This window comes from Leptinotarsa decemlineata, unplaced genomic scaffold, assembly GCF_025532065.1.
Source record: "Leptinotarsa decemlineata unplaced genomic scaffold, Ldec_3_MD MMD2_P_RNA_scaffold_7, whole genome shotgun sequence".
In the NCBI taxonomy this organism is placed as follows: domain Eukaryota; kingdom Metazoa; phylum Arthropoda; class Insecta; order Coleoptera; family Chrysomelidae; genus Leptinotarsa; species Leptinotarsa decemlineata.
Window position 1 is genome coordinate 4268834 of NW_027412534.1, and position 72089 is coordinate 4340922.

At 34.2% G+C, this 72089-nt stretch overlaps 2 protein-coding genes and 2 long non-coding RNA genes across 5 annotated transcripts; 2 read left to right on the forward strand and 2 right to left on the reverse strand.

Moving 5' to 3' along the window:
• Positions 1 to 10524: 10524 nt before the first annotated feature.
• Positions 10525 to 22124, reverse strand: LOC141480319 (uncharacterized). Its single transcript, XM_074170229.1, has 2 exons — positions 18843 to 22124; positions 10525 to 18614 (listed from the first exon to the last, which is right to left on the reverse strand). Exon 2 carries the CDS (start codon positions 11518 to 11520, stop codon positions 10525 to 10527), a length of 996 nt encoding a protein of 331 aa, XP_074026330.1. The 5' UTR covers positions 11521 to 18614; positions 18843 to 22124.
• Positions 22125 to 27115: 4991 nt separating this feature from the next.
• Positions 27116 to 28873, forward strand: LOC111512739 (uncharacterized). Its single transcript, XM_023168891.2, has one exon. It carries the CDS (start codon positions 27116 to 27118, stop codon positions 28871 to 28873), a length of 1758 nt encoding a protein of 585 aa, XP_023024659.2.
• A 7525-nt stretch (positions 28874 to 36398) lies between these two features.
• Positions 36399 to 40990, reverse strand: LOC141480324 (uncharacterized). Of its 2 annotated transcripts, none has more exons than XR_012464266.1 (3): positions 40935 to 40990; positions 37672 to 40594; positions 36399 to 36876 (listed from the first exon to the last, which is right to left on the reverse strand). It is a non-coding gene; the product is annotated as an uncharacterized lncRNA (long non-coding RNA). The 2 variants fall into 2 exon arrangements; XR_012464267.1 differs by lacking the exon at positions 40935 to 40990 and having other exon boundaries at positions 37672 to 40337; positions 40401 to 40536.
• An 11412-nt stretch (positions 40991 to 52402) lies between these two features.
• LOC141480325 (uncharacterized) lies at positions 52403 to 52863 on the forward strand. Its single transcript, XR_012464268.1, has 2 exons — positions 52403 to 52539; positions 52629 to 52863. It is a non-coding gene; the product is annotated as an uncharacterized lncRNA (long non-coding RNA).
• The last annotated feature ends 19226 nt before the right edge of the window (positions 52864 to 72089 follow it).

Genomic DNA, 72089 nt, shown 5'->3' on the forward strand with positions numbered 1-72089 from the left:
TTGAGAAAATAATGTTCACAACCAATACTAGAAATATTTGATCAAAATTTACCAGTCAACATTTATACTGATGGATCACTGCAGGATGTTGGAGCAGTTTTGAAACAAATACAAACAGATGGTAAAGAAAAACCAGTAGCTTTATTTTTCAAAAAAACTAAATGAAGCACAAAAGAAGAAAAAAGCTATATATTTAGAATGTTTGGCCATCAAAGAAGCACTGAGATATTGGCAGTACTGGTTAATAGGTAAAATGGCTGATCATCAACCAGAAACAAACACAACTATCGTATTTCTTCAAAATTTGCACAGCGAAAAATTAATGATTTGTCAACTTGACAGCTAACGTCACATATAAGACATGTATGTAAATGTAGTCCTGGAAATGGGACAACGCACGATTAGTGAAGAATAGGAAATGGAATCTATACCCTACAGAGAAGCAGTAGGATCTTTAATGTTTTTGGCAACTGTAACAAGACCAGAAATTATGTATGCAGTGAGTCAAGTGAGCAGATTCTTGTCAAAGCCAAAAAAGTTACATTGGGTTGCTGTCAAACGAATATTTAGATATTTGAAAGGAAGTCGTGATGTTGGTATCAAATATGAAATAATGAACTTGCAAGCCTTTTCTGATGCAGATTTTGCCGGGAACATTGATACTCGCAAATCAACAACTGGCTACGAAACTATGATAAATGGAGGTATCGTAACATGGTCTTCACATCAACAAAAATGCGTATCGAGATCAACAACCGTTCAGAAAACATAGCAGCGTTTGATGCCGCTCAAGAAATGTTTGGATACGTTCATTTCTACATGAATTGAAAATTGTAGTAGAAGAATCGACAATATTGTTCGTCGATAATCAAGGTGCTATTAGTTTGGTTAAAAATCAAGAACATCACAGGAAAACCAAACATATAGACATAAAATTTCATGGTAAATTTTCGTCATCTGGACACCCGGCGATTTTGAAAAAATTTTTGGCTGTACTTACGTATTTTGATGCGTAGATTACGAATCCGAAAGAAAAAAGCGGCGCTCTCCCTTATTTAAAAAGTTACGGCCCTTCAAAGTTCAGAAAAGGGCAACTTTTCAGCCTTCTTTTTCGCTAAATAAACTATTTAAAAACACAAGCATTTATTCACTGGGTCACCTTTACACCTTATTCCTCCTTCTTTAACACTTTTCACTTCAATAATCAACATTTTTCTTATAAAAAACTTAATTGAAAAACGAATGTTTCTCCTGGTGACACTCTTATATTTGTAGGTTAGATACTAGACATTTTAGAAAAAAGCGGTTGGTATTTGTCGTAACCTACTATTTTAAATTCGTAGATTTGAATTTTCTGTTTGACGTGAGAGAAAAATACAAAATGAATTTGAAAGAAATTCATGATTTAGTGAAAGTAAGAAATAATTTAATTCTATATTTGGTTCAAGTAGGAGTGTTTGCAGCAACAGTACGTTGTACTAATTGCAATGAAGAGTGCAAATTAAATTATGAAACTTTATGGTATAGATGCAATAGAAAGCGGATTATGAAAATACCGAAGAAAAAAGCTCAATACATTTGTTGTGATTTTAAGAAAAGTGCCAGAATGGGAACCTTCTTCGAATGCAGATTAGAGTTAGAAAAAATAGTATTGTTCATAGCATATTTTTTGTTTATTCCACACCCTAGATTTAAATGTATTAAGAACGAACTGAAAATGAGCTCTGAAGCTATAATCGATTGGAGTAATTATTGCAGAGAAGTAAAACATTTGGTTTTTGTTGAAGTATTCTGTATTATTACATTCACTATCATTTTAGATTTGTTTGGAATGGTGCAATAAAAACACATTTGAATTAGGCGTAGCTGGAAAAATTGTGGAAATAGATGAGGCTAAGTTTGGTAAACGCAAATATAATAGAGGACGATTCGTAGAAGGACAGAGGTTGTTTGGGGGTATTGAAAGAAATACAAAAAAAAATTTTATTGTCCCAGTTCCTGATAGAACTGCGACAACATTAATTGAAATTATAAAAGATCATATAGAGCCAGGAACAACTATAATATCGGATTGTTGGAAATCTTATAACCGCTTGGATGCTGAGGGTTATAAACATCTAACTGTGAATCACAGTATGAATTTTGTTGACCCTCATACAGGTAAGCTATGCAAATTTTTGTTCTATATATATATATATATATATATATATATATATATATATATATATATATATATATATATATATATATATATATATATATATATATATATATATATATGTATTTTTATATATATTTTTTAGGTGCCCATACACAATCTATTGAGAGAATGTGGAGAGATATACGAAATAACATCCCTAGATTTGGTTGTAAGAAAAAACATTTCAGCAGTTATTTAGGAGAATATATATTTAAACGGAATTTTACGGACCTTGATATTCGTTTTCGTACCTTCCTAGAAGCTACAGTGGAAATGTTCAAAAACAAATAATGAATATCGTTCTTCAAATGACTTTATCAATTTTCTTCGATATTTTGATATTCCGTTTTTTATTGCAGCTATATCGTAAAGTGTCATAATTCAATTTGCACTCTTCATTGCAATTAGTACAATGTATTGTTGCTGTAAACACTCCAACTTGAACTAAATGAAGAATTTAAATGACTGAAATAAATAATATATATTATGGTTATGTTTTATTCATCGGTATATGTATATGTGTATACAAATTTTATTTATGTTTTTCTTGGTTCCCCATTAAGATCTTCATAAATATGATGTAAATTACATTTACTGAAATAGTTTTTCCTCCTGGCGAAACCATTTTCCTCGTCTAACCAATAACTATACAGATTTGTTTATTGTTTTACAATAATTATACATAAGTCGCATTCCTTTGATCCTCACTAAAAAATTATATAAGAGCATCGGTTCTCTGTTCCCGTTTAGAAAAAAAAACGAGCAAATTTTCACTCTTTCATCATATTTGAATGTCTTTGTTGATAAAACCTCAATAATATAGTTTGTCCATTCTCTTTGATGTCCAACCACATCTTGCATCAACCACCTATAAAATTGATTGGAAAATTATAATTTCAAAATGTACCTACAACTCATACTCACTAGGATTATTTTGCGGAATATAAGCTTCTGTCAGTTTATTTCTTAAATCCATCTTACCTTAATAAACTACCAAAAATCAATTTACGATCTGAAGAATGAAGGCAAAAAAACATTTGAATTACTTTAGGAATATTGACTACATCAGTCGTACCAACCATATCTTTAACCTTAAAAACGTAAAATATAGTGATATGTAACCAAAAAGCAGCTCCGTACATTTTTTAACATTTTTATAAGAAAAATGTTGATTATTGAAGTGAAAAGTGTTAAAGAAGGAGGAATAAGGTGTAAAGGTGACCCAGTGAATAAATGCTTGTGTTTTTAAATAGTTTATTTAGTGAAAAAGAAGGCTGAAAAGTTGCCCTTTTCTGAACTTTGAAGGGCCGTAACTTTTTAAATAAGGGAGAGCGCCGCTTTTTTCTTTCGGATTCGTAATCTACGCATCAAAATACGTAAGTACAGCCAAAAATTTTTTCAAAATCGCCGGGTGTCCAGATAACGAAAATTTACCAATTTCATTACATAAGGGAACAAGTGGAGAATGGATTGCTATCTTTATCGTATGTCTGTTCAGAGGAACAACTTGCAGACATGTTCACCAAGCCACTTCCAAGAATGAAATTTATGAAAAATAGAAATGCATTTTCCATCTCTTCAAGAACGTAAACAAAGAGTGGGAGTATTGGAAAACAGCTTTGCTCACTCTGTGTATTATTTCAGTTTTGTTTTTTCTTGACTCATTGAAATATGTCTTATGTTTTCATAGAAATGATAAGTTATTGATTAAAAATAAATAATAAAAACAAGAAGTTTGAGAAGTTGTTTCAACTGATTTTTCAATTGCAAAACTTGTGTATTTCTGCTAAATCCAAAATAGTACAGTATTAAAACTTATCAGACTCTTCAATTACATATAACATGAACAAACACATAACATAAATGAATGGTTGATAGATTTACATAGAATACATAGAATAATTAATATGAAAATTTCAAAACTCATCTACAGAATAAAACGCATGATTTAATAAAAGTCATGGAATTTTGTTTTGAAAACTTCAAAAATTTTTTTCACCAATTAATTTTACGCATTGGTTATAACACTTGATACCCAGATATGTGAAAGAGTTTTGTGCTAGGACTAGACGGGAACACGATGGACGTATTTCACTTGCATTGCGAGTGGTATACTCATGTAGAGTATTTCCTCTCACATGACTATGTTTTTCTTTTTTGATGTTGCTGGTTATTAAATATATATACATACAAGGCAAGGTCAGAATGACCTGCCAGAACTAGATTGTAATTTTAATGTGTTTTTTTGTTAGTACTGAAAGAAACTTTCATTTTTATAATTCATTCATTATAATCTATTATATATTAAAATGATATAACCCATGCACAGGTTTATCCTTCTGTGGGAACTCTATATTTATTTGTCTTCAACTAATATTATTGTGTATTTCAAATTGAATGGCGAATAAATATTATTATTATTATTATTAAGAATATGGAACGGCAATGGGTTCATCCTTGTCACTGATTCTGAGTAATATTTTCATGGAGCATTTTGAGAAAACATACATCGAAACTTGCCAGAATGGTCCAAAGATATGGTGGGCATATGTTGATGATGTATTTGCTATCTAGGACCATAACCCAGGTGATGGCAACGTTTTCTTAAATTACTTGAACTCAAGAGAACCCAAGATGAAATTTATATTAAAAAGAAAGTTCATAATCGACTTCTCTTTCTTGATGTTATGATAAAAATAGATATCTCTACTACTTGCGAGATCCTGAAATTATGTACCAATATTTTTTTTTTCATTTCAAAGAGAAGTTTTATCAACAATAATTTGAAACGGCAATGGGCTGACTCATCCTTGTACCAACTCTGAGTAACTTTTTCATGAAGCATTTTGATTTTAGAGTTTGTAACTGTTAAACTTTACTCTTCCATATGAGTTTTCACTACAGTTATTCACCATAATTATTGTTGAAAAATAGAGAAATAACTCTTTTTATGGGCTATAAAAACACTATGCCAGTCAGTTGCTTGATCCCATGATACTATTTCTCAATTACTCACCCATTCCCATTGATAAAAACAATTTTGTATTTATTAAATATTAGCCTATATTTCCTATTACTTCATGAACATGAGAACATGAAGAATACTTGGCAAGAGGCGTCAATAAGGAATTACCAAGTCTATGTTTGCTAGTTTTTTACGCATATCTAAAGTGAAGTGCCATGCAGTTGTCAAATGACAAAACAAACACCGATTAATTTGGATACTAGATTGTTTATATGATTTTTTAGGTAAGTTTATGATCCTCATAAATTCCTCATTAATGGTCTGTATTATTGGTGTCTGGATTATGCAACTCCCATCAGAATCTTCATGTGACCATTGAAATGGAAACAATGAATTGTCTGATACCTGGAGAACTGAAATGGAAGACGGATAGGAAAGTGGAAGTTATTGTTACTTCTGCTTACTGAACGACATGGAAGAACCCCACTAGAAAAATTAGAACTTTTTGATATCAACACATTTAAGATACTTGGGAAGCTTTTAAGAATCATCTGAGGTACAGAAAGCAAGTGAAAATTGCTTCCATTCGAGCGACTATCACAACAGTAAAAAAATAATAGTTAATATGATAACAATCAAATAACTGAAACTCAGAATTATTGAAAAAAGGTTAATTTCATGTCAGAATATGAACATTAACAATCAACAATCTGCTACCAAAAATACAGGTTCCGATTTGATTTTTGATTGTGAAAGTATAATAAAATTTGCCATAGATCTCCAGTACATATTGATGCAAATGAAGATACATCAGAAACTATAATTTAAACCTACTGTGTTACCGTATAGATATACACCGACTCAAAATGAATATAACTGTATAATTTTCTTTTTTTTTTATAACAATACAAGAGTTGTATTATTATCCTTAACTATTCATTATTTCAAAATTATCGAAAAAATTATTGATTAGAACTAAAAGAGACAATTCAATAGTATATTCATCCACACACCCGAAAATTGTTCCAAATTCTTCAAAAAAAATTTTTTTTATCTTGCTTAATACAAGTGAGCCTGAATATAAAACTCAGCACTTGAAGCTGTACAGTTACACAGTTGCAGAGTAATTTACAAAACATATATTTTCAATCATTTCGAATCCTTTTGTTGAATTTTCTTCTTCAAATTCATTACTCAACCCATACCTAAGAAAAACGTACAGATTCAAATGGCTTACATGACTGACAAATTATTAACTAATTACTTTCTACAATTGAAGAATATGCAACGATTGATGGTCTAATGGACAGCTCTCCAATTACAACTAACGGCGCTATGGATAAATCCATTCATTCACATCAGAATGTAAGCAGTACACAGCTCATCTTCAAATTTGGGAGGACTGTTACCTGTAAAACAATATTTGACATAAATATGCTGATCAAAATCAATATAACTGATACATTCGATTGATGTGATCATCAATAATGTCATAAAAGGACAAAAATCCAGCATTTCTTGGCATGAGTTGATATAAATATATAACATTCATCCTCAAATATTGTTGAATATAGCTAATAGCAACATAGCTACATAGCAAAAATCTTTTTAATGGGATTATTTCTAATGAAACTGTGTATTATCAAGAAAAACTTATTTTTTTTTATTTTTATACTTTTCATTCTGAAAATGAATCACACTATCTATATGTGAAATCAATACAGAGACTTCATGAAAGGTTGACTGGAAGAACAGTTTGTTGTAGAGACCTATTTCTACAAAAAGCAAATTCCGGCAATCATTTATACTGAATTATATTTGAATCAAAATAAAATAGTATCTAATAAGTGGAAATAATGAAGACGTTAATTATTATTATCATTACCTTGTCTTATCTTAGGAGACATTGATCTGCTAAAGCACCACTGATCATGTAGAACATCCATCAATGTTTACAGAGGAATGGTGAAAATTTCAAGCAACCGGACTCTTGATTTTTTGATCATACAGAGTCCTTCAGTATCAAATATGACGAAGATTGCCTTTCAAATTTTTAGATGGCACAACATGAATGTGACATCACGATATTGGTAACATTCACGTTTTAGCTGAACCTCTCCTTGTACATCTCAACAAAACTTACATTCAAAAGTCATGAGCGCAACATAAAAACGATCCAGCTCCTCAATTTGAAGAGAATTTGGGATAATTTTGGTTCATTAAATGAGAATTGTTATAATTCTGTAACTTTCAACTTTAACGGCCTGTATCTCGAAAACTATAGTGAGAAAATAGTTGCATTTGGCGGAGAAAATTTTTAGAATACAGATTGTTCGTAGTTTTTTACTTTTCATAAATTAAAATACATTCCTAAGTATAAACAAACCACCTAAAATATTTTGGAGATTATAGCCACGCCTTCTAAATATAAATATATTTATTCATATATAGCCACTAATTTATTAAGAATGCCTGTATGCAACAGAAATCCGATCTCATTTTCAAATTCAATATTCCATATCTATAAAATTAGCCATGGGATTGGTTGGGGCCACTGATACTTTTGGTTACCAGATCGAGTACAACACATACCAAACATTCAGAAATTTTGACCAGTCACAACTTCACATAACCAAAGTAAGGGAACTTTCACTAAAAAATTGTGGTAAACTTCAGTTCACATTTAGTGTTTGATTCATTTCAATCGGCAAGTAAATAAAAAAGTTATGCCAATTTACAGAATCACATCAAAAATTTATTAAAAAAAAATCTCTAATGGGTTTGGCTGAAACGCTGTTTATAATTTGTGAAAATGGTTTTCTTATTAATCGAATATAGGCAAATGAATGCAACATTTTGCCATTGAAAATTTATGAAAATCCAACACAATGAACGAATAAGCGAGGTGACTTTTCTCTTATGAAGACGCCATCTGTCGGATAGACAAAAGACAATCCACGAATATAGAAGATAAAAGAGACAACCCAAGGCAGTCTAGTTGCAAAACCGAGCTTCAACATTCAACTGCAGAACAGGATTCTTCCTTGTTCACTTCGAGGCAACTGATTAAAACAATAGTCCATAAACTAAGCATTCATGATCCAACCTCAGGCGTTGCTGTTTCGACCCGCATGTATATCATCAGTGGTATTGGGAGTGAAACATGAATGCATTTCTAGACTGAACTCTTCTTGAAAGACAAACCTGAATAAGTAAAGGCGATTCTATCCCCCTTTTCATTCATAAATACTTTTGTTTTTTGATTCAAATTTCAAACTAGTTACCTTTGCAAATTAAGTCAGAAGACTCTTGTACGATGATCAATGAAGAATGACAAGATTTTTCTACTGTAGTTTTCTGGGTCTTTTTATTTGTTCCTCAAATCTTTGTAACTACTTTTAGAATTTTTTAACAATTTGTATTAGATGAGCTATAAGTCGAAAGCTACTGAGGTAAAAAGACAAATTAAATCTTTTAAAAATCCAGTTCAATATTATATATAAGATTTTTCTCTTGAAAACAAAAAGTGGTTAATGGAATGGATGAAATATAACCAAAAGATCATTTTTTATTTTCAATAGCACATCTTTTCAAATACTCTGCATCTTTAAAAGCAAATGAGAAATGAATACAATACACTTCAACTTTTTTTCTCTTGGTATAGGAACATGTTTTTTAAATGCATAGTTGAAACCAAAAAAAATGCTGCCTTCTGTATTTAAATCAAATTGAATATCTAGCTGCTGAAAAAGATACCCCATCATACATCTGGGTAAAATTCCATTGTTGAAGTTGCTGTGAAATTTTACAAAAGAACTTCTGATCTACCAGAAAAAACAGTCATCCCATTCCATATATTCTATTTACACTTATCAAAAAAATGGAAGAACAGGAATCTTGAATATGAAATTTAGTTCGAACGTCATAATCACAGCATAGGCAACAATCAGCATGGACACTTGGCCATGCCCGTGCCGCCTTTGATGTGGAAAAGTATCTAGACGCCATTTTGGGAAGTGCGATAAGAGGGCAGGACTCGCGAAATGCTTTTGGACAGGTTCGCACTCAAACTTTTTAATATCCAAAAGGGCCATATAATTTTGATATACCTTACGGAATGGACCCAAATTCAATTGATATAATAATTCTTTTGTAGACATTCTAATTTCGGGCATGGTGATGTGCACCTAAAGAATTTTAAAAGAAGACTTCAGAAAATACATTTGGGAAAATTTCTTAGAAAATGTGGTTACATGATGCTCAAGCAGTCACCAGGCGACCTGGTTCTACTGTAACATTGAAAGCCTAAAATCATAATTATTTTTTTAGGACTGCAGGTATACTAAAAGCAACTAAATATAAAATAGAATTATGAAGAGATCAAATCTATCACTTTTCTTACAATGTACTATTTCTCTTTCTTAGAATTGCTCTATTTTTCTTTGGTACTGTATGGTAAACAATCGTAAAATTCCCAACAGTCACGCGGAAGACAATTTTTTATTGCCTGGAGATGGTCGAATTTAGTTTTTGTTATTGGATTCCTGGAGCTGTATAGACGAGGAAACATGATAGATTCGAAGTCAACTTTACTCGGCCGGATTGGAATTTCCTGAAAATCTTCGCCAAAGTCGACTTTGTAGAAAATTTTTCCTTCTTTATACTGGAGTGCGCGAATATCGGTAACTAGGTAATTAGAGTCACTCGTCCTTGTAGGTCTAATAGATTTATACTTCATCAAACTTTTTTCTCCAAAGTTTTTGAAAAAGTCAAAGTTTCTATTTCTTGCTTCATATGGCTGTGCTCGTCTAGCCTCCTTGGTTATTTTCAAGTAATCACTAGGTAAGTAAATTTCTTTGTTTTTCAATCGTTTTTCTATCACACTGTGAACTGAGTCACACTCCATTTGAGTGTGTCCTTTCTCAAGAAATTTTTGAACAATTGATACTGTGAATTTGTCCGCTAGGTAGAGTAAAGCATTAGAAAGTATTGCATTTCTATTTTGGGCAGTGCATCCGTCCGAATATATGATGATAGGCAACTTGTCATTTTTCAAGAATTCCCCCTCTAGATACTCTAGCAAAAAAGAAGCATAGGTTGAAGCTTGGCCGTCTGCTTCAGTCTCGTTGAACCAGTAGCAAACAACTCTTTTTGTAGCTAAGTTATACAAAGTAAAATTGTGGCAGCACAGTTTCGTCTTATAATAAAGTGCGCTTGCAGGTATCTGTGGCGACAACTTCTCTGCTTGAACATCCATGGTTATCACATGACATTCTCCTTTCAGTGCCTTCTCCTTGTCTTCTTCTTTTTCTAATCTTGCCAAATTTTTCTTCGAAATATGTTTGTCATAATTTTCTTTTTAGACATTGCCATTTTTATACATAAAACAAATGTCGCATTGATCTTTGCGAGGTTGGAACAGAGAAATCTTCATCTGGTTTGCCACATTCTTGAATAATTTTAGAGAAAGAACTTTATAGTTTTCATCCTCGCAACGTTTCTCGTAAATCTTGTACACGTCAACCCATGATTGAAATATTTGCTCCAAATACAATCTGTCTGTAGTATTTCGACAATAGTGAGATGGCAATTTATTCAATTCGGTCAAAAACAATTTTAGAAAGTCTCTGTCTTTCTCAAAAATGTCCCTACGTTTTGGTCTTGAGGCCGCCTCTAACTCTGTACTGGAACTAATACCTTCTTCTGCCTTCATAGCCCAAGATCTTACAGACCATTCCCCTAAAGATAGTGTATTCAAATACATTGTCTTGCATACAGGCAAGACCACATTATTCACGACCAAGTTATAGTGTAATGTGATTGATCGCCTAGATTCTGACTCAATATGCCTTCTTCTCTCGCCTATTCTGACGGTATTTGCTACAAAAGTCCTGCGTTGATCCCAATTCATTTGCGACCAAAATTTTGAGAAGATTTTCTCTCTGTTTTGCTCAGAAACTTCCTGGCACTTTCTCCTAATCACTTTTTTGCAGTTACAACGAGGTTTAAGGCGCCTTTCTTCCCTAGGTGTATCGTGAAATGTGTTATTTTGGTTCTTAGGTTTCCTGAATCCCAAATAATTTTGTCCGCTCATTCGTAACTTCTTATTCATGTGTCTTTTGTTTTCTCCTTTGACTACTTTTCTTTTCTTATCTTTATTTCCTTCATCACTATGGTCACTGGTATCTTCATAACTACTATTATCAGAATATTCTTGCGGCTGGTACTGTTCAGTGCTTTTTATCGTTTCGTTATTGTTTATTTCTTCTGCAGTTTCAAGTGTTTTATAATCAACATGTGGTTTTTCAACTAATGCGCTAATATCTTCAACAGTTTCTTGAGATTGAAAAATCATAGCAATATTCAAATCAAGATTGTTTTGTGTAACTTGGAATGGAATATCATTAGGCGGATCTTCGTTACTTGTACTAATTAGGTCTACTTCGCTGCTGTCGTTCACGTTAGGTTGATTCAAACATTCATATTATATAGAAGTATTGTCTTCAAAGATAATTTCGGCGTTGTTTATCAGATGCTCCACATCCTCAGGGCTTAGTGCATCTTCTAAAATATTGATTTGAGTTGGTCTCAAGAGCTCGGGAGTCGATGTTGTTTTCTCACTGCGTTCGTTTTCCTCATCCTCCGCCTTTCTTCTGGCCAACTCAACAAGTTTTCTCGTCCGGTTCAGCATGACCCTTGTATACTAGAAAATCCCCCGCAAAATCCTCTAGTTTCAGCCTGAAATAAAATATCTATTCAATATTACAAAACATAGCATTGTATAATATTAAATACGACGAATAATCAACTACTCAACCTACCAATAAAATAAAAAAATGTCATTTAATTCTGTTGTTGAACAGTTACGAGGTATTGAAAATTCAAGCAACCTAAGACAGGACCTCGTATCTTCAACCTGAAATTGTAATAATATATTTTAGCCGACACTGAAGGAAAATAATAACAAAATTTTTAAATAAACTTTTCTTACTTACTTTTGCTATAACTGAAAGTGTAAAGTTATAATATGTCAACAAAATCAACTCGTAAAAGCAATATTTCATGCACACCACTATCACGTTGCACCCTTACGCACGTTGGAATACAAGTTACGAGGTATTGCATAGACAAAATAGCGCGAAAATATTACGAGGTAATGTTTTCTTTATTTTCAGCCGTTCTAGAATCTTATCAGCTTCCATCTTTGATTGATAGATGCCGCTACTTATTCTAAAGACAAAACATAAAATAACTCATTTTTGAGAATTTTGTCAGTTACGAGGTCCTGCGTTTCCGCCGTCGATATGCAGTGTGTGAAAGCCAAATAGAATAAATTATTTATTTCGGTTACTGTCCATATTTTTAAAAAAATCCCGAAACACACCAAATGTAAATTAAAATTTGACATTCTTCAACGTAAAAATGCCACCCTTACGAACCCCCTTCTGACAGGTACTTCTGACATATACTTCCCAATATAAATCATCGCTGAAATAAGTCAGTGAAACAGACTATAGAGTTCTGTTTATGTTGACGTTTCGGCCTTTTATTTCGTCATCCTCAGTGCAGTTAAATTATTATGGAGGAAACAGTAACATTGTGGTTTCAGAGTTAAAAACATTGATGATATGAATAAAAAAAGCTATACGTGACATTTCAAATACTGAAACTGTCACAGATACCACACCAGGTGAATAGTTCATGCACTGAACTTACCAACAAATTAGATTTTTTATGAAAGGTACATTAAAATAATTTTCTGGATATAATTGAGAGGCGGATAACTCATTTGAAAAAGTGAGATTTGATTTACTTCGTCTAAGTTCTTAGAAGCACCTTTTAGACAAACAGTTAACGCTTGTTTGTCTCGAGAATAATTCAGCGTAGGCTATAGCGAGCAGATAACTTAACAGATAACTTAAAAATATATAATTCATCAACTGATATTAATGAATAATAATGATTATGAATAATGAATATTATTGAGTTCTTTCCCAACACCAAATCGTTATTTTTAACACCTCGACACGTGTTTCAATCACCAAGTGATCATCTTCAAGAAGAAGATGATCAGGTTTACCTGTATAGTATAGTATAGTTCAATCTTTCTTTATTTCGATTAAACTGGAAACTTTCCTAAGCTAATGCTATTTATGCTATACAGGTATACTATACAGATAAACCTGGTTTAAATAGCGTCAGCTTAGGAAAGTTTCCAGTTTAGTCTTCCTTTCGAAGATGATCACTTGGTGATCGAACACGTGTCGAGGTGTTAAAAATAACGATTTGGCGTTGGGAAAGTACTCCAGTAATATTCATTACTACACCAAAGGTTCCAAACAGTGAATCATAAATTATGAATAATATTTACTGACATTGTTTTCATTGCTGAAAGCAATTTTCATTGTATCAGTAAAGGGTACTTTTGCCACTCTTTCAGGGAGATTCTTAATTTAATGAATTTTTCCTTTAATTATTTTTGTTACGGTGTTGTGATCGGGTATCCGTTATATTCATTGATGAGTGTGTGTGGGTAGTTATTTTTGAGTAAGAACGTTTTAATAACTTCCTGAGTTTTTTTGTGGATGGAAGTTGTGGATTATATTCATTTTTTCTGAGAACGCACTGTGTCAATTTGGTCTTTTGGAACTGCAGTTACAATATCATGCATATTTTTCAAACGGTACGTTCCAAAAAATACGATTACCAAAAAAAAACTCAGCAAAGCTCGGTCATACAGGTACTAACATAACATAATCCACTAGGTATAGATAATTTATGAAATGATGTTTCACTTACCAGACACAATAGATTTTGTGTGGAAAATAGCATACTCGTGATCTGAGAAAGTAGAGCTGGTAGATCCTTCTAATGTGGGAAATATCGAAGGCACAGCATTAGGCTGAAGTCATTAAAAAAGTATTTAGTTTCAAAATGTCCTCCACAAATATATCCCCTATGTAGTCTTTCAAGTTTATCAGTTAAATCGTCTCGTCCACATGCCATTGTCCAAATTCGAGCCCTAAAATTAATTACATTTTTTAATGAAATCCCATATTGTTGATTGGCAAATATATTATTGGTGCATGATGGAAATGAAATTTCTTTATTCAATGAAATAGAAGAAATAGAAAGCCATACATGGGGTCTATAAATTTGTGAATGGCTATGATAAATATATTTCTCTCACAGCACCTCTCGTGAAAAGCATTATTTGAGAGAGTGGATCCTGAAATATGCTTTACGTTTTACTTGTATATTTTGTCACCATCGTACGTAAAATTGATTCATTATTTTTTGTTCCAGGTATGGAATGAAATTATTTTCATCTATTTTCATATTCAGTGGAACATTTAAAGAAGTACCAATTTTTGCCAACATATCCGCTTGTTCGTTGCCTACAATATTATTGTGTCCTGGTATCCAAGCAACTTTGAAAGTAATGTTCTGTTCTGCCGCCCTATTTATTGAACCTTTTATATTTAGCGTAATATAATCACTGTTTACCTCATTATTCTGTAGTCTGAATTCTATCCAGAGCACTTTTAGAATCAGAAAATATGAAGATTTTCTTAATATTCTTGGATATACATGTTGTTATTCCTTTATAGATTGCTATTATTTCTGCATCACAAATGTTTATTTGATCATGTAACCACTCAAGAATTGTTTATTACTTGATGGATCGTATTTTTTTACCTTGATGTCCACTACATCTTTTTCCTGATTATAAGTGTCGTATTTATAGCTAAAAGCTGGTGTAACTTTGTTATTATATATGTTGGCTGTATTTGTTTGACATAGATTTTATGCTTCAATAAGGTATGGTGTCTGTTTATTTTTCCAGAAACCTGTTTGATTTTGGAGTAAATGTTTGATGATAATTAATATCTGAAATAGTGGTGGTTGGTAATCTATTCTTTTCAGTATAAATTTTGTTGACAACCATTTTCGCTTTGTCTCTAGACATGTACCAGCTTCCGCTAACATAGCATTTACTGGAGTTGATTTCATACACCCTAGGAGAACACGAAGGCCTTGGTTATAAGTTTATCCAGTCTAGCCAAATTTTTCAACAAGGTTTGTATAACATTAACCCATATTCTAGGTGAAATCTTACTAGACTAGAATCAGCGTTTTGAGATCCGTACCCCACCATACTTTACTGAATGTTTTCATGACATTTATACCTTTATTTGCTCGATTTACAGCTATTTCAATATTTTTGTCCCGCTTCAAGTTGCTTAACACTATTGTACCTAGGTATTTCACATCATTTTTTGTTTGTATAGGTTGTTCCCCTATATTAATCCCTAGATTATCTTTAATTCACCTACCCCTTTTAAAACACATAGCTTGGCATTTTGATGTTGCTAATTGAAAGTCGTGGTCCTTCATCCACAAATCTATTCTAATTAAGATTTGATTGATGGTTTGTTTGTTTTTATATTATCTTCTTTGTCTACTATATAATGTTCCCTGTTCTGCAGTATTCTAAATAATAAATTGGCTATATCACCCTCTATATATGGCTATATCTCCACTCCATACTTTAATAGATATTTATAGAGTATGTATAATTTACGTTGTCGTACGCACTTTTAATATCTAAAAAAACTGCTATTTATAAGAAACCAAATAGGCAATACTATCCATCGTTCCCATTCCCTTCCGAAAGCCTACTTGGTTTTTGTTAAACATTCGTTGATGTTCAAATTTCAATTCTAGTCTATTTTTTATTAATTTTTCTAAAATGTCAAGTCCGCATGGTGCCATTGCCAATAGCCGGTAATATAGTCTAAGATCCGAACCTAAATCGACCTTCACCGAGCTGATAATGGAATGAAATATATTTTATAGTGAATTTAGTATATTAGAAAATATGTTAAAAGTGGGTTCGCTAAAAAAATCCTGGACAGACTATTTTTAATTATTTTTTGAAAACTGATTTTTTAATTATGTTAAAAATGTTATAATCTGGGGTCGAACTAGAACTTTTTCAAATTGTTTTCAACTCCATTTTGCATTCCTGTTTTTATTATTTTTATATGTATGCGTATATATACTATTTTTTGTTCTGTCATCCTTTCTGAAATATTTTTATGTTTATATTGAACCATATAATTGAATGTAAATAAAAATTATTATTATTATTTTTTCCAGTCGGACTGATAGAAAACCTACGGACACAAGCCGTGTCTGTAGTTGCCATTTCAAGGATGGGTTAAAGATAAATGGTCACACCATCTTCATTCACAACAGAGAGATTTGAAAGTTCTGAACATACTAAAAGAGTTCGAAGGGCAGAAAGTGAGAAAAGATAAATTCATTTTACTTACACACATACAGGAAGTCCCTGAAATAACACATGAAAGGAAAGGACATGAAGATCACATTGAAACTTCTGCAAACCTTTTCATACAAACATATTGAAAACATACCTGATCTTATACAACTGTATACTGGTTTACCAAGTAATGATATTTTCACCTCATTTTTCTAATATTTACCAGGATTTCAATTCAAATATTGATTGGGGTGGAAGGTCTCAGGAATATTAAGCTCATGAAGTTGAGAATGAATTTTCCCCACTTAGATATTGCCACTCGATTCAATTGCACCCCAACAGCCATTACTGTCAATATATATGTTGATTCTGCAAATCTGCCTTTGGTTATCATTCCTTTTGTATTGTATACCTGAGATTAGTTTCAGTTGTCAGTGGGTGACACTTGATATCTGACAGATTATAAATGGGTGACGTTTCCGTTTTCCTTTTTAAAAAAAGATTATAAAAGTTATATTTTAGTTCCTGACCTTTTTTGCGCATGTGTGTCTTAATAAAATGATTGAGTAGTAAAATTATTTTATTTCCTAATTACAAATATTTTTTTATTTGGGTTCTCCTCATACATAAAACACTTTACAGTGAGTTCATAACGAAACTCCCATCAAGATGTAAAATTAAAACATGTCTCCCTAATTCTTTCTCATCATTTACCAACTGCAGGCTTATAATTGACTGTACAGAGGTAAAAATTGCAAATCCAAATAATATAAACATAAAGAAACAAATTTGCAGCAAGTATAAGCAAGCAAATACTTATAAAGTATTGGTGGGAGTTACCCTAAATGGCGTTATAGCATTTGTAAGTAACATATTTCCTGGTTCAACAAGCAAATATTTTTGATGAGTGAATCCAGCGACCTGTCAAAACGAATGCAATATGGCGGGTAGGGCAAACATCGTATTTTATGATATGCGACCATAGTAGTTATTGTTCCTTTTAGCGATTTCCTGTGCGTATTTCGGTTGTGTTTTTAAATTTTGATTAATTAGTGCTTCAACTAAAGGGAAATGCCCATTACGTGCATTGTGGTTGGCTGTGGATCTTGTAACAATAGGGATAAAGTCGGGTTTACTCAGTTCCTACAGTTTCAAAACACAAGTTTTTTACTAATTAAAATGAGTTATCCAGAAAGCGAAGAGCCCTATGGTTCGCAATCAAGCGAGATGGTCTCACAGATTCGAAGATCAAGTATCAGAAAGTCTGCAGCAGTGAGTCTCTGGATACTTCAAGTCTCCACCGAAAGCTATTTTGCGTTTAGTGAAAACTACTTGATAATATACATATTATTTTCAGGCAAACCTACTTCTTTAGAGAATGAAACCAATCCTGACTTGAGTTCTTTCCTAGAACATGGGACATTCAGCACTAAATGTTCGAAAGAATAAAAGAAAATTATCTCAAGTAAGTGGTGTTGCTTCAGGTGAAATACTTATGTATTAACATGATTTTGAAATGTCTCTTGTTGACAGAATGAACTCCAGTCTTATATGGATATTGACTTTGATAATAATGAACCTAGAGATGGACAAGAAACAGGCATTTCAACACGGACTGATTTAACAATGGAAGAACTGGCAACTGACAACTGACTGAAAATACTATCATAAATTGTATGTTGAGTGTTGTAATATTAAAACTTATTATATATTCTCTATAAATTTATTAATTAAAAGTCGATATTCATGGTACACAGCACATTTATTGAATAAAAACATAGACGATAAACATATCTCAAGAAAACTCAAAATAGAGCTTTCCATACAAAACAAGTTCACCAATTCAAAATATTTTCAATTGACTCTCTGCCGTTACTTGATGAAAATCCATAGTAATTGTAAACTCACAATCCATTTCCTGTACTGGTACAATTGGGACCATCTGTGTTATGGATGGCATTGGCCACACAGCTCCTATATCTGTGCATGACATTGCCGCTTTCTTGGTATTTGCATAATCAGCAGCAAATAATATGGCTCCAACGTAACTACAAACTTCACTGTTGCCGGCCATAAAAGTGAGCTGTACATACGCTTCCATATTTTGCTATGATGCACCAAACATGTAAAGGTTTCGCATTTGCTTTCTGTGAATGCTTGACCTGAAATTAAGTTATTTAGAACAGTATCTTCTGTAAGAATCACTCTGGGACTTTCAAATGTAAAATTGAATCATTCTCTTGATCAACAAATAAGACGATAAACATAACATGTCACAGGTACAGCGGATCGTGGATACACACAGTTTCATGTGTTACGTTTTTTAGATGAATTAACTATACCATTAGAAAATCAGAAAGTTAGCATACTCCAAGCTTAGAAAAACTCACCTGTCCTACTAAAATGTATAAATTGTTCTCAATCTTTGTTCCCACCTTCACAACAAAGCCAGATTCGAAATATATACGATTCCAAACCTTTATATGCCTTCATCTGCACATGCGAATAAAAGGTTTCGGTAAAAACCAAATACGAAGCAATATCCACATATGTAACTGGAGGAACAATCCAAATTGGAAACATTCAATGAGAAAGGGTCTAAACCACTGACCAATTTCAACTTCATTATATATCTGTAACACAATGATAAAAATGTAAACAGATGATGGTGTATTTTTTCGAACATACCGTTTAGTAACGTCTCTGCTGTTCACCAATAGTGATTTCAAGTATTCACTTTCCATTTTGATTGAATTTAAACACCGCAAAAGCTCCAAAAATGTGAAAAAACACTCCACAATAGCGAACGACACCAAAACCAATGATGCTCATATGACAATAATTAGAATCAGAATGCCCTACGCCGCCATATTGGGTCACGTGGTTTGGATTGCTCTTATACCATATTAGTTAGGTTAGGATTTTTCGAGCGCGAAATTTGAACTCGGATCCATCACGGAAACCTGTCATTTTATTTCCCATGTAAATCTTATGGGACTAAAAATTCTTCGACTTTGTCGCCTTTTTTCAGGTATTCAATCTCATTTCTTAGAACTGCCTTTAAATAAAAAAGATGAAATGGAGTTTCCTTTGCCTGTTTGATACAAAATAATTAAAAGATATGGATAATTTCTATGAGTTTGTCAATATATAAATGCATTGCAAAATTCATGGAACGCATGTCTTAGATTGAAAAGTGGTATATTACTGGTGAGGCAACAAAGTTAACGGAATATTTAAAATTCACGTGTTGATACCGAGAAAGTTGGTTTGAAAAGATTTTATTTCGAAAATCTGAAAATGATGCATTGTTTTGCTCCTGGATGAAATCATAGGTATCCAAGCAATTGCAATATGTTTATTCCAAGGAATGAAAAAGAAGCAAAAATATGTATAAATAATTTAGCATGGTTTGTGTTGAAAATTTGAATGCAATTACTGATAGGTGTATCCTCTGCAATGACTCAGATACAAGCCGTGTCTGTAGTTGCCATTTCAAGGATGGGTTAAAGATAAATGGTCCTACCATCTTCACTCACAACAGAGAGAGGAGATTTGAAAGTACTGAACATATTAAAAGAGTTCGAAGGGCAGAAAGTGAGGATATGAGAAAAGATGAACCCATTTTACTTACACACACACACACAGATAGTCCCTGAAATAACACATGAAAGTAAAGGAAATGAAGATCATATTGAAACTTCTGCAATGCCTTCTGTGGCAGGGCAAACCTTTTCACATAAACATATTAAAAACAGACCTGATCTTATACAACTTTATACTGGTTTACCAAGTAATGATATTTTCACCTCACTTTTGAAATATTTATCAGGAATTCAGTTCAATTATTACTTAAGGTGGAAGGTCTCACGAATATTATTAGCGGATCAGCTACTAATAACCCTCATGAAGTTGAGAATGAATTTCCCTCACTTAGATCTTGCCACTCGATTTAATTGCAGCCCAACAATCATTACAAATTATTTTTTTTACTTGGGTTCTCCTTATACATAAACACTTTACAGTGAGTTCATGACGAAACTCCCATCGAGATGTAAAATTAAAACATGTTTCCCTAATTCTTTCTCACCTTTTACCAACTGCAGGCTTATAATTCACCTCACTTTTGAAATATTTATCAGGAATTCAGTTCAATTATTACTTAAGGTGGAAGGTCTCACGAATATTATTAGCGGATCAGCTACTAATAACCCTCATGAAGTTGAGAATGAATTTCCCTCACTTAGATCTTGCCACTCGATTTAATTGCAGCCCAACAATCATTACAAATATTTTTTTTACTTGGGTTCTCCTTATACATAAACACTTTACAGTGAGTTCATGACGAAACTCCCATCGAGATGTAAAATTAAAACATGTTTCCCTAATTCTTTCTCACCTTTTACCAACTGCAGGCTTATAATTGACTGTACAGAAATAAAAATTACAAATTCAAAGGATATGAACACGAAGAAACAAACTTACAGCAATTATTAGCATGCAAACACTTATAAAGTATTGGCCAAATGGCGTTATAGTGTAACAGTTCGCCTTATGAGAAGACGCCCTGTATTTTATTTTTAATTTTGTGGTCTCACATATTTATCTGAATAGGAAAAATTGAAGTTCATGGGGATACGATATCTTACTGAACGGATGTATATAGGATTTGTACGTGCTAAAGGCATATTTCTTAACCACAAAATACAGTGGGTTTATTCACAGTTACTTTGTAAGGGCCAGACGAAAAAACTCATTATTATTGATAGCTGGAGACACTTTGTTTATGAAACGCAGCTGGGTCTTTTGAAAAGTCAGCGATAAGCTGGGAACGTTATGCTAAAAACCACTTAAATACTTAACGAATCACGAAGCGACTGAAAGAACTAAATGATAGAATTGAATTCTCTGATTGGATGTATGGGCCGTAACTTTGCCATTCAATTTTGAGAAGGGAAATATCCGCGGACTTAGAAAAAATTTTGTCGCGAGAGATGGAACGCGGTAGAGTGGGTTTTGCCGGGAAGTCGTGAGGTGTCCGTCGGTGATTTTGGGTCGTCGAAGGGTCGATTTGAGAGAAAATAATTAGAGGGTTTAAGTTTGGGGAGTCGTGAGGTGTCCGTCGGTGATTTTGGGTGGTCGAAGGGTCGATTTGAGAAAAATCAATTAGAGGAGAATTTTTTTGGGATAAAGTTGGAAAACTAATTAAGTAGTAGAAAGAAAGGGGTAACCGAGAGTTCAGTCGCGAGTTATTCGAAAAGGGTGATATTCAAGGTACTTTTGGGAGTTTGGGAAAAACCCGATTTTCCTTTCCTTCTTTTGGGTTGCAAATTCGACGAGTGAAATTCGGAATTGGTGTTAGATTCAGCGAACCATAAAAGGATTAGCCGCGTTCTATAGCTGAACGGAGGAATAGAGCTATTGGTAAGTAAGTTTTAGGGTTTTTTTCGTCTGGTGGCTAACCATATAATTTTATTGAAACACTGTGGGTGAATATTTATTTAAATAGTTTGTCTCATATAGAGTTGCCGAATAAAGGGTATGCTTATGAATATTAAATCGAATGCCGGTTGAGCATGCTCTTATGGTCTGGTTGTTAATTTGATGGTCTGGTTTCTTTTTGCTTATTTTTGTCGTTAATATTATATTAATTTGTAAATTTCGAATTTCTTATATATATATTTTTTTATTATACTTATCAACTTTGAAAGCGGTGTATTATTGCCGGTAATTATACTGGTAGGAGAGCAGGGAAAAAGGGGAACATAGAGTATATTTATATCTCACAATACATGAGAGAACTCGCTAGGAAAAGTTCATAAGAGGTATCAATGGCATATCCCGACAAAGCGCCTGGAAGGATTTAAGTGAAGAAGTTTTCTATACTAAAACAGTGCCTATTTGATAGGAGAAGCTAAGCCAAACCTTTGGAGGGTGATTACTTCTGCAGACAACATCTAAGATAGTTCTCTGGTAAGTATCATTCTTCGTTTCTAAATTTCAAATGGTGACAGCGGCTGCTCTAATTTTAAGTTTGACTATAGTTTTCCCTAGCAAAAAGTATCTTCCGCTTTAAATACAGAGGTCAAACCCATCATAGGGGTTACAAATGGTGACAGCGGTGGGATTTATGTTGAATTTTTCCTAGGGAGAGACACTTTGAATTTTTCTATTGTGAAATATTTTGAATTTGTCGACGGGGAGATTTTCTGTTGATTTTTTGTATTTGGGGATTTTTCTTTTTAGAAGGTGGAGACGAAACGGTTATTATTTTTCTCAAGACGTTGGATTGTTGAAGTTTTTGTTGAAAACAAAATTATTTTTCTTATAAATCAATAGGTGAAGTTATGCAATCGACTGAGCCGTGTTGAGATTATTTTTTCAAAGGAAATTTGAAGGGAAAAGAATATTGGGTGAGGGAAATAAATATTGAATAATATTTTGAGAAAGAACAGGAATTTTCGTTAGAACGTGAATGGTTCAGAAAGATAGGACGAAATAAAGATCCATAGATTGAGGAAGTGTAGTTGAATGATGTTGATCGAACTGGTGGAAGTGAATTTTGTGGAATTGACAAAGTAAAAATTTACATGGTACCTTGTCAGATCACATGAAAAAGTTTCTTTTTGTAGAATTGTTGGGGGTTTGAAGAGAATGTCCTGTTGAATGTGTCGAAACGAATCGAATAGGGTTTAATAAAAATAAAAAAAAAACGTTATTTAATGAAGAAAAAATTCAATTGAAAACATTTGGGAAACAAACCTTTTTAAGTATGAAATGATATCGAAACAAAGCATCGAGAATTTTATTGAACGAAAAATGAATTGAATTAGGTTTGGAAAGTGTTCTTTTCGAATAACGTCAAAATAAAAAGTTGAATCAATTATTTTTTTTTTTTTGGAGTGAAAGCAAAAGTTGAAGGAACTCGAGGAAATAACACATTGAAATGAATAATTTGGGATTTTTTTTTTGAACGAAATTAATTGAATAAAAAGTTGAATTGAATATAATTTTTTTTGTTTTACTGTTGTGTGAAAAAGTAAGTTGGATGATTGTTATTGAATGAAAAAACCTGATTTGAACCCATTGTTTTGCGTTCTCTTTTGAAGTAATTGGGGTTAAGTCGGATGACAGAAACAGTTGAAGGGACACCCTAAAGAAAAAATAAAGCCGATTCCTTTAAAATAAAGAGTGAAAAAATGGAAGTAAGAAGTTGAAATCAGAAATAGTAAATAAAAAGTTGATTTCAATCGGGTAATCAAGTAGGGATTTTCAGAGTAGGTTCGTCGGAGAGAAGCCAAAAAAAAAAAATAAAAAATAAAAATAAAGGTAGTATCGCTTTCTAGCTATAATTTTTGATGCATGTAAAGTTCACCCACTTATACTAACCCATAAAAATGATTACAACCACAGGAATAACTAGTACCACAGGTACTTCACCGATATATACGAGGGCCGAAATGATGATGCCAATGGCGTACTTATTGGGAATGATTGCGTCAACCCTGGATGTTTTTTCCGGAAAGGAGGTTATTAAATATTTTGAAAAACTAGAGCAAATGTCTAGCTTAGACGGATGGTCTGAGGACCAAACTGTCAAGTTATTGAAATTTAAATTAGTAGGTGAAGCTTACAATTTTTTTAAAGCCGATCCAAATTTGGATACATTGTCTTACAGCGATCTTAAAGCACGATTTATTGGAAAATTTAGACCGATTAAATTACCAGGGGAGAACCAATTGATGTTGAGTAGGTGTTATCAAAGGTACGAAGAAGATGTCTCAACTTATTGTACGAGGTTACGCGCCTTAGGGGCCAAGCTGTTAAACGAAGATTTGGAAAGAGCTGAAGCCACAGAAATTGCGGGATTGAAGAAAAAGAATAAGGAAATTATAATGAATCAATTTAAGATAGGACTACGGAAGGATTTATTGAGAGAAGTTGGAATTTTGTTGCTAAGGGAACCAGATTTGGACCTGGATAAGGCAGAAACACTTGTGAGGCTACAAGAGACTACACTTATGATGATTCAAGGGAAAAGAAACTCTTCGAATGTTTCGCAAATCGATCAGGAAAAGATCTGTTTCAATTGTGGGAAAATGGGACATCTATCTACAGTTTGTCGAAGTGGACGAGAAAGAATGCCGAGCAAGAGTTTTAGTTGCTACAAGTGTGGAAAAATAGGGCATTTGTCAAGAGAATGTGGCAGCGAAGAAACAGTAAGGAAGGTGACTTGTTACCACTGTAACAAAGTAGGACATTACGCGAATGTATGTCCAGAAAAACGGAATCCACCCGGAAATTGGAGCCCACGGAGACGATATGACTCTTATGAAAAAGGGCGAAGAGAGAATACAAGGAAGGTATTAAATCCACAAACCGAAGAAACCGGAAAGAGGCCGGTCGATTTCAGGAACTTTGGAAATGGTCGACATACCGGGGCGATTCCAAGACAATCGCTTTAAACTAAGTAGGCCGACTTTTCAACCCCGAGAAAGCGGCCAAAGTAGGTATTTTTATAGGGGAAAACTAGAAACGGCAAGAAGATGTTGGGATGCAGGAGAAAGGAATTGGAAAGGCAAGAATGGAAGAAAACGAAACCCTCGTGGAAGAGAAAGAAGCCAAAGGATGGGCAGCAAACAAAAGTCTTTGCAAATACCCCAGGTGGAACGACAGGAGATACCCTATATAGTGATTCTTCAGGTAAATGGGGAATCCTGTAATTGTTTAGTGGACACTGGAGCGGCGGTCACATTGGTAAGAAAAAGTCTGGTGCCAGAAATCGATATTAATTACAAGCGAAGAAGAGATATTCATCTCATTAGCGTTACCGGACATCAGCTGAAAATTTTTGGAACAACGACCTTAGCTCTTGGGATCAAACCAGGGATGGAAGAGACGAACTTTGAAGCATATGTATGCGAAGACGAAACTGCGGGAATTACGCCTGTTATTTTAGGAAGAGATTTTTTTGTTGCAAATAATGTACATCTGATCTATGGACCAAAGCCTGTAATGCGTCTATGGGAACGTACTGTACGTTTCCGCTCGAGAAATGAAGTAGAGGACGGAATCTGTGGAATTGAGAAACAAGTCAGACACTGTTTCTGGAATGGGATACGCGAGGATTCGCAGGGAAAAACTTATGGAAAAAGAAACATTGAAGGAAAAAATCAAAATATACAAGAAGATGGGCGGAGAACATCAAATGGTTGGACCGAGTGGCTTGGGCAAGTTCGACAATTTTATAAAATGTCAAAATGGAACGAGGTGAAGACTTCGGAAGAAAAACAACGACTACTGGAACCTACAGTTTTGGTAGAGAAAACTAAAAAAATGGAGAAGAGATTAGTCCAGGAAATGGGGACACAGACCGAAACAGAAGAGGAAGTCCGGGAATCGGATGAAAAATTGAGCCTGGAAATAGAACATCTGAACAAGGTGGAAGTAATCATTCAAGAATATGGAGAACGGAGTGAAGACGACTCAGATTACGAGGGGTACGATGAAAATATGACCCGACCAAGATTCACAATGAAGAAAAAGAGGGAAAACCCCCAGCGAGAGGAAAGAAAGAAAAAAGAAGAGTTGCAACGGGAACAAAAGGAAATCCGAGAGCCAAGGAAAAACGATCTTGAAGGAGACAAAGCAAGGAAGAAAATTTTATGGAAAATGGAAAAGGTGGGAACAGGAGAAGAAAGAGCGGTTAAACAAATGGAGGAGCTGATAGTAGGGGAGGAACTCCACAGATGGGAAACGGACGTAGTAGCAGGGTATGACTTGGATATTCCGGCCAGGTCAGAAGTGGTGATAATGGGGAACTTGAAGAAAAATCTAACAGGAAAATTTCTAGTATGCGAATCGGTGGAAGTAGGAAACTCTCACGTAATTACCGCAAAAACCTTGACGGAAAATGGTAGTCAAGTACCGATAAGACTGATAAACTTGTCGTGGAAAAATGTTGATATAAGAAGAAATCAAAAAATTGCGCATGCAGTGACGTGTGAAGAAGAAGAGGAGAGAAACGAAGGAGAGAGGTTGAAAATTCAAGGATTTGATTTTTCAAATGACAAATGGATCGAAGACGGATTTGAACTAGATCATCTTTAAAAGGGAGATAAGGAAAACGTAATCAAATTACTGAGGCAATACAAGGATTTGTTCAGAGACGATGACGACGAACTTACTAGTACTACGAAAGTGAAACACAGCATAACTCTAGAACCCGGAGCACAACCCATATGCCAAGCGCCATATCGCATACCGTATGGACAAAGGGAAGTGTTGCAACAGGAGATTGATAGGCTGTTGAAACAAAAAATCATCAGACCATCTTACAGCCCATGGTCGGCACCAGTGGTATTAGTGACACGAAAATCACCGACTGGGGAAGAAAAAGTGAGGATGTGTATTGATTACAGAAAACTCAACAGCGTCACGAAGACGCTGTTGAGACGATATATCAGATTTAATTCAAGGATATAGTTCAGGCAATAAGGTCTTATTTTCGGTGATTGACGTTGCAGAAGCATATCATCAGATAGATATGGAGGAAAAAGATATACCTTTGACTGGGTTCAGTACCTTTCAAGGTCACTACGAGTAATCCAAAATGCCATTTGGATTAGTCAATGCGCCCAGTACCTTTCAGCGTTTTATGAATATGACGCTTTCCGGACTTACAGGACAAAGTTGTATGGTATATTTGGATGACATCATTATATTCAACGCCGAAGGAGAAGAAGATCATTTAGCAAAAATAGCACAGGTCTTTGAGAAACTAAGAGAAGTAAACATCAAATTGAAACCGAAAAAATGTAATTTTCTATTAAAAAAGGTGAAATACTTGGGACATATGATTACACAAGAAGGAGTTCTTCCTGATCCGGAGAAAATTGAGGCCATTAAAAAATTCCCAATACCCCGAAATGTCAGAGGAGTCCGAGCATTCATGGGATTCGTGAATTGGTATAGAAGATTTATACCGAACGTCGCAGAGATATCAGCACCTTTAGTGAATTTAACGAAAAAGGATGTGAAATTTGAAATTTCCCTAGAAGTGTTGGAAGCAATAGACAAATTAAAACAAAGTTTGACGGCAGAGTCTGTCTTAATCTTTCCAGATTTCGAGCAATCATTTATTGTGTCCACAGACGCTTCAGGACTAGGAGTGGGGGCTATTCTGAGTCAAATGAGGGATGGTTATGAAAAACCAGTCGCCTATGCAAGTCGAAAATTTAAAAAAGCAGAATTGAATTATTCAACAACAGAAAAAGAACTGTTAGGAGTAATATTTGGGATTCAAACGTTCAGATGCTATCTTTATGGGAGAAAATTTACCGTAATTTCGGATCACAGACCACTTAAATGGCTACTTTCGATGAACGACCCAGGGTCGAGATTGACCAGATGGGCCTTGACATTAGCAGAATACGATTTTGAGATCATACATAGACGAGGAAGACTTCATGGGAATGCGGACGCACTTAGTAGGATGTATGCTAAAGATGATCATTACTTCGATATAGAATTCGAAGAGTATGAAGAATACTTAACAGTTCATCAGCCGCTGAAGACGAAGAATTTAATCTTGAAACAAGGAGACTTATTTTCAGCTCCCGAATCGTGTGCCCTCGCGCACTGCGTATCACAAGATTTCGCTATGGGACAAGGAATCGCAGTACAATTCAGAGAATCATTTGGATCAGTGAATGTTCTACTAGAACAGAAGAAAATGGTAGGAGAAGTGGCGGAGTTGAAACTCCCCGAGAGAAACGTGTATTACTTAATAACGAAATTTAAATATCATGATAAACCATCATATCGAACGGTGTGGAATGCTCTGCGGAATTTAAAGAAGACATGCGAAGATAATCAAGATAAGAAATTAGCAATTACAAAAATAGCATGCGGACTAGACGGATTGAATTGGGAGAAAATACAAGCAATGATTGAATTCATTTTTTATAATACAGACATAGAAGTGTTTATTTATACGTTGCCGAAAGAAAGTGGAGCAATTTTACGAATTGAAGAAGAAATTATCGAACCAGAGTGGGATAGAGAACTACTGAAGAAAGCGCAATCACAAGACCCATTCTGCAAAGCTATAAAAGAACAACTAGGACAAACAGAGGAAAGGATGGACGATGTGTACTATCTCTCAAAGGACGGAATATTATATCGAATAGAGGATAATACAGATAAATTAATAGTACCCAAGATATATGTTAAGAAAGTCTTAGAAGATTTTCACGACTCACCACTCGCTGGACATCGGGGACAACAAAAAACTTTGTGGAATATAAGGAAAAGATTTTATTGGATAGGCATGAGGACGGACATTATTAATTATTGTATGAGATGCGATGCGTGCAATCGGAGAAAAACTTCAGCACATCAGAAGAAAGCTCCCCTATAGCACTTTACTCCTACACGAGAACCTTGGGAATTAACATCAATGGATATCGTGGGACCCCTAGTTACTTCAATGAATGGGAATAGGTATTTATTAACATTCCAAGACTATTTTACGAAATACCCTGAAGCTATACCTATACCGGATCAAAAAGCGGAAACAATAGCAAGGATATTCGTAGAGCACATCATTGTGAGACATGGAACACCTAAAAGGCTACTGACAGACCGAGGAGCAAATTTTATGTCCAACCTATTTAAAGAGGTGTGTGAAGTATTAAATATTGAAAAAATTCAAACTTCTAGTTACGCTCTTACGTCAAACGGGCAGATTGAAAGAATGCACCGTGTTTTTAAGGATATGTTGTCGCAATATATTTGTGAAAGTCAACGAGATTGGGATAATTGGATACCCTTTGTTTTGATGGCTTATCGGGGGAGTATTCACAGTTCAACCGGTTATAGCCCATACTTTCTTTTACATGGCTGAGATCAGGTACTTCCTATGGATAGCTTCATTCGATCCCAGAGATTGAAGTATGATTATGACGAAAATTATGTCTCGGAATTCATGGCTAGGATGCATAGAGTATACTCGGAAGTTTATAATAATACTGAAAAAACTAAGGAGAAAAGAATTAAAGAATTCAATAAGAAATTGGAAGAGAGAGCATTTGAACTGGGAGACTTAGTGTACCTTAAAAATATGGCCACGAAAATTGGGACGTCAAAGAAGCTGAGTAAACCATGGATAGGACCATACCGAATTATGACAAGAATAGGTCCCGTAACATACGAACTTAGGAAGGTGGGAACAAGACAAAATCAAATTGTCCATGTAAATAGACTGAAAGCATTTCACGGGAAAGTAGAAGAGGACCCAGAGGAAGCGGAAACACCTCTTAGACGAAAGAAAGAGGAAAGAGTGATGGAAGAAGAGGACAAGGAAGAGGAAACTTCAAAATGGTCACCTGCAGTAATTCCACAGTTTTGGGCCCCTGGCCTACTAAGAGGAGAGAGCAACCCCAATACAAGTAGTGATGATGGATCATCAGAAGAAGGCCCCGAAGAAAATTTACTGGAGGAACCTGAACCGGTTCTAAGGCGATCCACAAGAATTCGCAAACCTCCGGAGAGGTATACACCCTAGAGACAAAGTTAAGAAAAAAAAAAAAAACTGCCTCCGTGGAGGGGGCCAAGAATATATCTACCAGGGCCGACATTGTCTGATGGAAAAAAAAAATCTCAAAGTAAGTAACACTTCAAAATATCGCGTGTAGCGAATTTCTTTTAAAGAGGGAGAAGCCCCTTTAAGCTTCAATGGAGACCCTAATGGCTACCTGATCAGACCACGGGTAGGCAATAGGCTAGGTATAAAAACGTTAGAAAAACTGTTTTGACAAAGTTTTAGGTAAGGAATGATTGTTTTGATTTTTCTATGGAAGAAGTTTGGCCATTGTTATATTTAACATGTCGATATTTTGTGTTAATTGTAACTGAAGAACTGATATTCTTACTTGTATTTTTGATTTTGATTGCGTAACGATATTATAATAGCAATTATAGGCTCTCGTGTGGAGGTACGGGTTGATATCCTTCATAATGAAAAGGACAATTTTGCTCAAAGACATCAAGTTGTAGGGACAGCCTGCAACATCATGTATGAATAGCCTTAGAACAATTATATAAGGACTCATTGTACGCTGAATAATCATTATTGTAACCTATTCTTAGGTGGTGCGCGAATCGGGAAAGAAACCAATTAAACAAACAGTGCCACATCATGAGCCAACTCCGTAGAGCAGCAACTGATAGCAGCAACGGGAACAACTATAAGGCGATTACCTTTATTCTGACCTTTCTGCTAATTCTGGAGTGTCGCGGAATAATTGTGTACGACTGTAATGACTACAATACAGACATTATAAAGGTATCAATTAGGGACGTGGCGCAATGCCCGGAACCGGAATCTGAATACTCGAGTGTCGAGGCCCAAATTAAACTGATTCAGCGAAACGAAATAAACATCATACAGGTCTGGACTTGTTTAATCGAAATAACTCGGTTAATCACCCATTGCGGAATGCATAGCCATAGTTCGGTAGTGGCCGGCGGACTTTCAAATTTTGTGCACCGAATCGGGGCAGACGAATGTTTATCCTTACATCGTTATCGAAGCATACGGTTGTATCACCAGGATATAGGAGGTATAGCGATGAACGGGACTACCACAGCTTCGCTGACCATCGCTGGGACGGTGAATGCAGAGGGTACCTGTAAAGGCACGACCTACCACGAAGGAGGGCACACCTGGGAAGATGTAATCATTACCGCTTCTATAAAAATTCAAGCGAGTGATTATTGGGCAAAAATCAAAATGGACGAAAACCAGATACAGCTGGTAGGAGGAGTAACCTGTTCATTTCTAACAGGATACTGTTTCGACACGACGCTAGGAGAGAACGTCTGGAGAAGTAACACTCAAATCCCGTGTGAGGATAAATTGAGCTTACTTTATCAAGGAAAAGCGGAAGTGGTAACCAATGAAAGCAATAGGGAACGCTACGTAGTAGTGGAAAGTGAAGACAAGATATTTGCTCATAAAAAAGGAATAATGTGTCATGCCGAAATCTGGCAAACCGAGCACCCTAGGATAGTAATCTGGATGAAAGAAACAGGAAACGTATTAGACCCACATATGGAAATACTACCATACAATACGGACCTGATGACCTATGTAAACAGTAAATTCCTATACGTAGAGCAAGCGTATAAGAGGAATCTGGAAAAACTCCATTTAGATACAATTCATCGGAGATGTCTGGTACATCGAGAAGTACTCAGAAACCGTTTGTTAATGGCACCCCTGATACCAACCTTGATTAGTCAGATAGTCCAAGAGGATGGAGGACATGTTGGACGTGTACTAGGGGAAGTACTCTACATTATGAGGTGTGTACCAAAATCCGCAAGTATTAGGCGAACCGACAAATGTTACCACGAATTACCCATAGAAGAAAATAACCAATCCAAGTTTATAGCCCCAGTGACGCGAATCATTCAAGATCACGCGGAGGAAATAGACTGTAACGGACTTAATCCCCCCTTGTATTTTATAGACAATGAATGGATTGGCCTAGGGCCATACCCCACGATTAAAAGGGCGCCAAAGGAACTAGAAGTAGAGACATCGCCCAAGTTGAATTTTTCTCCTATATTACCAATAGGTTCAGCAGGGTTATATACCCAAGACGAAGTCCATAAAGCGCAGAAAATACTAACATTTGGATCCGAAAGGAAAGCAGTGGAAAATATAATCTCCAGGCGAGTTGTGGGACTCGAGACGACAGGGCAAGGATTTTCAACGTTGAACATATTCAATTCGGAAGAAATGAAGGAATTAGCCCATTCGACAATGAAACAAATATGGGGATGGTTTACCGACGTCGGGATGTTTATGAGTGGTCTCATAGGATTCTATACCATATTCAAAGTAATTAAATATGCAGTTGGAGTAACCCTGAACGGACTACATTTATATAAAACAGTAGGTTGTGGCATCACCCTACTAGCAAGCTTATGGAGCAATCTTACGATGTGGATCATGTATCGCCAACGAGAATCAACACCGCCAACTAATCCGGGTGAAAATTCTAATGCGGAAAACATAGATATTGAAAACGGGAAAACCCCTATGGGAAGTCCCATACCGCGAACAAAAGTCTATCCGGACTTATCCGTCGAACCCCACTGGACGAAACGAAATCGGAATTAAATCGACTAAATATCAGCGAAAAGTCAGAAAAGGTCGCCTTATAACACAGCATTCCAGCAACGAGACAACGCCAGTATTTTCAGCAAAAGTGCGTCGAAAGCTAGGGAATGTCAAGTGAAAAAGTCAATTCTTAAAATGCCGATACCCGCGTCCGACAATATAAACATAGTGTTTAATTAGGTCATAGAAAGATAAGAGTCTCTCAGAGGTAAGAGAAACCTCCATATAGTGAACAGGACCGGACTTAACTTTAGTGTAGGGCCCTAGAGGATTGTGAGCAGTTAAATTTTTGGTTTTATATTTTATCATTTTATTAAATACAGGTTCCAATCACTTATTTTGGGAAAAAGTCAAGGCAAGATGTAGCCTTGGACTTTTTTTCAAAGGAGGGAGTATTGTAATAGTTCGCCTCATGAGAAGACGCCCTGTATTTTATTTTTAATTTTGTGGTCTCACATATTTATCTGAATAGGAAAAATTGAAGTTCATGGGGATACGATATCTTACTGAACGGATGTATATAGGATTTGTACGTGCTAAAGGCATATTTCTTAACCACAAAATACAGTGGGTTTATTCACAGTTACTTTGTAAGGGCCAGACGAAAAAACTCATTATTATTGATAGCTGGAGACACTTTGTTTATGAAACGCAGCTGGGTCTTTTGAAAAGTCAGCGATAAGCTGGGAACGTTATGCTAAAAACCACTTAAATACTTAACGAATCACGAAGCGACTGAAAGAACTAAATGATAGAATTGAATTATCTGATTGGATGTATGGGCCGTAACTTTGCCATTCAATTTTGAGAAGGGAAATATCCGTGGACTTAGAAAAAATTTTGTCGCGAGAGATGGAACGCGGTAGAGTGGGTTTTGCCGGGAAGTCTTGAGGTGTCCGTCGGTGATTTTGGGTCGTCGAAGGGTCGATTTGAGAGAAAATAATTAGAGGGTTTAAGTTTGGGGAGTCGTGAGGTGTCCGTCGGTGATTTTGGGTCGTCGAAGGGTCGATTTGAGAAAAATCAATTAGAGGAGAATTTTTTTGAGATAAAGTCGGAAAACTAATTAAGTAGTAGAAAGAAAGGGGTAACCGAGAGTTCAGTCGCGAGTTATTCGAAAAGGGTGATATTCAAGGTACTTTTGGGAGTTTGGGAAAAACCCGATTTTCCTTTCCTTCTTTTGGGTTGCAAATTCGACGAGTGAAATTCGGAATTGGTGTTAGATTCAGCGAACCATAAAAGGATTAGCCGCGTTCTATAGCTGAACGGAGGAATAGAGCTATTGGTAAGTAAGTTTTAGGGTTTTTTTCGTCTGGTGGCTAACCATATAATTTTATTGAAACACTGTGGATGAATATTTATTTAAATAGTTTGTCTCATATAGAGTTGCCGAATAAAGGGTATGCTTATGAATATTAAATCGAATGCCGGTTGAGCATGCTCTTATGGTCTGGTTGTTAATTTGATGGTCTGGTTTCTTTTTGCTTATTTTTGTCGTTAATATTATATTAATTTGTAAGTTTCGAATTTCTTATATATTTTTTTTTTATTATACTTATCAACTTTGAAAGCGGTGTATTATTGCCGGTAATTATACTGGTAGGAGAGCAGGGGAAAAAGGGGAACATAGAGTATATTTATATCTCACAATACATGAGAGAACTCGCTAGGAAAAGTTCATAAGAGGTATCAATGGCATATCCCGACAAAGCGCCTGGAAGGACTTAAGTGAAGAAGTTTTCTATACTAAAACAGTGCCTATTTGATAGGAGAAGCTAAGCCAAACCTTTGGAGGGTGATTACTTCTGCAGACAACATCTAAGATAGTTCTCTGGTAAGTATCATTCTTCGTTTCTAAATTTCAAATGGTGACAGCGGCTGCTCTAATTTTAAGTTTGACTATAGTTTTCCCTAGCAAAAAGTATCTTCCGCTTTAAATACAGAGGTCAAACCCATCATAGGGGTTACAATAGCATTTGTAAGTAACATGTTTCCTGGTTCAATGTCAGACAAGCAAAGAAATACAAACAACATAAAATATAAAAATTGAAGATGAACGTATAGAAATAGTAACATTAGTGAAGTATTTGGGATTTCAACTCGATAATTGCTTACCATTCAACGACCACTTCAAATATATTGAAAAGAAGATCGCAAAAAAATTTTTTTTTATCTCAAGAATCGCCAATAACTGAGCAACAGATACAAAAATTATGGTATATAAATCAATAATCCAACCCCATTTTGACTACTGTGCATCTATTTTATTCTCTTTTAATTTGAACAAAGTGTAACAAATACAAAAACTACAAAATCGAGGAATGAGAATAATTTTAAAATGTAATTGGGATACATCAATTTCTACCATGCTATCTGCTCTACAATGGCTCTCAGTATCCAAAAGATTATTCTATTGTTTCATGGTTTTCATTTATAAAATATTAAATAAAATGACCCCACCATACTTGCTATCATTAATAACTTTCAATAAGGACATTCATCACCATTCTACTAGGCACAACAGTCACATTCATATAAATAGAACAAATACAAGAAATAGTATGAGCAGTTTATTTTTTAAAGGGTTTGTCCAATTCAATGATCTACCTGATTCAATTAAATCTACTCTATCAATAAAGATTTTCAAGAGCGAACTGTTAAAATATGTTCATGATGGAAATTGAAAAATTCCTTTTTGTTCAGTTCAAATTATGTATGTATATAAAATTGTATTATTTATATAAATTGTTGATTATATTATATTTTAAGTTAGCTAACCTGTATATTAGGGAATCCTAATTCAAATATTTTTGATGAGTTAATTGAATAACCATTTAGAACCAGAAGATATGATACTTGAAGTCAAAGGCTTCCTAATTCATGATGTTTTGAAGCCTGGAGTGACCATTAATGTGCCTCCATTTCTAATGAGTAATCAGTTCACTGAAAGTAAATCCAGGAGGACATTAGAGATAGCAAGAGCCAGAATTCACGTAGAGCAGGCAAATGCTAGGATCAAAAATTTTAGAATTTTGAAATTCATTCCTGGTTCAATCAAGAAATTTTCTTCTGCAATATTTCAAGTTATATGTTCTCTTGTTAACTTACAAAACCCTTTAGTTAAAAATATTGTAGAGGAAAATGAATGAATTTTCATTTCACCTTTTTTTTAAGAAACCATTGAATGTTAAGTTTTCACTATTCCAGAGTTTTTAGTTTTTGATAGAATTACTTTTTTTTAAAGATTTTTTATTATCAGAAAGTTGTTTTTTCTTTGTGCAGATTCTACTTTTTTCAGAGTTTTCTTTTTCTAGTCCTATACAATATAGTTTGAATATTTCATATTTGTTACGTGTATTAAAATGAAAGGTGATTTAATTTAGATTTTCATATATCCATTTTTCAACTTTTATTCTCTAAGTCAATATAAAGAGAATACAAACTCTCTATACTTTGGCGTTGAAATAAATTCAGCTGAACAATTTCACTGCCATTATATAAACTCGTTACATACTTTCTGCAAATGAATTAATTTATGATTATTTCACAATATACCTGATATGAATTTTTATATAAAAAGCAGCAAATCAATTAAATACAAGCAGTTACTGTATCAAGTAAATGAATAGCAAATGTGCTGTAGATATATTGATATATACAAATTGTTCTAGTTAATGTTTTTCTGTGATAATATGACTGTGTTGGCTGGAAGATTTAGTCGATGACCTTTTGGTATTCACCAATAAAGTAAACAATGTCAAAATTCATTTGCATATATTAAAAAAATAATAAATACAATACATCATGAGCTTAGTGAAATATTCATTCAAATAAAACTCTTTTAGTATATGAATATTTTTTCCCAACTCTTATTCTTTTCAATTTTATTAATGGCAACATCAGCAGTGGTTCATAAAATTAGGTAACAGTAGTCTCTTCCAATAATGTGTAGCTGCTCCTGAATTTGATCATAATAATTATGATCTTCATTGACAATATATTCACCATTTTCACTGAATAAAATGTCACTTTTTTTCAAACTATCTGCCAAGATGGAGTTCCTCCATCTGAAAAAAGCAGTCCATCTGGAGAGGCCCCCAAAAATCCACAAGGACGTAGCCATAGTCCTGTTCGCACGACCTTTGTTCCTGTTAGTTTTTCAAAAGATTGAATCCCATTAATTTCGTTCTGGCTTCACCATTGAGTTTGTTTTACCCTTTCCAAGTCATAGCTTCCTAAAAATAAAATTCTGTGAATTTGCTAATCAATATATGGAAAAAAATGCCATTTTTTTTTCGAAAATACTTTCATTGAAATTAATCATTTGATGTACAATATGTGTAGAAGATAGGAATTACAATACTTCTATGAAAAAAATATAATGAATTTTACAAATAGTCTCTCTTGATATACATGTCATGTATATCATTCAGAGACGCTTGATTCATTCACAAAAAGGAAGAAATAGTCAATTCAAAACCGTTAATCCACTGCCTACATGGCGCAACAGGCACTAAATCATATAGAAATTGCTTCTTTGCTAAATTTATATACTGAGCATGAGAAATCAAATAGATAGCATTTATAGGAAATATCTACAAAATAAATCAAAAATAGATACTGAAATGGATCAAACTCCTATGAATAAATAATATGCATATTTATTTGTGAAATTTTTTGATTTCAGAAGTATTGTATCCTATTTTTTTGGAAAAGGAAATTTCAAAAAACTGTTCTTAAAAATTCATTCTATCCACAAAAATAGTAAAGTTGCCAGATATGACAAAAAATTCTGCTTGTTAGACCATTGTTAGCTGCTACTTTTATTGTGAATAGAATACTGATATTATAGGTTGCTATGACTGTCTTATGGAGCAAGTTTGCACTTACAATATATATCGTTATTGAAGCTTAATACTTAAAAAATATAAAACCGTTCAAAATTAATAAATGTGATATATGAAACTGTGATACAAAGATCAGTGAAATTTGAAAAAAAAAATTATTATTCATTGTTAAGAATGTCTTACCCGATAATTTTTTGAATAATGATGGATTATATCTCTGTCTACTGGATTCAATTTCGTAATCAAACTTCAATAACACCTGTAAATACAATAATTCAATAAACAATAGCAGTTTCCAAAGTTGAGTGGAATAGATATAGGCACATAGTTCATGTTATTACTGAATCCAATTTAGTTGAAAGTAGTTACACAGTCATATTTTTGTAGACAAAATCTAAACTTTTTCTGTTATGCAACTACTTTCAATATATTCTAGTACCATTCTGTCCGAATCAGAACAAACCTAATAGGTGAATACCTACATAAAATTGCCATAAATATGCTTCCGAACTCGCTCATATATAAAATGTATTTTCATTCTATTAAATTGCCTTGATTGGAATAAATTATTGGTTATTAATAAAAACTCACCTCGATATCATAGGTCTTGTCAGGATTTTCAATCCTGCATCAAAATTGCACATTTCTAAATGTCCAGACGAAAGACTCTGTTCACCTCTCTGTATGCATTTCAAATCGTCAGGAAAATAATCACTTATTGCAGATAATTTTATAATATTCATCAGATTACAAAGTGATTATTATTATTACTAGATTAGAAGCTTGTCTGAGTTTAGTTTCGAATATGAAGCTTCCTTGAGATTACTATGAATTTATATTAATTTTTATTAATTTTAATCATTACCTCAGGAAACTGAATGGAATGAAAGAACGTTGATTAAGTTTTAGGTTAGTAGTGGGGTGAGAGCGGAATTTGTTGACAGCTATGACTAAGATGTCTAAAAACACAGGAATCTTAGCTGTGATGTTACATTTACCAGAATTGATCTAGGACAATAGAAAATTTCTTGAACATCACTAGTTTCATTTCAATATAAAAAAAATTATAAAAGGGAATTTCAATTTCACTAGTTCGGACTTCCATTGTCTACTATGTAAAATGATTTGAAATCCCTGAAACAACTAAAAAAGAATAATTAAAAATGAATAGCTGAAAATAACAATTATATTGAGCAAAATGAACCTGAAATGAAATAATAGTGAAATAAACTAAAAGTAAAAATAGAACAATTGAGTAAATAAAAAACAAAATAAAAATAAAGGAATGAAAAAGAAAATAAAAATAAAATGTGTAGAGATTCCAAGTCACGTTAGTTCACGACGTTTCGATTGTAGATACCCTTTATTTTTATGACCATTTATCAGAACATTTTTCTTTTGAAAACATAAGGGGCAACGACAAATTGATACTATTGTATACAGGCATACCTACAGAAAATATATTTAAATTTATTAAAAAACATAGATATAAATTGGTATTATAGTTGGAAAGTACAAAAATTGAACAAAGTGGATCAGTTATTGATGACTTTGATGAAAGTAAGACAACATTTTCCCCATGAGGATTTAGCCGTTCAATTTAGTGTGTCACAGTCATCAGTATCGAATGTGGTAACAACATGGCTTCATGTCTTACACGAAATCATTTTCAAACAAATGATGTCAAAAATTCCACCGAGAAGAAAAAATAAACTTTGTTTGCCAAATTGTTTTAGCAGTTTCACGAACTGTAGAATCATTTTAGATTGTACCGAAGTGTATACATGTGTTTCTCGATCTAGCATGAAGGTTCAGAAACTAACATTTAGTACATACAAGCATAGAAACACATGCAAGGGTTTGATAGGTGTAGCTCCAAATAGAGTAGTTAATTATGTGTCATGCCAATATCCAGGATCAACATCAGATAAGAAGATAGTGAAAGATTGTGGAATCTTAGAATCAATTTGAAGCAGGCGATTTAGTGTTGGCAGACAAAGGTTTTTCGATCAAAGACATTATGCCTGCAGGAGTTTATATTAATATTCCTCCATTTTTAACGACATCCCAGTTTACCCCAGAACAAGTGAGACAAACATAATGTATTGCAAGAGCGAGAATACACGTGGAAAGAGCCATTCGAAGAATGAAAATATATAATATTTTAAACTTCATTCCCAATTCACTATTACCGCATGCTGATGCTGTTTTTCAGGTTATAGGTGCTTTGACCAATTTACAACATTCTTTAATCAAGGAGGTAGAACAGTAAACTTTCAAACAATGATTTTGGATATTTATTTCTTCTACAGGCAGACAAAACAACACCAAATTTACTGCTTGTTATCCTGTGCTTACATGCAATCAACCAGTTTTCATTGTTCCCTGCCCTATTGTTAGTTGGTGTACCGACAGTACTATGGCCTTGGTTACACCACATTTCTCGATAAAAAATGCTTCTTTATTCGAGGCATTTGCGTATCCTTCCGAAAAGATAACATCTTCAATGCTTGGGATGAGAAGAGTCTTTTTTGAAGGAGTAGACATTATCCACCAAGAAAATCCAGTAGGATTTGAATCTCCCAATTCTTTCTTGAATAGATCAAGTTCATTCTCATTTGCTGGTCTTTGAACAGCTGTGTAATTTGTTCTTTTAGGCTGGTAGATGTCTTTTATCTTCGTAATGACATCAACTTCATCTTGTATGTTTGGTTTGTTCCACACACATGCCTTATCAGTTACACTGATGTTATGATGAGCATATATGCAAAGGGCTGCCATATGGTGACATTCAGCTAGACCTCTTGGACAAGAGCATTTACTATGCCATCATCAAAATCAATTGAGATCTGAAATACAAATTTTTGATAATCATTCAAATTTTTACCATGTATTTAATATCAAGGAGATACCTCCACTGTATAGTTTTTGTTTCTCATACTTGCTCTAACTCCGCCTTTCAATAAAGCTGGTACAACGTCACTATCAAAACTCATTCTTACAACATTCCCACTTTCGTAAGAATTTTCACCTCTTTGCAGCTGTGATGAATCATTTTTGAAAAATTCTGCTATCACAGAAAGTGATATAACATGCTTGGATGCCACTGTAAAAAAGGAATAATTTAGAAATGGCAGGTATTTCAATTTTGATGAAACATGGTAGGTATTCTAACATTTTCTTTTCATCGAAAAGATGTGTAAATAGGTTTAAAATTATTGCACATGTGTTAACACCTATTATACTTCAAATATTAGTAAAGAATTAGGTATACAGGCTTTAAGTTTATTTACAAAAACCAAAAACAGTATCTAATCATCTTAATAAGTTTGTTTAATATCATGACATAACCTATATGAAAGTGAAGAACAAAGGATTATGTGAAAATCTATTGAAATATAATGAAAGTTTGTGGATTATTGATAAATATAGATTGTATTACTTACTTTTTTGATAGTTTTAATGCTAACAAAGTCTCAAATATTCCAAAATTCCCAAATACGTATGACTTCAATAGCTAAACAATGGTAAAAAATCTTTGTTTAGATGAAGGACCATAACCTTCCCTAACATATGACGTCACACTAACGTAGCGTATTGAACTAATAATGAAGTGCCCTCTATCGGACAATAGCATATGCTATCATACATTTTAGTTGACTTAGGCCCAGTTGTACAATCGTGGTTTAAGGCGAGGTTCACATGAACCAGGTTCAAAAATGAACTCGGCTCAAAAACGTATTTTGTTGTTCATACAATATTTGAGCTAAGTTTTTCGAAACCAAGTTCACGGAATAAAACCATAGGTTGGTATTATTGGCGCATGCGTATTTTCAATTCATGCGTTGAAATTTTCTCATAACCACGTTTTTGACACAAAACAGTTGTGTAATTTTCGACTAATACTAATAGCAAATAACAAGTTTTTCATTATTCTGTGGAGTGAACGGTGATAAACTATTTGGAAGAATTTCTTATCAGAAATTTTACAATATTGTTAGACTCCTGACTTCCGAGGTAAGCAATCAGTGTCAGAGGAAAAATATTTTATATTTTCTTGGGTCATATTCTTACTTATATGAATTTTTATAGTAGACAATGGAAACATCTTCAGAAAGCAAACACCAAAGAGCAACAAACTTCAATTCAAAAGAAGAAGCAGTTTTGCTTAGTATTGTTACAAAATATAAGGGAATTATTGAAAATAAAAAAACAGACAGTAACAATAATAAACAAAAGCGTGAATGTTGGGAAAAAATTGAAGTACAGTTCAACAGTCACAGTGGTGAGGTCTTCAGAGATTGGAACACGTTAAGGAAAAAATATGAAAACATTAAAAAAAGGAGTAAAAGATCTAAATTTCTCAGATGGAGAAAGAACACAATTTGAAATTGAAAATAATGAAAGATAAATCAGAAGCTGAAATTGAAATGATGAGAAAGGAGACAGAAGCCAGGATTGACAACTCCAGAAAAGAACTGGAGGTAACTCTGGAGGGTATTAGGGAGCAAAACAATTTAAAAAAGGAGATTTTGTTATTAGAAAAACATTTTCTTCTTTTGAAAAAGTCGCAAAATTATGAGATGCCTAAAAAATTATAATTTTTCAAAGTAACAGGATAGTTTTCTATGTTCATTCTTTGTATTTATTTGGAAAAATGGTAAAATAAATGTTTGTGAATTAATCCTATCCAGTGTTTTATTTGTTGCTTAACAATGTACTAAGAAGGAGGAAATAGAAAACGATATAGGCCTTATATTTGGATTTATTTTACAAATTACTGAAATAGTCATTAATCAATTGATGCCTCACTACATTGTTAAGATTATTCATATCATTGATATTGATATGGTTATCCACATCATTGACAAAATCTATGGCAGCTTCTTCTTCCTCATTAATAGGTGGTACAGGTTCATCAAAAAGCTTGCAAATGTTTTCCAAAACTGCTGTAGCAATAACAACTGCTTCAACCTTTCTCAATAACAATCGTATACCAAAAGCTAGTATCGGAAACCTCCTTTTCCACTGCCCAAATTTCCTTTCTATGCAATTTCTGGTTCTGATTTGAGATTCATTGAAAAGTTGTTCGGCTCTGATTTGTGGATTACCAAGAGGTGTTATCATATACTGTTTTATTCCATACCCACTATCTCCAACCAGAACATAATCATGAAACTCATTGTTTTCAAACTTTGCCCTAATATTTGAGCTGGCAAATATATGAGAGTCATGACTGGAACCTGGCCAACGACATATTACATCTTGGAACTTGCAGTCTGCATCACATATTGCCTGGACATTGAAAGAAAAAAATCCTTTTCTATTTCTATAGACTTCCGCGTTATCACCACCTGGAGATAATATTTTTATGTGAGTGCAATCTACTGCACCAATACATTTAGGAAATTTGGCTATATTGTAGAATTTTTGGGAAATATTTCTACATTCTGCCTCAGTAACTGGCATTTTTATATATTCTCCATACATATGTGCAATAGATCTGGAAACTTTCGAAACTATTCTACTTGCAGTTCCTTTATCCAAACCAATAAAGTCCCCAACTGTTTGCAAGAAGTTACCTGTAGCAAAATATCTCAGTGTAACTAATACCATTTGCTCTGGTGTTACAGCATGGTTTCTGAAAAAGAAAAAAGAAAATTTCAATATATATTGCTAAGCTTAAATATGTGTATTGGTATGAAATAACAAACCAATAATAGTAAAAAAAAGTTAACTATACCTATCACTTGGCGACATAATTTGTTCTCGAATTCTTTCAATCACGAATCTTGATACTTGTTTCGATAACCTAAACCTTTGAATAAATTCATCATCAGTTAGAATATCAAAGTAGTTTTTTCTCTCCTGGAAGTGAGGATGTTTCCTTCTCACATTTCCTAACATTTCCACCACATCCACAAAATCCTCGTCATCTGTTAACTCTTCCAAGTTAAGAAAATGATCAATTCCTGCCATTAATCAATAGTATTTTCAGTACAGTGCACAAAATATTTTATTCAATGAAAATTGTGAGGTTATAAAATGCTAGAACCGAGTTTAAGCCTAGAAATATGATAGCTCAAGTGAACCTACATATTTTGGTAATCCGGAACTAGGTTCAAACTTGAACTGCAATTGTACAACAAATAAAATTATATAAACTTGGTTTAGACTTGAACTCCCTTTGAACCACGATTGTACAACTGGGCCTAAATCTTTTTCACGAAACAATGTCACGTGATAGGTTTTTCCAACTCCGAACTAATTTACACTGCGTAAATAATCTAGAAATGCCGAAAAATTGTCAAGACAAACTATACAAAGTTCGCCCCCTATACAATGCTGTTAGAAAACGCTGCCTCGAATTGGACTTAGAGGAAAATGTATGTATTGATGAGCAAATGGTTCCCTTAAGGGAAGCATATCAATAAAACAATATGTGAAGGGGTGTGAAAATATTTGTTTTATGTGGAAAGTCAGGAATGGCATAAGACTTTGTAATATATCAAGAAGCTACTACTGAATTACACCAATTTTCTTTAAAAAAAAATTGGCCTCGGAGCATCAGTTGTTCTGCATCTTGCAAAAAGAATAGATAACGAAGGGCATAAACTATACTTTGATAACTAATTCTCTTCTCATCAGCTTCTACAAATGTTGAAAGCAAATAATATATTTGCCGCGGGAACAATAAGGATGAACAGGTTTACGAATCCTCCTGTATTAGGAGACGAGGAATTGAAACAAATAGGAAGAGGTGGTCATGACGAAGTAACTAGTGAAGATAAAGATATTGTGTTAGTGAAGTGGCTAGACAACCGGAGTGTTGTTTTAGCCTCAAATTTTATTGGATCTGGGAATATAGATGAAGTTTCTAGACGGGACAAGAGCAGTGAGAAATATATTAGTGTTGCACGTCCAGAAATAGTAAAATTATACAACCATTCTATGGGTGGTGTAGATCTGCTCGATCAAATGATAGGGTTGTACCGAATTTATATACGTTCCGGGAAATAGACCCTGCATCTTATATTTCATGCAGTGGATCTTGCATTAGCAAATAGTTGGTTGAATATCGGCGGGACTGTGATAGACTGCAAATAACAAAAAAAAAACCGCGCGGAATTCTTAGACTTTCGTTACATATCGCTGATTGTCTTTGTAAAGACATTAGTCAGAACTAAAAGAGGGCGACCAAGTGGCACACCTGAGCAAGTTAGGAGCAAGTTACCGAAAAGAAATGAAGAGCATAGGCCATTGTCAGAAGTTCAACATGATTCGGTTGATCACTTGCCATTTCTTGAAAGAAATCAAGAAGGCAAGAGATGCAAGTACAGTAAATGCGATAAAAAGATACATTTTTATTGCAGAAAGTGCCAGGTGCACTTATGCATCAAGAAAGAAAGAAACTGTTTTGTCGATTTTCACTGAAAAAAATAAAAATAGCACACCTATCTGCATTATAAAAATTGTCCTTGTCTATTTTTCTTACTTTTGTTTTTGTATAATGGGGAAAATAAACTTTAATTTTCTTTGATTTATCATATTGTATCATCCTGTTTAATGTTCATTATATAGAATTGTGCATAATTATGTCCATTATTAAAAAAAAGTCATTTTTGACAATTTTCACTCATCGATACCAGATCTGTGACCATTCGGAACAACTTTACACGCAGACTTTTTTTTCTTCCCAACAATAATAAATCAGGTCTGAAGAAACTAACCGGTGTAGCGTGGAAGGAATTGAAAATCAACATAGAGTTCAATGCCTTGATTTGTGATGCACCTGCAAAATCTTTTGTAACTCACACTAAAGAGCATACAGGTTATAATGGGCATAAAAAATGTATACAAGAAGGAGATTATCTTCTTAATCGAATGACTGTTCAGCAGTCCATCCAGTCGAGGAATTGGCGAGTTTTAGATTGCGCGGAAACTCACGATAATCCGTTAGTCAGGGAAACTATAGATTACGCTGTAGACGACCCCTACTCGATATAGAAGGCCTTGACACTCTGTCGAATGAGGCCCTCATGTCCTCCGTTAATAGATGGATAATATCTTAATCCATCTCACCCCAGCCAGGTAGGGGTTCACCGCGAAGGGCGGTACTGATGTCCGAGGACATTCATGCCACCATCACTGATCAGTTATGACCCATGTCCAAAGGGTAGGGGAGCAAGGATCCAGCCTAAAAGAGATCAAGATGATGAGCAGTTCTTAAAAAGATCACTTGGATAGCCTGATTAGGAACCTGCCGCTTTGAATAAAAAAAGTAAATATTTTGTTTTCAACATAATGCCTAATAAAAAACGAGCCCAATGGACAGAAGAACAACTAGTAGATGCCATTAATGCTGAGAAATGGTATGGCTCCATATAGAGCCGCGAATGTGTACAATATTACCAGACGTACTTTACGAAATCATTTGAAAAGTGAAAGCATTAAAAAGAAGCTTGGACGTCATCCGATTTTATCTGAAGAAAGAGAGTTAGAAGGATAGGACAATTGTGCGATGTAGGAATGCCTTCAACTCCAAAAATTTTACGAAAAAGTGTTTATGCATTTGTCAGCGAAAACAACATTCACCACAATTTTTCGAATCTGAAGAAAGTAGCTGGTAAAAAGTGGTTGAAATGTTTTTATTGCAGACATCCCGATGTAGCAAAATGACGAGCGCAGGAACTGAACCTAGCCGGAGCTCAAACAATTAATCATGAAGTTGTAAATGATTACTTTAAGAAGCTCTGAACTACTTTGATCGAAAAGAATTTTCAGGGCAAGCCGAGCCAGATTCATAACATGGACGAAAAAGGGTGCCAATTGGCCCTCATCATCAACAGACTGTGCTGGCTCAGAAAGGAGCGAAGCGGGTACATCTAGTGGTCCCTGAACATGGAGAAAATGTTTCAATTGTGGCATGTGCTTAATGCTTTAGGACAATATATTCCACCGCTCATCATCTATAAAGGTGTACGGATTAAACCCAGAGTGGTATATTACCCTACCGAGGAGTCCAAGATTTTAATGACAAAAAGAGGCAGTATAATAACAGATGCTTTTATGAAAATGGATTGAGCACTCTTTTGAATTCAAAAGACCGGGGCCAGTTTTATTAATCTTCGATGGAACTGCAGAACAATATGAAATCACTTTGTTTTGCTTACCAAGCAATAGTACCCATGAATTGCAGCCGCTAGACAAAGCTGTCATCAGAAGTTTCGAATCGTTTTGCGTAAATTTTTGGGTAAATCATGCGAATGAACGAGCCATTACAAGAGCTAGATTTGGAGAAATGTTTACACCAGTTTGGTTGAAGTCGATGTCCGTTGAAAACATACTATCTGGGTTCAGAGTGACAGGTATATGGTCGTTTAATCCAAATGTCATCCAGGAGGCAGCATTTGCTCCCAGTATTCTCACATGTCGCGCCTTACCTGACAATATATTGGAAAAGGATGTTGGTGAAAATAGCCAAATAATCACTGAGTCAGTTGCTGGTCCTAGTGGTATCAGTAAAGTAAATGAGTCTGGGTTATTAAAGAGCGACAGCGACTCATCTGGATCATAAACGAGTGATTCGTCAATCGATGAAATTGAAGAGGAATTTGGTGTTTTGGAAACTTTGACCGACGATGATAGAGTGGAAGAAGAGAAACGAGAAAATGATTAACAAAGCTTCGAAGAACAAAATGTAAATATAGTCTTCAGCAGAAAATAAATGGAAGATCAAACAAAAGTAAAGAAAAAAAAGCAAAGATCTTAATGTGAGCTTCACCGAATCTGGGTTTTTCGCTACTCCTGAATTTAAAGTTTCCGTTAAAAAACGCTGTCCAGCAATCAATTCGAAAGCCCAGGAAGTTACTAGGGATTTGTTTTCCGCCGCAACGAAAAAGTGTAATGAAGGCGAGAAAAACAAAGTAACAATGAAAAAGGATCTGACAGAGAAAAAAGGAAAAAACATAAGCAAAGAAAAAACAAGTGAGCAAAACAGAGGAATCCTGGTTCTGCTTCATTTGTGATGAAGAAAAATTGCAGATATGAGAAGATGTCATATGTGCGGCACCTATGTCTGCGAAGAGTACATAGGACTAAGTAAAGAAAATAAAGAGATTTTTGTCTGTCCAAGGTGTTCCTAAATAGAAATTTTGAATTTTAAGTTAGACTTTTTCTTGTTTTGCAACTGATTTTAGTTAAAAGTCTGTTAGATATTAAAATATTTTCAAGGAAATTGATATTTTTTTCATTCACCATATTCTTTCAAATTCTCCAACTTTGTTGACTTACTTATAACTGGCCTTATGAACTCAGTTGCCAAATGAGGCCAATATGCAAGATTTTATTTTTTGTATATTTTTCCTCTCAAAAATGTTTTTTATCATTTTAATAATTAACAGTTATTACGTTATACATTACAGTTGATACAAACCAAGTTTTCACGCATTATTTCACAAAATAATTTTTTTAATGAAAAGAATACTAAGGTGGCCTTATTTGGCGTCGATACCTTACTGTTTGCTGAAAAATGTGGCGGGACTCTGATAAGTAGAAATGTATTTCAGAATCGAAATGTGACGTCAAAGTCGAAATCTCGGTACTATGATGTCAATTTCTGAAGTAGTCCCCCTTCCCCGTCAACGCTGATAGAATCGCTTCCAAACGAAATTCTAAAGCATGCGAATTCTATGCTCGTATGTGTGACAGAGAGAGATAAATAATGAATGAAGTAGTCACTCACTCCGAAGTAGTCACCAACAAGTTCAGTTCCCATTTGCAAGGAAAACAAAAAATAAATTACTTTGGGAAAGGCTGGCACTAAAATTAAATAGTTTAGGAAAGGCAAACGGTCTGTGGAAGAATGGAGAAAAACGCTGGCAGACTGGAAATCCAAAACAAACCTAAAAAGCAGTAAAAATTCCAAAAATTTAACCCAAACTGATGGAGGGCCTTCATGTGTGGTACCGCAGAGAGATTACTGTCTCTCATGGGAAGAACTGGAACATTTAGGGACTGATCTGTGGAAGAGAAAGGTATGATACTACCAATATATAACTCTGAAATATAGGTAATAATTTTTTAAGGAATCGAAAGGAAATTTTTTGAACCATTAGAAAAACCTACTCTGGAAGGATCCTTTTTTACTGCCTGAAGCAGATGAAACTAGTGAAGTAATCGTTGAGGAGTTTATGCTAGATGAACATAACTATTCAGAAGCTGCTAAAAGTTATTACTTAGAAACTGAGTTGCCTCACTCTGAAGAAGTTATTTCACCCAAATATCACCCAAATATAGCAAATAGCTATTCATACATAAAAAAACAAAAGTTGAAAAAATGCACGAAGAAATATTAGATGTACTTCGGAACATTGAAAAGTCAATTGTTGCCGTATCTGAATCTTTGGGCAACATTGCTAACTCACTGAATAAATGGTAGAATCAAAATGATGTAGTCATTTTTATTTTCAAGTACTGAGAATAAGTTTTTATTTCTGATATTTAAATTGATAGTACCAGTTTTGTTTTTCTTTTTATATATTTTGTTTTATATTCTCTGTTTGAAACCAAATAAATTATTTTCTGATGTGTGTGTTTTTAAAACCTATGTCAATTTCAACTGAAATAAAATCAATGCCAACTTAAAATGTTTATTTGAAAGAAATATCATATGAAATATTGTTCAATTATCAAATTTCTTTTATTGTCAGGATTCAAATTATCATCTAGAGGAAGTGGTTGATTTGGAATGCCATTAATAAGGTCTGGAATTTCTATATTTCCAGCAATACACAAATTATGTAAAATTGTACAAGCTACTGCGATGTTGCCAACAAAATCTGGATGGTAACGTAATTTTCTTTCGGACATCAAACACTTGAATCGCCCTTTCAAAACTCCATTGCATCGTTCAATGCAATTCTTTGCTGAAGCATGTCTTGCATTATATCTCTCTTCAGGACTATTGAAGGGTGGATTCAAAATTGGGGTCATGAGCCAAGGTTGCTGAGGATAACCAGAATCTCCTAACAACCAACTATGATGATCACCTGCAGCATAACATTGCCTAAGTTCATCTTGAATTATGGAGTTTCTCCAAATGAATGAATCATGGCAAGAACCTGAATATCTCGCGTTAATATTGAGTATTCGCAAATTATAATCACAAATCTGAAACAGCTAGAATTGTAGAGAAAATTTACAATTTCTTGAAAAATACTTACAATTTGTACATTTTATGAATGATACCCTTTCCGATTCAAGTAATTGTGTTCCTCTTCTCGTGGTCTTATAATAGCTACATGAGTGCAATCTATTGCTCCTGGAAATCCTGTGTGTTCCTTAAATGTTTCTTTTATTTGATTTTTCAACTCATTGTTTTCAGGAAATTTAATAAGTCTTTCTGAAAGATGCTCAATGATTAATGAAGTTACTTCCTTGATACATTTAGTAACAGTTTGTTGAGCGATAGATAAATTCAAGGATTGTTCAAATCCTCTTTGGTAACAGCCAGTTCTAAAAAAATAAGAGCTGCAAATATTCTAATATTTGGATGTACTGTGTAAAAAAAAATTCATATTTACTTTTGAGTAATGTAAAAATGTTCGATTGGTATAATGAATTTTATAATACATTTCAACATAACAGAAATATTGAGAACTACAATTTGAACATATTCTTGTCACTTTATGAATTGAAAGTTAATTTTCAAATAATTTTCTCTAGGATTTTGAAAATGATAAATGTATTCAGAATAAAAAAACAGTATATAGTGAGATCTAATTGATTATCGAAACATAAGTATTTAAAATTCTATGGTATATCCCAAATTTTATTTCTGATTTGTTAACAAAAAGAAATTAAGACAAGCCTAACTTGAGGTATATAAAACTCAAATCTCTTTCAATTATACACTAATATACACGAATTCAATAATAGGCTACGTATTACATATACCACACAATCTTCTATAAATTGTAAAGTTGAAAAGAATGTAATTTTTTCAAGCTAAACATACATTTTTTTTATTTCAGGACACTAATAACTCATCTGAAAAGGATTATCATGTCGATTTTATGACATTAATGAACCAAGAGGTGATTTTTAAGGAAACTGATCCAATTAATGAAGACAGTGGAAGTGAGTCATCACTTTCCAAACAAGGTTTGTTGAGAACAATTTGAATATTAATACTTGAAGGGTTAATTGGGATACAACTTTTAATTGTACAGCTTTTGTCGATGTTACCATTTATAGACAATTTATAGCAATTATTGAATACCTAGCCATATATTACCCTCCTGAGTTTCCATGCCCTAATCATTTATTCTGTATCTAATATCCTGTTACACTCAGTGAGAAGACTATATGTGCAATTTCATTAGATGCTTAAGAAGAATCTATTTTAAAAGAGGCTATGTTGAGTTACCAAGAATTATGGTTTGAAAGTAGCAGACAATGATGTTCATAAACTTAGATAGTGAAAGTCCTGGGTACTACCTGTATTCATGATAATACAAATTATGTCCTGTACTTCATACTTGATAATAGGAAGTCAATTGCTTCCATAGTATCTAGAGCATTTTCCTTTAATTTTTGTAATCTGATTTTTTTTAATTATCCTGTTTTAGATGAAAATTCTAGTATGGATTCGCAGCCAACAGTCTCCAATAATATACACTTCAAAGTAAATTTTCATAAGTCTGTTTTACGATTTTTTTTATTTTTTAAATGATCTTGTTATGTGTATATTAACAAAATTTTCATTATTAGAGTACAGATTGTACGGGTTCTTCTGTATCAGGTTTGTGGTATAAAATGGGATATATACTTGGATATTGAATATCATTTTACCACCCTCATGCTGTAATGTCCAGTCTACTGCAGCATTGGTAGATTTTATTTCTATATTTCTATCAAATAATTTTTGCCACTGAGAGAAAAGAAACATGAATAGAAATACTTAGTAACTAACACATAATTGTTATTAATATATTCATATGTTCAAGAAGTGTCCATGTTTGACCTAAGTTACTCTGTGAGTAACAGATTCAAAATATTAGTGCGAATATAAAATAGGTATTCTTGCGTGGCAGAACGACGTAAAAAAAACTTATTTGTTCCATAACAACGTATCAGTATTCGAAATTAAAATCAATTTAGAAACTAATACAAGGCATCAACATCATCAGTTAGTAAATCTCAAATATGTATATTTTTCAACATATTTTTGGTGCTCCTGAACATTTAAGAAATGTCTGTTAGATCATTATATACATTTATATATTGTACACTTCAGGTTTAAATAAGTCAAAAACAACATGTCGGCAACAATTCATCTGATGGAAAAAATTTTTTGATTGAGAACCTTTGCATAGAAGCATGTTAATCTTGTACTGCTAGATGACCTTAGTTTGAGTATTTGTTTTGTTAGAAAAACAGTTACATAAAAAATGAACTTGATTGCAGTCAATCAGCATTTTTTTGTGATAAGTTGATATTGTATAAATCAGTGTTAGCCTTTGTCAAAGTCATATCAATACGGACAGATTGGTGCCATCAGCTTCTATTCATTTCACAATAATTGCTATCAAGTGATTAAAAAATTATTTTAAAAGCCAAAATATCCTTGAAGCTTTGATATTTTTCTGTAGTTACAAGAACAAGTTTATTCATCATTATATGTTCACATATTCTATTAGTTCGTAAAGAGTAATTCCTCATACAATGAAATATTCATATATTAAAAAACTAGTAGTAGTTGTTGTAGCAGTAAATGTGACTGGCATCAATGTAACATAACTATTTAATGTATTCATATTTTGTTTTTTGTAGGCCAATCACCCACTTCAACAGATGACCAAGTGATAAAAATGGATGGAAAACTTGACTCCATATGTAATTTCCTGGCAACCTTAAAACTGAAAATGAAAGAAAAACTTGACGCCTCAATGACTCTTCAAAAATTTGAAATGGAAATATTTCCTTTCGAATCCCTTACGGAGATTGATGAACTCGAAGAATACCTGTCAAATGAGAAACAGAGGAAATGTAGGACTTATTTTATTAGTTCAAAATACTCTTCAAGCAATTTTGACTACTGGTTATGTTCTTTATAATTCCATGTTTTTAATTTTAAGGTCCAATTTCTGAAAAATATTGGATGGAATGATCATGAAGATTTCATCAGTAGGATTTGCAAATCATTACTTACTAATACTGTGGCAGAGCTTTGCTTCTAGCTGGGGAGAAAAAATAATTTTGCTGTAGGTCACCTACAATCCGCTAGTATAGCATATGGTAAGTCTGTTACTGTACAAATACACTGTAGGAAGATTGACAAAAGAAAAAAAAGCTTCATTTTTAAACTGAAAAGTTATTCACTTAAAAATTATTTTTATTAAAATCCGACCCCAAAAACCCTCATATATTCCAAGCTACGATAGAATCAAACCATTTTGGAGTGACCATCTTGTTTTTTATAAAAAAATGTCATGCACTTCCGATACATATTTATATTTAGGATCCTGTTTGATTCATGATAAAATTTTTGTGAATACCATTACATGTTAACTATGTCAATAAAGTCAAACAGTTACAAATTTGTATTGTTTGGGGATGATAATATTGTTATGGGCACAACATCTTATTTCCACTTTGGTACCTAGGGATTAAAAAAATCCAAACCCTAATGAGAAAAGTGACACTTCAGTCCCTGAAAAAAAAGAAGATTAAAATAGCTCTTGTGTCTCAGAAGTGCAAAAATATTGTTATATCATTTACAATCTTCGTGTTTTTATTGTACCAGATGTACAAGAAAGGAATTGGAAATCGTCTTCTCAGAATGGCTGCGGCATGCGAATCAGAGAAGGACGAGGAAGAAGCACTCATTTTTTTCATTTCATTCATTAAAAATAAATTTTACGAATTCAAAGAAGTCTTTTATTTTTTATTCAAGTGTTTTTTACGTCAAAAGTCATCAAATTGTTTGTCAATATTTCATGCTTAGAAATTGTTAAGGATTACTCAAATATTCTGTCATGAATTGATTTCAACTGGTATTTAATGAAGAAATACTGTAATAATCTTTTTTGCCCATTTTTTTGCTTTGACAATTTTGTTAGTTCATAAATCAAATTTTCAAAATGAGTCAAGTGTATAATGGTGTTGCAAAAAAGTGCTCCAATTCTATTTTTTTTTTAATTTAGTTAAACTTGGGAATTCGAAAATTTGTTTTGTAAAGCTACAATAATTGTGTGTTTAGTATAAACTATGATGTTCCCTCCCAAATAATACACTGATCAAGTTATAGGGTTCAGTTTCTGCTATTTCTGTATGGGTACTTTTTGGGAACACCCTGTATATATGAGCATAGCTTGAACATTTATGTGCTTCTGGGAAGATAAATGCTATATTTGAAGGTGGTTGACAATGTTTCGTGGTGCATTTCATCAGTTAGGACTTCCATTGTCTAATATGATAAAAATTGATTTGAAATCCCTGAAATAATCAGTAATTCAGCTAATCTTTTTGATTTTTTACAGATTTTTTCAAGGATTTCAAATCAATTTATATTATATTAGACAATGGAAGTCCGAACTAATTAGATGAAAGCTATGTTAGACGATGATATTGAAATTATCTCTAGCATCTACAGCAGGGTGACATCACATTTTTACGTAACCTGTATGTAGTTGACATATCTAAATGATTGCTTTCTGAAAGTCGAGAAATGATATATCAATTATATCTGTAAGTTATGTAGGACAGAAGTTCTTCTGGGTATGTAACGTTTATACGATAATATCATGAAAACATCCATTTATAAACATTTCTCAACATCTAACTAACATACTATTGAATGTTCTTGTTGCGAAAATTCGGAGGTTATATGTGATATCAAAAGTACACCGCAAGGGAGGTTTAATGTCCTCAATATTATGTTTCGAAACGTGTATGAGATGTTTTCGTGCTTGCTGGGTTAACGATCATATTCTGATAGGAGATATAAATATCAATATAATGGAGAATGATGACATCACAAATGACTATCTGAATACGCTTAGTGCTCATGGATTCATATCTTATATAAATTCGGTATCAAAGATTAACTCTGGTACTTGTATAGATCATTGTTTCGTAAAAGATACCTCAAATACAATTCATTCGTCCTTGAAACAGATATAACTGATCACTTCTCTATTGCACTACAAATTATCTCACCTGAAACAAAGAAAAAATCATTTGATTTATTGAAATATAAAAAACGTATCAATAACAAAAACCTAAAACAAAACATATGCGAAAAAATTTGGCTGGATTTATACTCGACAGGATAATATCGAACTTGCCACTCAAATATTGATTCAAAAAAACCAACAAAATCGTGGAAAACAGTACAAACACAATTAACATTAGTAGGAAGAACATGAAAAGGAATGCGTGGATTATTGATGGTATATTGAAATCAATTGAAGAGAAAACCAATCTTAATATAACAATGAAAGGCAACCCAACAGAAATAAATAAGATAAAATATAAACAGTACGAAAAGAATAATAGAGGAAGCCAAAATAATTTTTTATCGAAACAAAATTGGAAATAATAAAGGAGAATCCTCTAAACCGTTGAAAACTATTGATGAAGTGACATGTAAAGGAAGTAACGACAACACAATCAAAGACATTCAATCTGATGATGGTTCTTTGATTACTGTCCAGAGAAAAATTCTTAATAAATTTGTTTAACACTATAGCGAAATTGGTAAAATCTTAGCGAATGAAATACAAAAAAGACCAAATTATAAAAAAATAAACCAAAATATGAATTCCTTTTTACTAGAAAAACTGATGAAGAACTAATAGTAAAAGAAGTAGCAATAAAATTGACATATTATAATAAACTGGTCATTCAGTAGTGGAATATGTCCGGCTCTATTCAAGTGTGTTGTTATTTCACCAATATTCAAGTCTGGAAATAAACTCAAAGTAGATAACTACCGCCCAATATCCGTAATTACAAACTTTTCGAAAATATTCCAAACCATCTTGAAATCACGCATTGAAAAATACCATTATGCAACTCGCCACAAAATGAATTCAACCTATGTACAAAAGTGTTAAACTTACACAGCTTCTCCACTGTATAATCTTATTCCAGCACATATCAAAACTATTGTTGGCATTAACATGTTCAAAAATCAGCTTGAAGCTTGGATATCAGGTTTGCCTAGAGCACAGATACCGTTCCTATTAACGCATCTCAATAGTAAACGATTGGGATAAGAAACTGAAAACATACAACTTCGGGGTATTCTCAGAGGGTACAGGAAACATTGGTATATATACCATTTACATACCAACTAAAAACAAATCTATAGGATTCTAAAACCAAAAACTGTAAGGACAGAAATCCGAGACATGATGCCCTAATGGAAATTGCTGTAGAATTTGACGTCAAGAAACAAGCGGTAGAAATAAAAAATCAGAAATCTTCAAGAGAGAAGTAAAAAAAAATAAAGGACACCAAGAAATCTGGCTCTGGTACGGAGGAAGTGTATAAAAGTAAATGGTTTGCTTTTGAAGCCATGAAATTCTTACTAGACAAAAATAAGTCCAGGGAGATGTTGGATTCAGAGGTGCGTATAGACTATAAGAACTCAATTTTTTTATTTATCGTATCATACATGCATATAAATAACAAAAGGTTGTAAAGCACATAATTTGGAAGTAAAACAAAGAATGAAATTCGTCATATTTTTAAAATTTTATTTGATTATTGTTAAAAATACACGGAAAATAAAAGACTTTTGGCGGTATATACAATATTTAGTTTCACGTGGAGTGTTAATAAGGGTTACGAAAAACTTTGATATTTTTTACCGCTTTATTGCGAACACTTTTTCTACAACTTGAGTTTGTAAAAGGTTTTCATTAATAAACGTTGAACAATTGCATGACAACTGAAAACACTCATGAAATCGCAAAAAACAAAACTACACCTCCTAAGAGTTATTTCTAATTTAATGTTGTCAAACTATAAATTTCAACATATTTCGTATTGCCAAGGAACTTCTCCTTCAGGTGTCATAAAATAGTCTCCTAATGTATTTCTCACTTGTTGGGCATGCACTGCACTTTTTCTGGGTACTGCACTGCACTGCACTTTTTCTGCCAAGCCAGGAGGAGTTCCATTATCATTTCTCCAAGCTCCTGGAATAACGTATCTTGAATCAGAGCACTCAGAATCAAATGTTCCAGGGGGATTATAAATGTTCTTAGATGCACTTTTTTTAAAAAATTGTGCAAGTAACACCCTACTAACGTTACCTTGCAGGCGGTTTGGGGTTCCAATAGCAATGGTTTGCGGAATATTCGAAATACGTTAGATATTATGCCAATGACATTTTCTGATATTCTTCGAGCCCTGCCGAGGCGATAGTTAAATACTCTTGCTAATACTAGAACCTTTAATGTGATTTCCTGCATATGGTTTCATTATGTTTGTTGACAAAAGAAATGCGTCGTCTGCAACAAAAACATATGGGCTTATTAGTTCAATATTTGTAATAAGTTGATATTCTTCAGGTAAATGCATTGTATTGTCCTGTAGAAGTTTATTAAATATAGTACTACGAAAAACGCCACCATCTGAAATGCGGCCTTGGCATCCCACATTAGCATAAATAAAATTGTAATTCGCGTCGACTACGGCGAATAAAACAATACTAAAAATCCTTCGTAATTGAAAAATTCACTGCCGCTGTTTATCGGAGCCTGCAACGATATGTGTTTTCCATCCATAGTTCCGACGCAGTTTGGAAAGTTCCAACGACTGTAATAGTCTTCGGCAACGACTTTCCATTCTGCTTCGTTTTTAGGCATCCGAAATACAGAAAGTTTTTTTATTTTATTTTTGTAAATGTCAAGCTAGCAACAGTACCAAAAGAAGTAAAACAAAAAATCTTTATATCACAGATTTCATCGGTGGTGGCGGCAGTGGAAGATGCCAACGATATGGGTAATACTCCTGATGAGCAGGTGAATACTCAAGATGTCATTTTAAATAATGAAGAAGGCAACTCTCAAGAGTCTACGAGAGGTCAAGTGAATGCCAGTAATGTTGAAGGAACAAAGGAAAATGTGAGTGCAAAAAACAGTTCAAGTCGTCAACTCGTGGACATCTACCATCAAGGAAAATGAGATGCGATGACTCATTGGTCAATAAAGCCTACGACGCAATGACACAAACATTAGCGGCAAAAAGACCATATTTGGTGAAGAAGTGGCTGTGACATTAAAAGATTTGTCCACTATGGTGCAACATAAAATAAGCACACTTCTGTTTGAAGCAAAATTGGGAAATTACAATTATCCCGTAGCACAACGACCACAGCAGCAGTATTTTTCTCATGCTCATCAACAACACTATCATCCTCAATCTCAGCAACAGCAATATTTTCCAGGTCAAGCAAATTCTGATGGCTTATTAACGATTTTACCGGTGCAACAGTCTCCGGGATTACATTTCTCATGCTCTTCTTCCAGAAATTTCCTCACTCCGGCACAATCAACTGCTTATACTACGGATTAAGATGAAGCTTTAGACCATTTCCTCACCCAACAGTAAACTCCAAGAAGTCATAAGGATAGACATGCGCAGCCCTATTAACATTATATTTAGTTTCATTTCAGTTTCAGCTTATTTTTACTACTGGTGTACTTACTTATTTATGGTTGTCAGAATTTTATTTAAGAAGTAGCCATAATTATTTTATATTGATATAAATCTCGTAAATCTTAATAAACATCTAAGTACTTACCTCAATATAGTCTTGTAATACATCAATAAGGGCATCGCACACCTCCACAACAATTTTAGAAATTGGCTGTTTTGAAATTTTGGAAAGATACATTAGTGAGTGGTACGGATCAGTAGATAAAAATGGTAACGTTACAGCAAGATGCTCCGTTATGGGAATATCAGGTCTACAATTGGTGTCTTCCTTACAAATTTTTGGCTCGATTTTTTGTAATAAATATTCAAATTCACCATCCGACACCCGGAAAAAATTTCTAAAACCTCCGTTACACCTGTATTCAAGGTTCAATATGTTGACGTCATCTTTTCTTAAATCTTCTATCGAATTACTGGGGTTGTATCTAGTTCTACTTTGAAGGCTTGGTCGAACCCAAATTCTTTTTTTTTTTTGGGGTGCAATTTTTCTTTTTTTTTTCGCGATAATAATATATGCGGCACAAGCAACTATTCAGCATCTTCGTCAGACATGTTGATTTCGGCTGATCGACAAACATTTGGGTCAACTCGGTGAGGACAGATGCAGTTTTGTCGCTTGTTGACTTAAAATGTCGATCGACAGAGTCGACTCTATGAGGACGCAGCTTTAGCAATACACCTAAAATTCTGTTTTCCTGAAAGGGAATCATGTGATTCTTGTGATTTGAAGACACGTTCAACAAATTGTATTTCAGTATGACCTATATATTCCACTTTATACGATCGAGTGTTATATTTTGTAATAAATATAAAATAATAGCAATACGACACTTCAAATCTGTATTTCTGAAAGAGGGTCATGTATCTTGCGATTTGAGAACACATTCAAAAAGTTGTATATCAATATGACCCACATATTTCATTTCATGAGATCGAGTGTTATATTTCACAACAAATTAGTATATATATATATATATATATATATATATATATATATATATATATATATATATATATATATATATATATATATATATATATATATATATATAGTTATATATATAGAGAGAGAGAGAGAGATCAATAGTATCATCTATAGAGGAAGTAATATATTCTATATCTGCAAGGAGACTACTTATTGATATGTCTTGACCTATACTTGGTTCAATGCTAAATTTTGATCCTAAAGAGAGAAATTTTTTTATGTTTTTTAATTTCTAAATGCAACAGTTTAAGTCCTAACCTGTTACTAATTTTTCTTGTTACATCACTATAACTAATATCTTGTCTTAGAAGGGGCTCGTCTACGTTAGTCGTGGAATATTTGATATGTTTTGGAAGGAAACCAAGTTTGCGGCATTTTAGTAAGAAACATCGTCTATTGTACTCCTTTGCTAATTTTATTTTTGTCCGGTGTCAAGTAAACAAAGGTAAGTTTCATACTGTTTTATTTCAGTGTTGCCAACTTATCATAAATACATATTAGTGTCATTACACATTAGCAATTCCTTCACATCTCCCCTATAAGTCAAGTCTTCTAACAGGTTTTACTACTCTACCTGAAGATGTTATTTTAGAAGCGTTTACAAACATTTGTTCTAAATCTATCACTCTATGATCACTATCAGAATTTTCAGATATTTAGGTCACCTAATGTTGACCCATTATTCTCACTCAAAGTAGTAATGTCTGGGGGAGTGTTTTCCAATAATTCTACACTTGAATTATCGCTTTCTACATCTCCATCTCCTTCTCTAGACAAATCTACATTATCATCAACTATTTCTCGCCTATCCTGAAATTCTTCCATATTACTATCATTAAAACTTTCTATATAATGTTTCTCCTCAACTCTAGTACTTACATGTGGTTTTGGTACAAGTGAACAATGTTTTTCCGCTATTTTTTTATAATTCGTCTTGATAAATTTACGATTTCTTTTCAAAATTGACCCATTGCTCATTTGTTATCACATCTCCACCTCTACTTAAACAAACATGTAATCTCTTCAAAAGATTGTCATATGTAGCGCTTCTGATCAAGTCTGGAGTCAAATTATTGAAAGCAGTTGTAACTCTCGATTTCATATCTTCCATTGTTGTTATTGGAGTAGAGTAAACCATATTTTTAATGAAACCCCACACGAAATAATCTAATGGATTGCCATCTAGTGTTCTAGGAGGCCAACGAAAAGGTCCTTTATTACCAATCCATCTGTCTTCGAAGATTCCGGTTAAAGCCTCGCTGACTGAATGAGAATTATGGGGTGGAGCACCATCCATTTGGTACCATACACGTTCTCTTCCTGGTCTATTATTTAAAATCATTTGAATTACATTCCTCAGTAAATCTTCATATTTTGATGCATTCAAATTATCATCATAAAACTCAATATAAAAAATTGACTCATTCTTTATGGCAAAAAATACATTGAATTGCCATCTTTCTTGAAAACCCCTTTGGCGGACAACATGGGGATTTTCTGGCGCCCAATAATGACTGTTGTGTCTATTGAAAACTCCATTTTTTGTGACCTTGGCCTCATCTGTCCATATGATATTGTCAAGAAAATGTTCATCCTCTTGAGTCTTGACAAGTAACCATTCAAAGAATTCCACTCTACGAGGTAAATCAGTCTCTTTCAAATGTTGGACACAGTAGAACTTATAGGGATGCCATTTATGCTTATTAAGAATTCGACAAATTGTCACGTAGGGTAATACCTATCTCCCTTTCAGCCTCGTGCAGAGAAGCATTTGGAAATGCATAAAAGTATCCCAAAATTATTATACCATTGTCATCATCATCCACTTTAGTCTTCTTACGAATGATTTTTGGACGGAAGGTTCCATTCAACCTACAGTTTTTTAGTAGTCGATTTATCACATTATTATTCGGCTTCGGAAGTTGTGGATATCTTTCATGAAATACTCGGCATGTTCTACTTGCAAATCTATTGCACTCACCATAAATTATTAATAAATTCAAGAAATCTTCATTACTGTAACCTAATCTTGACATTATTCTATTATAATTGGTAGCTATCACAATCAGTCAAAACCACCAACGAAATAATTGGATGTAGAGCTCAAAAATGTTGAAATATACAGGGTGTTCCATTTGAAAAAATTGAATTCCACTCATTTTTTCAAGAGATCAAAGTATCTGTATTTTTTGAAGACCCTGTATGAGGCATATGAAAATATGACTCGGAGTGAAGATCCTCATAGTATCACTCCATTTCAAATTTGATCGTTTTAGTGCAAGAGAGTTCAAGATTATCAGCATTTATAAAAGTTCATGTTTGGTAAAAAAAATATCGAAATTAATTTATATCTTCTAAACGGTAATAGATAGGTATAGGGAGATAGTATATGAATTTGTTGACAAAGTGATAATGAATCATAATATGATATTATATACGTGTTCAATTTGAAAAATCAAAGAAGCCGCTACTTTATAGAAGCGACAACGCCGCTTCGTCTAAAATATTTTAGGCGTGTAGGTCATATTGATTTATGCATACTGTGAAATTTTCAGGTTGATCCGTTAAATAGTTTGTCAGAAACGGCTAATTAACGCTCATCATGAAAAGCCCTGTATAACAAGGAATTTAACAAAGAATATAAAAACGTCTGTAGAAGCTGTGAAATTTGCAAAAAAAACAAAACAAGAGAACAAGACTAATACGGATGGATGTCATATTTAGGCCCGGCGACAAGACCTTTTGAAATAGTATCAGTAGACACAATTGGCGGTTTTGGTGGTTCAAGATCAACAAAGAAATACCTTCATCTTTCAGTTGATCACTTCACTAGATATGCATTTATTATAACGTCAAAGACCCAGAGTGCACATGATTTTATAAAGCTAATAAATAAAGTCACTGAAACAGAAGAGATTGAGACGCTTCTTACCGACCAGTATCCTGGAATAAACTAAAGAATTCAAGAAGTTTCTCAGTGACAAGCAAATAACAATGATATTTACAGCAGTGAACGCACCCTTTTCAAATGGCTTAAATGGAATATTGAATCAGACACTAGTAAACAAGATTAGATGCAGAATAAATGGAGGTGGAGAAATAGCACACGAATGTGTAGAAAAATACAATCAGACTAATCACTCTATATCTGGCTATGCACCATGCTATTTGTTATATGGAACAGATGTTACATTCTTACCAAATGAGCTATGCCAAGAATGTATACATAGTGACTGGATCAAAGATAAAGAAAGAGCGCTCAATAACACTTTGAAATCACATTACTATAATAAAATGCGCTATAATAGAAAAAGAAAAGATAGAGAATTTAAGGTTGGAGATATGGTATATGTAGAGAATGGGAATGAACTAAATAGAAGAAAACTGGATGAGCTGAGAATTGAACCATATAAAATAGTAGAAAAAAATCGAATACGATTAATGAGGTAGATACAGGACACAGGAAAACAGAGTCAAACCTATTCCATATTACTAAACTAATTCCAGTACAGATAAAAGATGAAGAAGAGATGGAAGAATCACTAAACTAGTCCTGGAAAGAAAATTCACGAGTAAATTTTCTTCGCCTGGGAGGGCAGATGTAAAGAAATTAGATTTCTTTAATTTTGAATTTGTCGAGCTTCGCGTGCTGGCATATAAATGTCAAAACTTTTTAATCTGTAGTTTTTTGTCAGATGTTAGATTTATTGGAATATGACATTTAGAAAAAGGCTTTGAAGTTTCATATTGACATTTATTTTGTGACTATACAAATTGAAAAAAAAATGACATTTATGTGAAGGTATGACATTTGTCAAACCAAAAAACTCCATTAATGTTTAACTTTTTTCGTCGATTCATATGTTCAATTAATTGTTTTTTACTCATTTTTACTGCCCTGATGAAGCTTCACACTAGAAGCGAAAGCTTGGCAAAGTAAAGCAGAGTTTTTGATTTTTTGACTGAGAGACCCCGTTATTCCATTCTACTGTACATTTCTCCAGTCGCTAAGATTCTCAACTTCATATATATATATATATATATATATATATATATATATATGATGAGCTGTTTTCTCGGGTTTCGCTCCGTGTTCTGTGTATTTTCTCCCCATAAGTATTATTTTCACAACGTTTCGGCAAAGTCTCATTTGCCATCTTCTGGTGATGTCTGGTTTTTTTCAACTAGACTGATTACACATCACCAGAAGATGGCAAATGAAACTTTGCCGAAACGTTGTGAAAATAATCCTTATGGGGAGAAAATACACAGAACATGGAGCGAAACCCGAGAAAACAGCTCATCATACTTTATCCGTGAGAATCTTCGAGTTAACATATATATATATATATATATATATATATATATATATATATATATATATATATATATATATATATATATATATATATATATATATATATATATATATATATAGATATATATATATATATATATATATATATATATATATATATATATATATATATATATATATATATATATATATATATATGTTAGATCGAAGGTTTTCACGGACAGGAATATGTTGAAATAATTCTTCGGGTTTGTTCCGTGTGGTGTATTGTCATCCTCGGTGGGAATGAATTTCGCAACGTTTCGACAAAGTCTCATTTGTCATCCTCTGGCGATTTTTTCTTAAGTGTTCGGGAGTCATCTGACCCTACTCAGATGACTTCTTACTATGTTCTCCCCTTAACGGGGAGAAGAGGTCATATCGAGAAGAAGAAGAACTCAGGTACCAAAACATACAGGTACCAAATTCAGGTAATAACCAACGGTATATATGTAACAGAATCATTATACCCACATAGTAAGAAGTCATCTGAGTAGGGTCAGATGACTCCCGAACACTTAAGAAAAAATCGCCAGAGGATGACAAATGAGACTTTGTCGAAACGTTGCGAAATTCATTCCCACCGAGGATGACAATACACCACACGGAACAAACCCGAAGAATTATTTCAACATATTCCTGTCCGTGAAAACCTCGATCTAACATTTCAAACCTTAACGGGGAGAAGAGGTCATATCGAGAAGAAGAAGAACTCAGGTACCAAAACATACAGGTACCAAATTCAGGTAATAACCAACGGTATATATGTAACAGAATCATTATACCCACATAGTAAGAAGTCATCTGAGTAGGGTCAGATGACTCCCGAACACTTAAGAAAAAATCGCCAGAGGATGACAAATGAGACTTTGTCGAAACGTTGCGAAATTCATTCCCACCGAGGATGACAATACAACACACGGAACAAACCCGAAGAATTATTTCAACATATATATATATATATATATATATATATATATATATATATATATATATACACGGTACAGGGTTTCATCATGTGCTTGTTTGTCTATGTACAAACATACATCTGCATACTTCGAAGACCCTCCAAGTAATGAATGCTCCATCGGTGTGAGGGCACCAAGTTAGTAGTGGAGTGACGTCACAGCAATAACCGTTCAGCGGCTAGAGAGCGACATGTTCACTCCACGACGTGTGGCAGAGTAATGCGTATTCATCGGTCTGCTCTCACTTCCCCACGTAACGCCCCAGACTCGCCATCAATGGTGACACGCAGGCGGGTGAGGACTGTGCTAACGTCTGTCCTCTCCGAGAGCGCAACGACAATTGCTTGTTCGTATCGCTCTCGAAGCAGTGAATGATGTGACGTAACGCATCACCCTACCCTCGCTATTGAGGGTGACACGCAGGCGGGCGAGGACTGTGCAAACGTCTGCCCTCTCCGAGAGCACAACGACCACTGCTTGCTCGTGCCGGCAACTGTTATCGCATCAAATTGGGAGATGGGCTTGGCTGTGACGTCAGGCATCTCTAGTGGATGCATCGATGTGTCCTTACCTACCCTCACTCTCTACGGTGATGCGCAGGCGACGTGGATTATGGTATTTAAGAAGCGGGCGAGTGTTGGTTATGTCAGTTTCCATCGAGTGAGTTAGTGAGAACATATCATAGAAAATGTATTCTTGTGAATGTGGTAAATCTTTTACTCGTAGTTACAACCTTCGTCGTCATCAGCTCCAGAGTTGCCAAGGAGGTCCATCAGTGAAACGAGTGAGATTAGATGACGCTGCAGCACCTATGTACACATGTAATTGTTGTAATGTGATGATTCCATTGACTCAAGTGAATTCTCACAATAGAACTCTACAACATAAGAATAATACATGTGTTCAATTCAGTGATGGTGTTCAAATTATAAAGAGCGCCTTCAAACGTCGGATTGCGACATACAGGGTGCAGAGTTCCATTGTTTCCACCGATTACATGTTATTCTTTAATGAAATCAGGCAGAAAGTTATAGAATTATTGGAATCGGCCATCAGGGTTCCCAAAATCATCAAAGTGAATATGGAAGTATTTGGGAGTTATATTCTACAAACACAAGACCTGAAGGAAACCAAATCATTTAATTCACAGAATAGAACAGTTGATCAATCTACTGATTTGAATTCCTTATTTGATGGATTTCGAAATGGGATTATCGCTCAAACTACAGAATTCCAGGAACGTGATTCAGGTAAACATTTCTACCAAGTTTTAATTGGATGGATTAGTAATATTGTTTTGTATTTAAGGTTGGACTTGTGAAAAAATCATGTTTCTGGAGTTGAACATTAATAAATACAGCCCGCTCAGTGGATGTTCATATGTGAAGCTGCCTGAATGTATCGAGCGTAGGAAGGCCGTGGTTAATGTCCGTAATGAAGATCAGTATTGTTTTGCATGGGCTATCACTTCAGCACTACATCCTGCAATCGATAGAACATCAGAAGTTTCATCGTATCCACATTTCAGTACAGTCATAGATGTAACAGGTATGAATTTTCCGGTAAAGTTGAAAGATATTGTGAAATTTGAAGACAAGAATGATATTTCAGTTAATGTGTACGGTTTAGAAAGTAAATTCGAGAAGGGTAAAATAATGTATGAAATAATTGGACCATTACGTTACTCTCAGAGAAGACTTAGAAGACATGTCAATTTGTTACTTATCACAGATGATTTCGGTAATAATCATTATTGTTGGATCAAAGATCTTTCAAGATTAGTTTCAAGCCAATTATCGGCTCATGAACATAAGAAATATTTTTGTGATGGCTGTTTATTATATTTTTCTAATGAACAATTACTATTACGTCATAAGATAAATGATTGTAATCACTTGAGTACTACAACACCATCAACCAATTTCAAAGTCAATAAATATGGGAAAACGGTACCTGAAAATATACTAACTTTTGAAAACTTTGAGAAACAAATGAAGGTACCATTTGTAGTGTATGCCGATTTTGAATCAGTACTGAAGCCGATTCAAACCACTAAACCAAATCCTGAATACTCGTATTCGATCAAGACATTCAAACATGAGCCTTACTCATTTGCTTATTTGATTAAATGTTCATACAATGATGATTTATCAAAATTTGTTTCGTATAGGGGTGTGGATGCAGCCCAGAAATTCGTTAGCAAAATCGAAGATGATTTGAAAAATATTTTGCTTCTGCCACAAATTGTGGCATTTGTTCCAAACAATTTAATGATGGCGAAGTCAAAGTGAGGGATCATTGTCACCTCACAGGAAAAAAAAGGTCCCCTGCTGCTCATTCATCTTGTAATTTGAATTTTAAATTGCCAAATTTCATTCCTATAATTTTTCACAATCTCAGTGGATATGATTGTCATTTATTCATAAAGGAATTGTATAAAAACAAAGATAAAGTGGATGTCATCCCACAAACTAATGAGAAATATATATCTTTCACAAAACATCTCTTTACACACTCCTATACGGATAAAGATGGTAGGGTGAAGAAGAATTATTTGAAAATGAGATTCATTGATAGTTTCAGATTCATGCCTAGTTCTTTGGAGAATTTAGGTGCAAATTTAACATCTGATCAGTGTATCGAGATGCGCAAACATTTCCCACAAATTGAAAATTTCAATTTGATGAGAAAGAAAGGTGTATTTCCCTATAGTTTTGTTGATGATATCGAAAAACTGAATCATCCAAGACTTCCAACCAAAAATCAATTTTATGATAAACTCAATTGTGAACATATATCAGATAATGATTATGGGAGAGCTCAACTTGTTTGGAATTTATTCGAATGTCAGGATTTGGGTGAATACTCTGATTTATATTTAAAGTCAGATGTGTTACTATTATGTAACATTTTTGAAAACTTTAGAAATATATCTGTTGATAAATATAAATTGGATCTGGCACAATACTTCACTGCACCCGGATTATCGTGGGATGCCATGTTGAAATATACTAATATTGAATTGGAATTACTAACTGATATTGATATGGTTCACTTCTTTCAAAAAGGTATTCGTGGTGGAATAAGTCAATGTAGTGAAAGGAAACATAAAGCAAACAATAAATTTTTACCGGATTATAATCCAAATGAACCATCTTCATTCATTTCATATTTGGATGCAACAAATCTATATGGTCATAGCATGTCGCAACCATTACCAACAGGTGAATTTTCATGGTTAGCACCTCATGAAATTCTCAATCTTGATATAATGAATGTGGATATTGATAGTCCTTACGGATATGTATTGGAAGTGGATATACATTATCCCCAAGAACTTCATTATAAACATTCCGATTTACCATTCTTAGTTGAACGTTTGATACCTCCATATGCAAAATCGAAAGTTCCCAAATTAATTCCAAATTTAAACGACAAAAGAAAATATATTGTTCACTATAGAAACTTACAGCAAGCTGTCAATCATGGTTTGATAGTGATGAACACACATAGAGTATTGAGGTTTAAGCAATCATGTTGGATGAAGCCCTATATAGATTTGAATACTGAAATGCGTAATAGGTCTAATAACAAATCTGAAAAAGATTTCTACAAACTAATGAATAATGCAGTCTATGGAAAAACAATGGAAAACGTAGACAATAGAATTGATGTTAGACTCATTACACATTGGGAAAATATAAAAAGAACTATAGGTGCTAGTTGTCTCATATCGCGACCAAATTTTAAAAAATGCTCTATTTTTACAGAAAATTTTGTTGCCATTCAATTGGCTAGAGTAAAAGTTCATTATGATACACCACTATATTTAGGATTTTCCATTCTAGAATTATCTAAAACAGTTATGTATGATTTTTTCTATGGATGTATCAAACAACAGTTTGGAGAAGATGCGTCCTTACTCTACACTGATACCGACTCCCTTATTCTCAAAGTAAATACAGACAATTTCTATGAATTTATCAAAAATAATATAAATAAGTTCGATACATCTAATTATAAAATAGGAAACCAATTCAATATTCCAGTGACAAAGTCAGTTCTGGGTAATTTCAAAGATGAATTCCCAAATGATCCAATAATCAGCTTTTACGGTACAGGTGCTAAAGCGTATTACGTGAAATCTGTTGATGGTGAACTGAAGAAGGCCAAAGGTGTGAAACGATTTGTTATAAAGAATGAATTGACATGTGAAGACTATGAAAAAATCATTGAAGAGGGAGGTATGATATTCAGGAAGATGAACTCGTTCAGAAGCGTATTGCATGATATTTACACTGAATTGAAAAATAAAGTCGCTTTATCGTATCATGACGACAAGAGATTCATCATTCCGAATACCACTCGAACTCTTCCATGGGGTCATAGCGATATAGAATTTTATCGAAATGATCCTAATGATAACATTCGTTGGGTGTTTGAAATCGTTCATTCTTTTTCTCAAGAGAGCGCCTTAGACCAACTAATCAATTTGTTGACTGTAGAGATGAATAATTGAATTATAATTCGAAGTATTATTGCTTATTCCTTCAAACCGGAACATTCTTATTTGTGATTATTTGTGATTATTGTATTATGTATTGTATAAGTATCACTTTTACCAAGTTACTCAGATGAATAAAAAATGATAAAAATATTATTTGTTTCATTTCTATTTTCCTAACCAATTACTGTAAAGTATATAGCATAATGTAAATGAAAGAAATATCAGTTTGAAAAGAATCATCGTAGAGTGCACAATGTCTAAAACAATCGATAAGTTTGGTAGAAAAAGAAAATTGGGTGGTAATGTCATTCGAGGTCCTCCCGGGATTGGTTTTAAATTAACAAAAGATGGTCATTATGACATGCAAAGAAAAATATTGAAAAATATAAGCGAACCAATTGACAAGAGTGATTGTGTAACTGTATCATATCTTGAGGGGGAAATTAACGGAACAAAGGAGGTTATACTTCTAGCCCTACAAGCTGCAATACAATCCACAATAGGCAATATTGCTCGGGACGCCCGGCAAGCATTTGACGATAAAATTGCAGAGGCTCGGATAACTTTCACTCGTAAATTTGACAAACTTACAAGTGATGTAGACATAAAAATGTCTGACATAACAGCGTCTACAAATAAAAAATTTGATGCTATGTCAAACATAACAGGGACTACAATGAAAAAGTATGATGTACTGGAACAGAGAGTTGAAGTATTGGAGAAAAACCATAAAGAAGTTTTGGAGAGAAACTATAAAGTCAGGCCATCATCATCAGGTGGCCTGGGATATCCAGGACTGAACATTAATCCAAATCATAGAATAATACAACCAAAACCAACTGATGATGTATTAATGGAACCAACATGGTGAATGTATTCCCTCGTTAGGTTAGGTTAATAGTTACGTTAGCTTAGCTGCATAGTTACGTTAGGTTAGCTGCATAGTTACGTTAGGTTAGGTTAACAGTTACGTTAGGTTAGCTGCATACTTACGTTAGGTTAATAGGCGATCGCGAAGCGATCGCTTCATGATTGCTTCGCGATCGTGAAGCGATCGCTCAGCAGGCCGCTTCGCGGCCTGGGGCGCTCAACATCCGCCACTTGCATCCGACCCGGATGTGAGTGGTGGATGTTGAGCGCTAAAATTCGGCCGCTCCGCGGTCGCTTGCGGTCGCGTTTTTTGCCCCTTCTCGAAGCCCCGCCCCCTTTCCGACGCCCCGCCCCTCCCCTCCCCGAAGCCCCGCCCCCCCCCGACTCCCAACATTTGCGCATGTACACCCCTACCCTCAACGCGCATGTGCGCTCCCACCATTTTCCCACCACTCACGCATCAAAGTCGATACCCTCCGGAGAGCACTCCACAACATTCAGTTCGAGAAGTCATCTCATCGAGAGCAGTCCACTCCACAACAAGGCAGTACCTTCCAACGACCAACTTGATATTTGAGTAAGTAAATTGAGAATGTTATTTTTTATATCAACTAACTTTGTATTATTTCTTCTTTTTCAGAATGGCAACCAATACACAGGAGGTGAATAATGCTGTGGCGTCTATTCTGCCGGTGTCCGCTGACCAGGAGGAGGCAGCATCTTCGGGAGCGGTGCCGGGTGACCAGGCAACCACTTCGCTTTCGCGAGTTAGGTGCAGATCTGCTAACCCTGACTTATTCGAGGAGGAGGAGGAAGTCAGGCCTGTGAAGAAGGTTTGCCAACGACCTGCAGCGAAGGTTGGTCCTATTTCTAAGTACCGAGCTACTTGCAATAGGACTAATCCTTATGCAGGTAGTTGGTCGACCTCTAGTAAGAGGGCCTCCACACCACCACCACCAGCAGCAGCAGTGGAAACTCCGAGGATTCCTTCTCCGGAGTTGGTGATATTGTCTCCGTTGGTGACGCGACTACCACCGCTGCCAGCGACACCGGCGGATCCTGAGGTGTTGGTGCCACAACCTATCGGAGAGGTTAGTGAAAACTTGAGTGTTTTTCTGCAGAGATGTAAGGAAGCAGAACGAGCTTCCCGATCTAGCGAGGCCGCGTTGGTTACCATGAACCGGCAAATGGCTGAAATGGATAACCGACTTAGGGAACTCCAAAAAGAAATGGCCGAAATACATCGGAATTATGCATCTCTGCAGGAAAGGTGTAAAGCAGAGACCTCTTCGATAGAGCTGTACAAAAAATTAGTGACAATTATGGACACTTTTTGTAGATAAAGTGTAAATATAAAATTAGTTTTAGGTTAGTAAGGAATATTTAATTATGGTAGTTTTAAGTTTATATTTGTAATTTTAGGAACCAAAAAAAATAAAATAAAAAAAAGTGAAATAAAGGGTGTACATTGTTTTGGTTTGGTACACATTGAACAATGCGATGGTTGGAGCATTTTTCTTCACTTCCTCTTATTATTATTATTTTTTTTAATTTCAATTCCAAGTTCTTCTAGACAAATACCTCACATCAATTTTTGTGTTCTCTAATCACTTGTAAATAATTTCATGTGAAGAAAATTTAAAAAATAAAAAATAGACATGTTTCATAGTGAAATCGACAAGTATATTTCATTTGTATTTTATCCATTCAAGTATCTCTTTCATTGAATATGTCTTATGTCACTTTGCAATTTACCCCTACTCATTGAATATGTCTTATGTCACACTGCAATTTACCCCTACTCAATGTCCCACTCCCTCTCAAAAGTATAAAAGTAGGAATCATCTGATGAAACATTCAGTTGATCAGCTAACATCGAGATGGAACCCGATTCAACCTCCGAACCCTATAGCTGCCCGGACCAGGGGTACAACTTCAATTACTGGGATAACAGCCAGGTACCGCTAGTCTCTTCCACCACGGAACCACACAGTCCGCCATATGAATATCAGGATCACGACATCAGGATGCAAGTTCAACATGTCACTGGCAGTGACGAAGGACACTTGGACGATTCGGAATATCCGGATCCTGACGGATGGTGGGACCCTTATTATGATGACATTGTCCCAATGAGCAGCGATGACGATGATGACGACGACGACTCTGGCGACGATG

Bases quoted from the DNA above. Each gene is read 5' to 3' on its own strand.
- LOC141480319 (XM_074170229.1), bottom strand. From the start codon at position 11,520: ATGATTTTTCAATCTCAAGAAACTGTTGAAGATATTAGCGCATTAGTT.
- LOC111512739 (XM_023168891.2), top strand. From the start codon at position 27,116: ATGACGCTTTCCGGACTTACAGGACAAAGTTGTATGGTATATTTGGAT.